The sequence below is a fragment of the Liolophura sinensis genome, chromosome 9, assembly GCF_032854445.1.
Source record: "Liolophura sinensis isolate JHLJ2023 chromosome 9, CUHK_Ljap_v2, whole genome shotgun sequence".
NCBI classification, from domain to species: domain Eukaryota; kingdom Metazoa; phylum Mollusca; class Polyplacophora; order Chitonida; family Chitonidae; genus Liolophura; species Liolophura sinensis.
The window spans coordinates 33,684,257-33,756,345 of record NC_088303.1 but is presented as its reverse complement, the minus strand read 5'-3'; the positions used below and the strand labels follow the sequence as shown (position 1 = coordinate 33,756,345).

The 72,089-nt window shown below is 39.7% G+C and overlaps 1 protein-coding gene across 2 annotated transcripts; it reads left to right on the top strand.

The window, feature by feature from the left end:
* The first annotated feature begins 32,212 nt into the window (after positions 1-32,212).
* On the top strand, positions 32,213-56,154 carry LOC135475334 (sodium- and chloride-dependent GABA transporter ine-like). 2 transcript variants are annotated; one of them, XM_064755189.1, is made up of 15 exons: positions 32,213-32,349; positions 38,424-38,671; positions 39,093-39,227; positions 39,747-39,939; positions 42,139-42,198; positions 42,818-42,968; positions 47,203-47,349; positions 47,650-47,762; positions 48,731-48,840; positions 50,539-50,660; positions 51,394-51,546; positions 51,879-51,975; positions 52,706-52,779; positions 53,251-53,415; positions 54,736-56,154. In XM_064755189.1, the coding sequence occupies exons 2-15, from the start codon at positions 38,569-38,571 to the stop codon at positions 54,859-54,861; spliced, it is 1,749 nt and encodes a 582-aa protein (XP_064611259.1). In that variant the 5' UTR covers positions 32,213-32,349; positions 38,424-38,568; the 3' UTR covers positions 54,862-56,154. The 2 variants fall into 2 exon arrangements, with proteins under 2 accessions (XP_064611259.1, XP_064611260.1); XM_064755190.1 differs by lacking the exon at positions 32,213-32,349 and adding an exon at positions 32,513-32,638.
* The last annotated feature ends 15,935 nt before the right edge of the window (positions 56,155-72,089 follow it).

Below are 72,089 nucleotides of genomic sequence, written 5' to 3'. Positions count from 1 at the left end.
AGAATATAGACACTGTGATAAGCAGCTTTCTTTCATAACAGATGGCAAGTGGTGCATCAGGCTAACAGCAATGCTCTCATATCTCAATATACTAACACGAGTTAGATCTATGGAAACTCAGTCCTGTTTATCTGTATCTATACAAGGCTAATCCATAGCCGCAGAAACCGATGCGAAATTCAATAGCAAGAGATCTATTTATGCTGCACCAGCCTTGGTATACAGATTATATAATGAAGGGATTGCGGTAGGGACAAGTCTAACAACAGGAAATTCTGTCTTATAGGCAAGTTAGAAGCGTTGAGTTAAATATCGCGCACACGCCTTAAACAATCGGTTTGAATGCTTCACTATATAAAAAATAATGTGTACCAAACCTTACGCTCTACCACCGAACACATGCAGATACACCTCTGCGGGCTAATATATTTCAGCCAGAACTGCACATAACGACTGAGAAACGAGGTTGGGAAATCAATTCTATCTGTCCATCAATCCACGCCAATTCACGAGGGATGCTGGGTTTCATGGGTAAACAACCTTATTTCTGTTATAAAACAGGATGTGAATGTTTGCCTACCGAGAAACCATGATGTCTATCGTAATCTATGATGTATACTCCCAGACAATTGTAAAACATTGTCGTCATTTTTAACAGATATGTAGTTTATTTTTAATATCATACATCAGAATTAGAGAATATTGATCATGTACGATAGAATTTCAAACCACAATTTGATGAAAAAATCGGTGGGTCCTTGCATTGGTATTTACTACCGTTATTTATTACTAGCCCTATGATCTGACATCCCTCTATTTATTTGTAAAATTGGCTGATTGGAATATGTGGACTGCAGATATCACAGTATTCAATTGACTGGTGTTTTCGGTTCAACCTGCTGCATACCAAAAAACCCTGTTTATTCCTGGTCAGGACATTCAGTATTTAATACTTAATGGAAATGGCCTAATTACTCTCGGGACGTGCAACTGTCAAGCAACTGAGACGATGAAAAACACGTAAAAGAAGCAAAGAATCGAAACCTGATCAACAGGCTAAATATATTCGGACAAACAATGTTTCATTTACTCTCTATGTGAACACGGTGCCGACTTCCATTAATAAACAAGTCGTGGACATGGTTATATTTGAACAGCAGCCAAAGTACACATGTAAATAAAATTTGATTGGTGATTTGCGCCGTACTCAAGAATATTCCACTTATACGACGACGGCCAGCATTATGGTGAGTGGAAACCCACGACCATCCGCAGGTTGCTGTACACCTGTAAATAAATTGGCTGCATTTAAATCCGCACATGAATAAATCTAGCTTTTCTTATTTTGATAAACGCCTATTGTACATTGTATCAGACTTAGCCCCAGACGAGGTTTAAATCCTCATTCTGTAGGTCAGTAGTGCCCAAGGTAGTTCTTAGTATTTGAGGTCAGGCTAATGTAGACTGTTAATTACTGTACACATTTGTGCTTGGGTCGAAAGTTTATCTGGATTTTTACTAGACATACAGAAAACTTTTGGGGAATGGATTGAAAATTTGTTAAAGAAGAAGGATTGGGAATAGATCTATGGTGGGGATGATATGTATACGGCCTACTAAAATCCTCAATAGAATCAATAAGCCTGTCGTGCGAGATCAAAGGTTATGTCAGTCACAAGCTAGTCGCGGTTAGTATGTGTAAATGTTAAACGAGACAGGCAAAATAATCCAAGGAATAATCGGACGGTTCAACAAGCAGGAAATTATCACTTTGATATGGGCAAATACTGGGTCTGCCTGTTGATCGCTATGCATTGAAAAGAGACCAATCTTATTGCAACCTTTGCAAGTAATCGAGCATTACACACCATCATAGTTTACTATTGGAAACATTTTATACCGGTACTCGTATTTTGATATACATGTAGGTGATTTGACGGGAGGCATTATTCAACGGCGTTTTGAATTCAGCATTATAAAAAGTTAAAACAATCTAATGGAAAATGATAAATTCATAACCTACAATGTTGTGCGGTTGATTTCTGATACTCTTTGCTTGCCATGGCTGGATAATATAAGCTGCCAACAATTTTGTTGCAACTTCAATTTTCGTGTATAGTGTTCTAGTGTCATTTTACAGCAGAAAGCAGAAAAAATAGCATGTGACCCATTTTAAGAATTAATAAGGAGCCCTAAAAGGAACATGCGAAAAATAAAATTTCGCGTTCCAAAAAAAGACAAACTTGGGATCAACCTCGCACGTATATGCAACAAAAAAAAAATTTTTTTTGCCTTCCAAAAAAATAAACTCGGGAGTTATGTCGCACTGTTAAAAAGTTCAAGTCCGGATTCACCAGAGAAAATTATGCCGGGGTCCGAGATAACTGACCAATGACAAGAATGCTTGCTTTGTGGTGGTGTTTTAAAACTGATGGATGGGCGACTGTGATTGGTCAATTAACTCGGACAGGGACTTACTATCTCGTGGTCCGACAAAATTGGCCAGATGATGCTACAATACGAAAGAATAACATCCATTGATTGGCTGATTATGTTGGAGTCAGTGATAATTATCTCGGGGTCTGAGATAGTTTCACCCACCACTGGAAAGCTTAGATGCATCTAATTGCGCCCCTTTGCAAGTAGCTTTTCCATTGGCTGACAGTAAGTCTGACCAAGTAAAAAAATTCTTTTTTGCATTTTCGTGCGAGATAATTACCACGTTTATTTTTCTTTGGAGGGTGAAAAACAAATTTTTTTTCGCAAGTCCCTTTTACGGCTCCGTAAAGAATTGCTCGCTGAATGACTAATTAACATTATTCTTAAGCCGGGCAAATTGTCACTGAGTTATAGTTATTGCTTGTGCCACACTTTTTCTTCAGTCAGACGATTTTACCCATTGTTTTACTCATACTCTCTGTTTACTCATGGGAATCACCCATTTCTTCACTTACACTTTTTCTTCAGTCAGACGATTTTACTCATTGTTTTACTCATACTTTCTGTTTACTCATGGGATTCACCCATTTCTTCACTTACACTTTTTCTTCAGTCAGACGATTTTACTCATTGTTTTACTCATACTTTCTGTTTACTCATTGGAATCACCCATTTCTTCACTTACACTTTTTCTTCAGTCAGACGATTTTACTCATTGTTTTACTCATACTTTCTGTTTACTCATGGGATTCACCCATTTCTTCACTTACACTTTTTCTTCAGTCAGACGATTTTACTCATTGTTTTACTCATAATCTCTGTTTACTCATGGGACTCACCCATTTCTTCACTTACACTTTTTCTTCAGTCAGACGATTTTACTCATTGTTTTACTCATAATTTGTGTTTACTCATGGGATTCACCCATTTCTTCACTTACACTTTTTCTTCAGTCAGACGATTTTACTCATTGTTTTACTCATACTTTCTGTTTACTCATTGGAATCACCCATTTCTTCACTTACACTTTTTCTTCAGTCAGACGATTTTACTCATTGTTTTACTCATACTCTCTGTTTACTCATTGGAATCACCCATTTCTTCACTTACACTTTTTCTTCAATCAGACGATTTTACTCATTGTTTTACTCATACTTTCTGTTTACTCATGGGATTCACCCATTTCTTCACTTACACTTTTTCTTCAGTCAGACGATTTTACTCATTGTTTTACTCATACTTTCTGTTTACTCATTGGAATCACCCATTTCTTCACTTACACTTTTTCTTCAGTCAGACGATTTTACTCATTGTTTTACTCATACTTTCTGTTTACTCATGGGATTCACCCATTTCTTCACTCACACTTTTTCTTCAGTCAGACAATTTTACTCATTGTTTTACTCATACTCTCTGTTTACTCATGGGAATCACCCATTTCTTCACTTACACTTTTTCTTCAGTCAGATGATTTTACTCATTGTTTTACTCATACTCTCTGTTTACTCATGGGACTCACCCATTTCTTCACTTACACTTTTTCTTCAATCAGATGATTTTACTCATTGTTTTACTCATACTTTCTGTTTACTCATGGTATTCACCCATTTCTTCACTTACACTTTTTCTTCAGTTATGAGTTTCACTCACAGCTTGTGTTTCGTTCAGTCATGACTTTCAGTCATTCATTCACTCGAACGTTTTCTTACGCCATGTGTTTCACTTACACCTTCGCTGGGGGCCTCCATATCCGAGGGGATTAGCACACCAGCGCGGCATCTATGTATGCTGCATCAGCCTTGGTATACAGATTATATAATGAAGGGTTTGCGGTAGGGACAAGCGCCTGTGAAATCTAACAACAGTAAATGCTGTCTTACAGGCACGTTATAAGTGCTGCGTTAATTAACGTGGGCGCGCCTTAAACAATCGGTATGAGTGCTTCGCTATAGACCAGTTACATCTTGTTTACAAGGACGTCCAAAAATGTGTACAAAACCTTGCGCCCTGCCACCGAAAGGCGGGCTAATAAATTACATCAAGAACTGCGTGATATACTATTGATAGACGAGGTGAGGACATCAATCCTGTCGATACATCAATTCATACTCTTTCCCCATGACGTTTAGTTAAGTTAATTAACGCAAACACGCCTTAAACAATCGGGGTGGTTAGCACGCCAGCGCGTCACAATGAAAACAGGAGCCTCACACCAATGCGGTCGCTGTGAGTTCAAGTCCAGCACATGCTGGCTTCCTCCCCGGCCGTACGCGGGAAGGTCCTGCAGCAACCTAAGGATAGTTGTGGGTTTCCCCTGGGCTCTGTCCAGTTTCCTCCAACCATAATGTTGGTTGCCGTCGGATAAGTGAAATATTCTTGACCACGGCGTAAAAAACAAATTAATTAAATAAATAAATGAATGAATAAATGCACCTTCGCTCACATATTTTCTTTAGTCATGAGTTACATTCACTGCTTGTATGACTTTTTTTCTTTAGCGTTCACTCATTTCTTCGTCACACTTCTCTTAAGTCATAGAGATGTTACTAATTCTTTAATCAAAACTTTCTTCAGTGAATCCAAACTACTATTATAAAGATAAAGCAGAATTTCAAAAAAGAATTTATTAGGTTGAATTGATCATTTATTTAGCCTGGCCAAACTTACGTGTGTATCGCCTAACTGAGATATGAGTTCCATTATGTAACAATCAGCGCAATGAATAAGGAAACCAGAAACGTCAAAGTGCAAAGTTCAGGAGTTGTACAGTAATGTTTAGAAAATGTGTGTGAGCTTGGTATGAAAGGTAGTGACTTATTCATGCAGCATGTATTCAGGCTCAACATCAAAAGATGGATGCCCGTCGGTTTGGTTTGAGATTGAACCTGTTGGCCTGTTCCAAAGCTCTCCAACCGTTTATTGTTGTTTGTGCCAGATTTCCTGCCCTTTCAGGCCTTTTGGACTTGACGTTGTGTACTTCACATGATCTGGATCTGGACAGTCTCTGGCTTAACTTAGTTATCTCCCTTTCAGATAATTTCTGATCACCAGAGAATCGTCGAGCCTCCATGCCAGTAAATGGGGCGCAGGCGTTTCTTTTTCCGCTTGACTTATCTCGCTTGCTTGTCTTAAGCCTTATGTCGTCCTGGCACCACACCTTTTTGGGTTTTGAGAGCTCGTCAAGTAAAGCTCCCATTTCAAAAGATGTCGGAATAGACGACCTCCTGGATGATTTCTCATTCCTGTCGCAACCCGATAACATGTCGTGCGACAAGCCGATATCAGAGCGCCTTCGTTGATACATACCACCATTCGGTCCTATATTTTGGTTTTCCATCCTAAATGTCAGTAGGTTGCCCTTTAAGTGTGCACTTTCACGTATTTTTACCTTAAATTGAGAAAATGGCCATATTACATATTAACCTGTGCACTCGCAGACACTAGTTAATTATACCTACTGTGCAATAAAGATGTACATTTATAACCACCGGTTCACATATTATACCATAAACCGATAAAGCTACAAACATGCACTTACACGGTCTATAATTTTTTAAACAATTCGTTAAATGTTTCACGACATACTCAAAATTTAAATTTCACTTATACACGATGGCGGTCAGTTTTATGGGTGGAGGAAATCGAATTGTCCGAGGTGAAAAAACCGATCTTTGGAAAGTTATAAAGGAAAATCATATCGCAACAAACAGCGAGATAGTTTAGCGAAATACGCATATTTGAATGATTACCTCGACTAGTTAATGGTTACTTTGATTGGCGCAAAAGTTCTGCTGCTGGCAGAGGATTTGATGACATCGCCTTGGTGTCTTTCTGGTTACCTTAACTGGTGAATAATGCACAAAAGTTCTGATACTGTCAGTAGATTTGGTGATGTCGCCTTGGTGTCCTTCTGGTTACCTTAACTGGTGAATAATGCACAAAAGTCCTGATACTGTCAGTAGATTTGGTGATATCGCCTTGGTGTCCTTCTGGTTACCTTAACTGGAGAATAATGCACAAAAGTTCTGATACTGTCAGTAGATTTGGTGATGTCGCCTTGGTATCCTTCTGGTTACCTTAACTGGTGAATAATGCACAAAAGTCCTGATACTGTCAGTAGATTTGGTGATGTCGCCTTGGTGTCCTTCTGGTTACCTTAACTGGTGAATAATGCGCAAAAGTCCTGATACTGTCAGCAGGTTTGGTGATATCGCCTTGGTGTCCTTCTGGTTACCTTAACTGGTGAATAATGCACAAAAGTCCCGATACTGTCTGTAGATTTGGCGATATCGCCTTGGTGTCCTTCTGGTTACCTTAACTGGAGAATAATGCATAAAAGTTCTGATACTGTCAGTAGACTTGGTGATGTCGCCTTGATGTCCTTCTGGTTACCTTAACTGGTGAATAATACACAAAAGTCCTGATACTGTCAGTAGACTTGGTGTTGTCGCCTTGATGTCCTTCTGGTTACCTTAACTGGAGAATAATGCACAAAAGTCCTGATACTGTCTGTAGATTTGGTGATGTCGCTTGATGTCCTTCTGGTTACCTTAACTGGTAACTCATGCACAAGTCCTGATATTGTCTGTAGATTTGGTGATATCGCCTTGGTGTCCTTCTGGTTACCTTAACTGGTGAATAATGCACAAAAGTCCTGATACTGTCAGTAGATTTGGTGATATCGCCTTGGTGTCCTTCTGGTTACCTTAACTGGTGAATAATGCACAAAAGTTCTGATACTGTCAGTAGATTTGGTGATGTCGCCTTGGTATCCTTCTGGTTACCTTAACTGGTGAATAATGCACAAAAGTCCTGATACTGTCAGTAGATTTGGTGATGTCGCCTTGGTGTCCTTCTGGTTACCTTAACTGGTGAATAATGCACAAAAGTTCTGATACTGTCAGTAGATTTGGTGATGTCGCCTTGGTGTCCTTCTGGTTACCTTAACTGGTGAATAATGCACAAAAGTCCTGATACTGTCAGTAGATTTGGTGATATCGCCTTGGTGTCCTTCTGGTTACCTTAACTGGAGAATAATGCACAAAAGTTCTGATACTGTCAGTAGATTTGGTGATGTCGCCTTGATGTCCTTCTGGTTACCTTAACTGGTGAATAATACACAAAAGTCCTGATACTGTCAGTAGATTTGGTGATGTCGCCTTGGTGTCCTTCTGGTTACCTTAACTGGTGAATAATGCGCAAAAGTCCTGATACTGTCAGCAGGTTTGGTGATATCGCCTTGGTGTCCTTCTGGTTACCTTAACTGGTGAATAATGCACAAAAGTCCCGATACTGTCTGTAGATTTGGCGATATCGCCTTGGTGTCCTTCTGGTTACCTTAACTGGAGAATAATGCATAAAAGTTCTGATACTGTCAGTAGACTTGGTGATGTCGCCTTGATGTCCTTCTGGTTACCTTAACTGGTGAATAATACACAAAAGTCCTGATACTGTCAGTAGACTTGGTGTTGTCGCCTTGATGTCCTTCTGGTTACCTTAACTGGAGAATAATGCACAAAAGTCCTGATACTGTCTGTAGATTTGGTGATGTCGCTTGATGTCCTTCTGGTTACCTTAACTGGTAACTCATGCACAAGTCCTGATATTGTCTGTAGATTTGGTGATATCGCCTTGGTGTCCTTCTGGTTACCTTAACTGGTGAATAATGCACAAAAGTCCTGATACTGTCAGTAGATTTGGTGATATCGCCTTGGTGTCCTTCTGGTTACCTTAACTGGTGAATAATGCACAAAAGTTCTGATACTGTCAGTAGATTTGGTGATGTCGCCTTGGTATCCTTCTGGTTACCTTAACTGGTGAATAATGCACAAAAGTCCTGATACTGTCAGTAGATTTGGTGATGTCGCCTTGGTGTCCTTCTGGTTACCTTAACTGGTGAATAATGCGCAAAAGTCCTGATACTGTCAGCAGGTTTGGTGATATCGCCTTGGTGTCCTTCTGGTTACCTTAACTGGTGAATAATGCACAAAAGTCCCGATACTGTCTGTAGATTTGGCGATATCGCCTTGGTGTCCTTCTGGTTACCTTAACTGGAGAATAATGCATAAAAGTTCTGATACTGTCAGTAGACTTGGTGATGTCGCCTTGATGTCCTTCTGGTTACCTTAACTGGTGAATAATACACAAAAGTCCTGATACTGTCAGTAGACTTGGTGTTGTCGCCTTGATGTCCTTCTGGTTACCTTAACTGGAGAATAATGCACAAAAGTCCTGATACTGTCTGTAGATTTGGTGATGTCGCTTGATGTCCTTCTGGTTACCTTAACTGGTAACTCATGCACAAGTCCTGATATTGTCTGTAGATTTGGTGATATCGCCTTGGTGTCCTTCCGGTTACCTTAACTAGAAAATAATGCACAAAAGTCCTGATACTATCTGTGGATTTGCTGAAAGTTGATAATAACGTTAGCCTGACTAACCGATTCTGTGCTGATAGATTCGTTATATCACATTGTAAAAACAGGCGTGACAGGTCGTACATTAAGTATTCAGAGAAGCATTTACGAGGCCATAACAGCTCACAAGTAGCCCACTTGTTTGGTCATAAATAACAAATGGGGTAACGTTTGAACTTCTGCACAGACCTGCCAATCCTTGAGTCAGGTGACAGATTCGGTACCCGGCCATTCCAGCTCGTGCGTGACTCGGGCGCATTGAAATTAAAGAGATACCCTGTAGAATTTAACTGAAAGATAGCCTATTCCACACGTCATTAGTTTCTCTCTTAAGTCAAAATCTTAAATTCCATTACAGTACCCAGTCTATGATTCCATGAGGTAAAACTGTGCTAGGTTTTTGCTCGAGGGTCCAAAGCAGCGTTTAACTCAAGTTTCAAATTCACACTTGGGTCGATCTCTGATGTTTGTCATCAACCTTTGGATCTATATTTTTATGGGGAAGGTGAGTCTTAAGAGAGAATATTAGAATAAAAAACCGAACGCAGAAAAAACAAACGCCGAAACGCTGTCCTGATAAATATTTGACAGTTCCTTCTTGTGAAGTGTTATTTTGTGTGCCGTGGGTCCGTGTGTTAGTTAAAATGGTGATGGAATTTCTGTTGACAAAACAGCACTTCACGTTGACTGTCCTGGTTTTATAAAGACCAGGTATAATTTACATACCGGGTATTGATTTATTTCTCCTTAGGTATGATCATGGTACTGTTGGCCTACTAAATGTGTGTTAAATCGACACTCGAGATAGTTATGAGTTGACCGAGTGGCAAATGCTGATCTTTTATACGTACATGACATAACCTAGTTTACTCAGCCTACGGCGCCCAATTTAACTGGGTTCCACATTTTAACTGTTACATGCACAGCGTAGGTGCCCAAATAGAGAATTATTCTAGCGTATACAAGCTGGACCATGGCAGACATGTAATTTTTTCTTACTGCTGATTACTTCATTTAGAGAAGGTGGGAGGTTGGGGGGGGGGGGGGGGGCAGGGGTTTACCGTGCCGGCTGAGCAAAATGACCCAGGAGCCTCTCAACAATGCCATCGCTATGAGTCTAAGTTCAGATCATGCTGGCTTTCTCTCCGTTTGAATGTCGGAAGGTCTGACAACAACCTGCCGATGGTCGTGGATTTCCCCCTGTCTACCGGAATTCGTCCCACCATGCATAATGCCGGTAGACGTCGTATAAATGAAATATATGTGAATAAGTGTATATTGAGGAAAACACCAATCAAATAAATATATAAAATAAAACTTCGTATGCTGATCGGTGTAGAATGAAGGCTTGTGGGTGGTGGTGATATGTTACCTTTAAATAATAATTACCGTTATAAACTTTCTCTCATTAACTTAAAACTATCATCTTGAGCTTAAAATGTTGTGTACACCATGTAGAAAACTAACCATCGTTTTAGGTATTCATTACCAATGCATATATAGTTCGAGCTTTCAGAAATGCTTTCACCTGCCATATCTCTTGGAAACCAACAATTATCAGATCAAGCTATATTTAGTACCCATATATTTGTACGCTATAATTGTTCCAAATCAGGTCACCCAAATCACGTCACTCTAACTTGGACCTCACGATCATGTGAAGACTGCCATAACCGTAAATACTCTACACCAGTATTCTTCTGTTGTTGAAGTTTTAATTGGCCATGATTCGTTCTTATCATGGTATTTACAGTCATTTCACACTGACACGGGTCCACATCAAGTGTGAGCCAGTCCGCCATCCCAACCTCTTGCTGGCTTATCTATAGATTACAGCAGGTGTATCGGTATGAAGTACTGGTGTACATCAATAGTTGACTGTAACTAATGAGAACAGAACAACGGGTAAATTGACAGTTATCAAAATTCGATTTAATAGAATACACTTTTTTATGTATGCATAATATTCTCCATATTTTTATATTGGATAGGCTCATTTTGTAGAGATTATTTGTGCTTTGGCGATCTCCTTTCTCTTGAAAACCCTGCCATTGTATATTTCACCACCACTCTCGTTTAGCAATCCTTCAGGGATTGGCTTCATTTCCAAAACAAATAGCGATGTCATATTTTAAAAAGAATTATTTAACGAACAAACGAAGTACTCCTGATTAACAACACGATCTCAGTTTATCGCAATCTCGAGGGGTCCAGCCATATTTATTTATTTTTTGGTTTGATTTGTATTTTACGCCGTACTCAAGAATATTTCACATATGGGGCGTGGGAGGTAACCGGACAAGTTCTGACCGTTGGCTGAGGGTTTTAAGTAATGTGGTTATAATTAAATCGTAAATTCCGATATAGGAAGATATAAATAGACTCGGTAGTTTCGCTAAAGGATATTTTATTGACTAATTAGTGTCTTCCGCCGTACTCAGAATATTTCACTTATGGGACGGCGAAACTTGTGGTGGGAAAAAACCCACGACCATCCGCAGATTGCAGGCAAACCTTCCCACGTAAGCCTAAGCCCGGAGAGGAAGTCAGCCCAAGCTGAACTGCATTGCTGAAAGGCTTATTGGGCCCGTTTCACAGAACTTCTGTAGCCGTCTAAGACCTGTTAGTCGGCTAAGTGTCATTCAGTCGACTACCGTAAGGAGGCTATAAAAACAATTGACCAGGCCGTTTCACAAAAGTAAAACTGTCTAAAGCTTAAAGCACTTACCGTGGCCGATCTGCATCAGTTTCACTGGTTTGGCCAATGCTGATAATTGTTAAATTGTATCAAATATATAACTATTTTAAATTACTATGTATAAATAACAGAAATAGGCGATAATGCCTCATTCAGTTTAGTTTTTGACACAGTTTGTTAACAAAGGGCAATAACTCTCACACCAGATGATCGAAGCGAACCAACAACAACTTATGCGTTTCGTTGGTTTCCGAGATTTAAAAACACTTTTGTGTGCTGTATGAAGGTGATCTATTCCTATGTTTCTTACAATGAATAAATAAACTTTAAAACTGGGGACTGCAACACTTTTCAAGTCAACTTAACTGTCGGTCTAGCCATCTCCGGAGCCGACTAGACATTTTGGGCTAACTTTAAAAATCTGAGACAAAAAACTCTAGCGGATAGCCAAATCTTTTCTTTGTGAAACGGGTTAGACAAAATTTTGTCCCAGCTTACCATTTAAACTTTTTGTGAAAAGGGCATCTGGGCTACTGACTGTTCCCATTTTCCCAAGTGCAAGCATGATTTATATACCCGGTATGGAGTCATTTTCCCGAAGATGTCATAGGACTGTTAGACAACTGAATGTGTGTTAAATCGTCACTGAAGCTGTTAAAAGACATAACGTAGTTTACCCAATCTGCAGGGCCCAGTATTGTGTACACCATGTAGAAAATTAACCATAGTTTTAGGTACTTATTAGGTATGCATATATAGTGTACATTTCATATGATACGTGTAACATATAAATGTTATTATTGGCCTGTGGTATCGCGAGTTCAAAACCATCCCTTACTTGCTAGACATAGAATGTTTTTCGAGTATCGGTGCCTAGGCAACCATTTTCTCTGCAGAGAAAACCGAAATGAAGGGTTGTGATTACCTTGTGTATAACAATTACTGTTTTGTGCTCTTTCTCATTAGCTACCTTGAGCTTGAATGTTGTGTTCCCCTTGTAGGAAACTAGCAAGCTTATAGTTGCAGCCTGAAACAGTAACAGGGCTAATCGCCATAGTTTTAGGTACTCATTAGGTATACATATATATCTAGAGCTTTGCGAAATGCTTTCACCTTGCTGTAGCTATTGGATACCGAGCGAAACATTATCAAATCAAACTATATCTAGTATATTTAGATTGGCCTCCCTGGTTTCTCTTTTCGGGCGTGAGCACATGCTGGCATAAAGAAAATTCTTCTCCATTACGGTGCATTCTGGGTAAAGCAGGAGTGACTGTGCATTCTCTGCTCTCTGTGATTATTGATATAATGGCATTTACAGTGAATGTATATAAAATACACCGGTCACAGTGGCGTAGGAAGTGGGAGGTGGTGGGGGGGGGGGGGGAGCTCACTTTCAAAAGTGGTAGGAGGAGGGGTCATATGTTGTCACCCCTACCCAAACATTTCCACCAAACCATATAAAAATATACCTTAGTCAATGTCCATAGCTTTCTTCACTGTTTTGCATCAGATGTTAAACTGTTTCTTTTAATTAGTTCAAACAGATTACCGCACTGTTATTTTATTGGTCAGATATTTTAACCCATATTTAACCTATATTTTAAAAGGATTCATGTCGTCATATTGTCAAGGTGTCTAAAATTTTTCTAATTTGAAAAAAGGGCAATGTAACTCAGCATTCAAACACAGTGAAAGTTCACGTCCATTGATTCCTTCGGAAGGCCTCTTATCCTCCAGCTCCCAGCAAAATCCAGTGCAGTATTTGTCCTTTTTCATAGCATATTTTCAGCAAGGTGATAAGACAAAACGATCCTAATGTTTTATGAAGCCATGCCGGCATGTTTTCTATCACAAAGAACGTAAGAATATAAATATACCTACCGAGTTTATCTAGTTTCTCATCACAATTCTGGATTGGAAGTCCCTTTTGCGATTTTGTGGATGCTTCCAGCTCCCTGTTTAGATGATCCCCATCTTTACACACAAATTTTCAATATTTTCAAGTTAAAGGCTCCGTACATCTGTTTGTATTTACTTAAATTGATGGAAAAAACATTTGGAACATGTCTCCAGACGTCTGGAATCTCGGAGCTTCCGAGGTCTGAGCGGCCCCTGAAGCCTTACCTATAATTGGCTAAGATAGTAGTTCAACCTATGTACGACCCCACCACCTCTCCACCTGGCTGCCTTTATGTAGGCCTCCACGTCTGATTGGTCAATATATAATAAACATTGTTCAGTTTATCTGCTTGCGCTACTGGAGTAAATGCTGCACAACTCACAAACAGCGCTTATCAGTATTGCAACGGAAAGTAAGTATATACATGTACAATCTAAAAACTAAATTTGTGCCCAAATGTCCAGTATAGGCCATTTTCATCACAACTTTGAGGATGGATATTTTTTCCCCCTTAAAACCCGTTTAAACGCGCGTATGGCTGTATTGGGTCCAAAAGATTCCACGTCTTTGGCCACCCGCAGACCCTCGTCTGGACCTTGCCCACCCTTCCCCCAACTTTTCATTTCCTTTCTACAGCCCTGAGTTATGAGCATTATTCCTGTAAACAGAGGTAGAATGTACTACCCCATTTGTGTATAAAACTATCCTTAATACACAATTCATACAAATTTATTTATTTGATTGATGTTTTACGCCGTACTCAGGAATATTTCACTTATTCGACGGCGGCCACCATTATGGTGGGAGGAAACCGGACACACCTCGGGGGAAACCCACGACCATCCGCGGTTGCTGCAAGACTAACGTCAAATTAGGTCACCCCTGTGATATTCGTTTAACTTCGCACTCACGTGCCAAGACAGTAAATGTTCTACACCAGTGACTTTCTTTCTTAATATAATTTTTGCCGTGATACATAATCATGGCGTCAAAAAGTATTTAAAGTCTTTTTATACTGATACGGGTCAACACCGAAGTGTAAGCCGCCGCCAGAAAACCATCCTTCTGGCTTATTTACACACCACGGTATGTGTTTCGGTACGGCGCATTATTGTCCATCAACAGTTGAGGTGACTAATAAAAACAAAACCAGGCCTTAATTCACAGTTATCAAAATTCGATTTAATAGAATATACTTTCTTCGTATTTACAACACTAATCTCCATCTTATTTATCCGCTTCGGGAGCGGTACATCCAGGATCAATCCTAGGTCGAGTCACACCAAGACTTTAAAAGAGGAAGTTCTAACTTCCTCGCTTGGCGTTTAGCATGAAGGAGATAGTGCAATGACTGCTTGACCTGTATCAGTATAATGGTATAAAGGCTTACTTGCCTTCGGTAAGGCGTCTCAGTAAAGCAGCACTAGACAAAGGAGAGGTGGAAATCCGTCCTGCAACAAGGTAGCACATTACATGCACTCTAAGGATTCCTTCGTCGTCATATGACTGAAAAATTGTTAAGTACGACGTTAAATCCCAAGCACTCACTCACTCCATTTTATTTATTGCAATCGCTCATTCTCTGGAGATTATTTGGCAATTTACGATCTCATCACTCTTGAAAAGCCCATCTTCCTGTCGACAAAGTTGACACCTGCTACAGACTTCGTAATCACCCATGCTTTACAGTACACATACTTTAAAAATCTTCAGAAGCCTAGTCGTTCGACAGCCAACAGCACTGTGACCCGTGTACTTCCGTCAAGGCTTTTTCATGCTGTCTTGCTCTCTGGTTGAACTTGGGCATGACAACAACCTGCTCATGGTCGTGGGTTTCTCTCGCCGTTGCATAAGTGAAATATTCTTGAATATGGCGTAAAACAACAATCAAATAAATAAATAAAATAATACTTCAAATACTGATCTGCGTCCAATGTTTTAGGTACTCATTACGTATGCATGTATAGTTCGAGTTTTCAGAAATGCTTTCACCATGCCATATCGCTTGGAAACCAACAATTATTAAATCAAGCTATATTTAGTACCCATATATACCCATCGATTTAATAGAATACACTTTTTTATGTATCAATAACATTAATCTCCATCTTTTTATATTGCATCGGCTCATTTTGTAGAGATTATTTGGGTTTGGGCGATCTTACCTCTCTTGAAAACCCTGCAATTGTATATTTTACCAGCACTATCGTTTAGCAATCCCCCAGGGACTCGATTGTTTTCCAAAAAAAATTGCGATGTCATATTTTAAAAAGAATTATTTAACGAACAAACGAAGTACTCATGATAAAGAACATGATGTCGTAAGAGGATCTCAGTTCATCGCAATCTCGAGGGGTCCAGCTATATTTATTTATTTTTTGTTTGATTTATTTTTTACACCGTACTAAAGAATATTTAACGTAAGGGACGGCGGCCAGCATTATGGTGGGAGGTAACCGGGCAGGTTCCAGTTGTAAGCTAAGGGATTTAAGTAATGTGGTTATAATTAAATCGTAAATTCCGATATAGGCAGATATAGGTCCGTTCGGTAGTTTCGGCTAAAGGAGATTTTATTGATCAATTGGTGGCTTTCGCCGTACTCAGAATATTTCACTTATGGGACGGCGGAACTTATGGTGGGAGGAAACCCATGACCATCCGCAGATTGCAGGCAAACCTTCCCACGTAAGCCTAAGCCCGGAGAGGAAGCCAGCCCAAGCTGAACTGCATTGCTGACAGGCTTACTGGGCCCGTTTCACACAACATCTGTAGCCGTCTAAGGCCTGTTAGTCGGCTAAGTGTCATTCAGTCGACTACCGTAAGTAGGCTATAAAAACAATTGACCAGGCCGTTTCACAAAAGTAAAACTGTCTAAAGCTTAAAGCACTTACCGTGGCCGATCTGCATCAGTTTCACTGGTTTGGCCAATGCTGATAATTGTTAAATTGTATCAAATATATAACTATTTTAAATTACTATGTATAAGTAACAGAAATAGGCGAAGATGTCATAGGACTGTTAGACAACTGAATGTGTGTTAAATCGTCAGTGGAGCTGTTACAAGACATAACGTAGTTTACCCAATCTGCAGGGCCCAGTGTTGTGTACACCATGTAGAAAATTAACCATAGTTTTAGGTACTTATTAAGTATGCATATATAGGTGTACATTTCATATGATACGTGTAACATATAAATGTTATTATTGGCCTGTGGTATCGCGAGTTCAAAACCAAACCTTACTTGCTAGACATAGAATGTTTTTCGAGTATCGGTGCCTAGGCAACTATTTTCTCTGCAGAGAAAACCGAAATGAAGGGTTGTGATTACCTTGTGTATAACAATTACTGTTTTGTGCTCTTTCTCATTAGCTACCTTGAGCTTGAATGCTGTGTTCCCCTTGTAGGAAACTAGCAAGCTTATAGTTGCAGCCTGAAACAGTAACAGGGCTAATCGCCATAGTTTTAGGTACTCATTAGGTATACATATATGACTAGAGCTTTGCGAAATGCTTTCACCTTGCTGTAGCTATTGGATACCGAGCGAACCATTATCAAATCAAACTATATCTAGTATATTTAGATTGGCCTTCCTTATTTCTCTTTTCCAGCGTGAGCACATACTGGCATAAAGAAAATTCTTCTCCATTACGGTGCATTCTGGGTAAAGCAGGAGTGACTGTGCATTCTCTGCTCTCTGTGATTATTGATATAATGGCATTTACAGTGAATGTATATAAAATACACCGGTCACAGTGGCGTAGGAAGTGGTGGGGGGGGGGGGGCTCACTTTCAAAAGTGGTAGGAGGAGGGGGTCATATGTTGTCACCCCTACCCAAACATTTCCACCAAACCATATAAAAATATACCTTAGTCAATGTCCATAGCTTTCTTCACTGTTTTGCATCAGATGTTAAACTGTTTCTTTTAATTAGTTCAAACAGATTACCGCACTGTTATTTTATTGGTCAGATATTTTAACCCATATTTCACCTTTATTTTAAAAGGATTCATGTCGTCATATTGTCAAGGTGTCTAAAATTTTTCTAATTTGAAAAAAGGGCAATATAACTCAGCATTCAAACACAGTGAAAGTTCACGTCCATTGATTCCTTCGGAAGGCCTCTTATCCTCCAGCTCCCAGCAAAATCCAGTGCAGTATTTGTCCTTTTTCATAGCATATTTTCAGCAAGGTGATAAGACAAAACGATCCTAATGTTTTATGAAGCCATGCCGGCATGTTTTCTATCACAAAGAACGTAAGAATATAAATATACCTACCGAGTTTATCTAGTTTTTCATCACAAGTCTGGATTGGAAGTCCCTTTTGCGATTTTGTGGGTGCTTCCAGCTCCCTGTTTAGATGATCCCCATCTTTACACACAAATTTTCAATATTTTCAAGTTAAAGGCTCCGTACATCTGTTTGTATTTACTTAAACTGATGGAAAAAACATTTGGAACATGTCTCCAGACGTCTGGAATCTCGGAGCTTCCGAGGTCTGAGCGGCCCCTGAAGCCTTACCTATAATTGGCTGAGATAGTAGTTCAACCTATGTACGACCCCACCATCTCTCCACCTGGCTGCCTTTATGTAGGCCTCCACGTCTGATTGGTCAATATATAATAAATATTGTTCAGTTTATCTGCTTGCGCTACTGGAGTAAATGCTGCACAACTCACAAACAGCGCTTATCAGTATTGCAACGGAAAGTAAGTATATACATGTAAAGTATGGCAGCGATCTAAAAACTAAATTTGTGCCCAAATGTCCAGTATAGGCCATTTTCATCACAACCTTGAGGATGGATATTTTTCCCCCTTAAAACCCGTTTAAACGCGCGTATGGCTGTACTGGGTCCAAAAGCTTCCACGTCTTTGGCCACCCGCAGACCCTCGCCTGGACCTAGCCCACCTTTCCCCCAACTTTTCATTTCCTTTCTCATGAGTTATGAGCATTATTCCTGTAAACAGAGGTAGAATGTACCACCCCATGTGTGTATAAAACTATCCTTAATACACAACTCATACAAATTTATTTATTTGATTGATGTTTTACGCCGTACTCAAGAATATTTCACTTATTCGACGGGAGGAAACCGGGCACACCTCGGGGGAAAACCCATGACCATCCGCGGTTGCAGCAAGACTAACGTCAAATTAGGTCACCTCTGTGATATTCGTTTAACTTCGCACTCACGTGCCAACACAGTAAATGTTCTACACCAGTGATTTTCTTTCTTAATGTAATTTTTGCCGTGATACATAATCATGGCGTCAAAAAGTATTTAAAGTCTTTTTATACTGATACGGGTCAACACCGAAGTGTAAGCCGCCGCCAGAAAACCATCCTTCTGGCTTATTTACACACCACGGTATGTGTTTCGGTACGGCGCATTATTGTCCATCAGCGGTTAAGGTGACTAATAAAAACAAAACCAGGCCTTAATTCACATTCATCAATATTCGATTTAATAGAATATACTTTCTTCGTATTTACAACACTAATCTCCATCTTATTTATCCGCTTCGGGAGCGGTACATCCAGGATCAATCCTAGGTCGAGTCACACCAAGACTTTAAAAGAGGAAGTTCTAACTTCCTCGCTTGGCGTTTAGCATGAAGGAGATAGTGCAATGACTGCTTGACCTGTATCAGTATAATGGTATAAAGGCTTACTTGCCTTCGGTAAGGCGTCTCAGTAAAGCAGCACTAGACAAAAGACAGGTGCAAATCCGTCCTGCAACAAGGTAGCACATTACATGCACTCTAAGGATTCCTTCGTCGTCATATGACTGAAAAATTGTTAAGTACGACGTTAAATCCCAAGCACTCAATCACTCCATTTTATTTATTGCAATCGCTCATTCTGTGGAGATTATTTGGCAATTTACGATCTTATCACTCTTGAAAAGCCCATCTTCCTGTCGACAAATTTGATACCTGCTACAGACTTCGTAATCACCCATACTTTACAGTACACATACTTTAAAAATCTTCAGAAGCCTAGTCGTTCGACAGCCAACAGCATTGTGACCCGCGTACTTCCGCCAGGGCTTGCTCTCTGGTTGAACGTGGGTCTGACAACAACCTGATCATGGTCGTGGGTTTCTCTCGCCGTTGCATAAGTTAAATATTCTTGAATATGGCGTAAAACAACAATCAAATAAATAAATAAAATAATACTTCCAATGCTGATCTGCGTCCAGTGTTTTAGGTACTCATTAGGGATGCAAAATAGCTCGAGCTTTCAGAAATGCTTTCACCATGCCATATCGCTTGGAAACCAACAATTATTAAATCAAGCTATATTTAGTACCCATATATACCCATCGATTTAATAGAATACACTTTTTTATGTATGCATAACATTAATCTCCATATTTTTATATTGGATCGGCTCATTTTGTAGAGATTATTTGTGCTTTGGCGATCTCCCCTCTCTTGAAGACCCTGCAATTGTATATTTCACCAGCACTATCGTTTAGCAATTCTCCAGGGGCTCGATTGGTTTCCAAAAAAAATTGCGATGTCATATTTTAAAAAGAATTATTTAACGAACAAACGAAGTACTCGTGATGTCGTAAGAGGATCTCAGTTCATCGCAATCTCGAGGGGTCCAGCTATATTTATTTATTTTTTATTTGAATTTTTTTTTACACCGTACTCAAGAATATTTAACGTAAGGGACGGCGGCCAGCATTATGGTGGGAGGAAACCGGGCAGGTTCCAGTTGTAAGCTAAGGGATTTAAGTAATGTGGTTATAATTAAATCGTAGGCAGATATAGGTCCGTTCGGTAGTTTCGGCTAAAGGAGATTTTATTGATCAATTGGTGGCTTTCGCCGCACTCAGAATATTTCACCTATGGGACGGCGGAACTTGTGGTGGGAGAAAACCCATGACCATCCGCAGATTGCAGGCAAACCTCCCCACGTAAGCCTAAGCCCGGAGAGGAAGCCAGCCCAAGCTGAAATGCATTGCTGAAAAGGCTTACTGGGCCCGTTTCACAAAACTTCTGTAGCCGTCTAAGGCCTGTTAGTCGGCGAAGTGTCATTCAGTCGACTACCGTAAGTAGGCTATAAAAACAATTGACCAGGCCGTTTTACAAAAGTAAAACTGTCTAAAGCTTAGAAGACTTACCGTATCCGATCTGCATCAGTGTGACTGGTTTGCCCAATCTTGATCATTGATAAATTGTATCAAATATATAACTATTTTAAATTACTATGTATAAATAACAGAAAAAGGTGATAATGCCTCATTCAGTTTAGTTTTTGACACAGTTTGTTAACAAAGGGCAATCTCTAACACCAGATGATCGAAGCGAACCAACAACAACTTATGCGTTTCGTTGGTTTCCGAGTTAAAAACACTTTTGTGTGCTGTATGAAGGTGATCTATTCATATGTTTCTTACAATGAATAAATAAACTTTAAAACTGGGGACTGCAACACTTTTCAAGTCAACTTAACTGTCGGTCTAGCCATCTCCGGAGCCGACTAGACATTTTGGGCTAACTTTAAAAATCTGAGACAAAAAACTCTAGCGGATAGCCAAATCTTTTCTTTGTGAAACGGGTTAGACAAAATTCTGTCCCAGCTTACCATTTAAACTTTTTGTGAAAAGGGCATCTGGGCTACTGACTGTCCCCACTTTCCCAAGTCCAGGTATGATTCATATACCCGGTATGGAGTTATTTTCCCGATGTAATAGGACTGTTAGACAACTGAATGTGTGTTAAATCGTCACTGAAGCTGTTAAAAGACATAACGTAGTTTACCCAATCTGCAGGGCCCAGTATTGTGTACACCATGTAGAAAATTAACCATAGTTTTAGGTACTTATTAGGTATGCATATATAGGTGTACATTTCATATGATACGTGTAACATATAAATGTTATTATTGGCCTGTGGTATCGCGAGTTCAAAACCAAACCTTACTTGCTAGACATAGAATGTTTTTCGAGTATCGGTGCCTAGGCAACCATTTTGTCTGCAGAGAAAACCGAAATGAAGGGTTGTGATTACCTTGTGTATAACAATTACTGTTTTGTGCTCTTTCTCATTAGCTACCTTGAGCTTGAGTGCTGTGTTTACCTTGTAGGAAATTAGCAAGCTTAAAGTTGCAGCCTGAAACAGTAACAGGGCTAATCGCCATTGATTTAGGTACTCATTAGGTATACATATATATATAGAGCTTTGCGAAATGCTTTCACCTTGCTGTAGCTATTGGATACCGAGCGAACCATTATCAAATCAAACTATATCTAGTATATTTAGATTGGCCTCCCTGGTTTCTCTTTTCGGGCGTGAGCACATGCTGCCATAAAGAAAATTCTTCTCCATTACGGTGCATTCTGGGTAAAGCAGGGGTGACTGTGCATTCTCTGCTCTCTGTGATTATTGATATAATGGCATTTACAGTGAATGTATATAAAATACACCGGTCACAGTGGCGTAGGAAGTGGGAGGGGGGGGGGGGGGGCTCACTTTCAAAAGTGGTAGGAGGAGGGGGTCATATGTTGTCACCCCTACCCAAACATTTCCACCAAACCATATAAAAATATACCTTAGTCAATGTCCATAGCTTTCTTCACTGTTTTGCATCAGATGTTAAACTGTTACTTTTAATTAGTTCAAACAGATTACCGCACTGTTATTTTATTGGTCAGATATTTTAACCCATATTTAACCTATATTTTAAAAGGATTCATGTCGTCATATTGTCAAGGTGTCTAAAATTTTTCTAATTTAAAAAAAGGGCAATGTAACTCAGCATTCAAACACAGTGAAATTTCACGTCCATTGATTCCTTCGGAAGGCCTCTTATCCTCCAGCTCCCAGCAAAATCCAGTGCAGTATTTGTCCTTTTTCATAGCATATTTTCAGCAAGGTGATAAGACAAAACGATCCTAATGTTTTATGAAGCCATGCCGGCATGTTTTCTATCACAAAGAACGTAAGAATATAAATATACCTACCGAGTTTATCTAGTTTTTCATCACAATTCTGGATTGGAAGTCCCTTTTGCAATTTTGTGGGTGCTTCCAGCTCCCTGTTTAGATGATCCCCATCTTTACACACAAATTTTCAATATTTTCAAGTTAAAGGCTCCGTACATCTGTTTGTATTTACTTAAACTGATGGAAAAAACATTTGGAACATGTCTCCAGACGTCTGGAATCTCGGAGCTTCCGAGGTCTGAGCGGCCCCTGAAGCCTTACCTATAATTGGCTGAGATAGTAGTTCAACCTATGTACGACCCCACCACCTCTCCACCTGGCTGCCTTTATGTAGGCCTCCACGTCTGATTGGTCAATATATAATAAACATTGTTCAGTTTATCTGCGTGCGCTACTGGAGTAAATGCTGCACAACTCACAAACAGCGCTTATCAGTATTGCAACGGAAAGTAAGTATATACATGTAAAGTATGGCAGCGATCTAAAAACTAAATTTGTGCCCAAATGTCCAGTATAGGCCATTTTCATCACAACCTTGAGGATGGATATTTTTTCCCCCTTAAAACCCGTTTAAACGCGCGTATGGCTGTATTGGGTCCAAAAGCTTCCACGTCTTTGGCCACCCGCAGACCCTCGCCTGGACCTTGCCCACCCTTCCCCCAACTTTTAATTTCCTTTCTACAGCCCTGAGTTATGAGCATTATTCCTGTAAACAGAGGTAGAATGTACTACCCCATTTGTGTATAAAACTATCCTTAATACACAACTCATACAAATTTATTTATTTGATTGATGTTTTACGCCGCACTCAAGAATATTTCACTTATTCGACGGCGGCCACCATTATGGTGGGAGGAAACCGGGCACACCTCGGGGGAAACCCACGACCATCCGCGGTTGCTGCAAGACTAACGTCAAATTAGGTCACCCCTGTGATATTCGTTTAACTTCGCACTCACGTGCCAACACAGTAAATGTTCTACACCAGTGATTTTCTTTCTTAATATAATTTTTGGCGTGATACATAATCATGGCGTCAAAAAGTATTTAAAGTCTTTTTATACTGATACGGGTCAACACCGAAGTGTAAGCCGCCGCCAGAAAACCATCCTTCTGGCTTATTTACACACCACGGTATGTGTTTCGGTACGGCGCATTATTGTCCATCAGCGGTTAAGGTGACTAATAAAAACAAAACCAGGCCTTAATTCACAGTTATCAATATTCGATTTAATAGAATATACTTTCTTTGTATTTACAACACTAATCTCCATCTTATTTATCCGCTTCGGGAGCGGTACATCCAGGATCAATCCTAGGTCGAGTCACACCAAGACTTTAAAAGAGGAAGTTCTAACTTCCTCGCTTGGCGTTTAGCATGAAGGAGATAGTGCAATGACTGCTTGACCTGTATCAGTATAATGGTATAAAGGCTTACTTGCCTTCGGTAAGGCGTCTCAGTCAAGCAGCACTAGACAAAACAGAGGTGGAAATCCGTCCTGCAACAAGGTAGCACATTACATGCACTCTAACGATTCCTTCGTCGTCATATGACTGAAAAATTGTTAAGTACGACGTTAAATCCCAAGCACTCAATCACTCCATTTTTTTTATTGCAATCGCTCATTCTGTGGAGATTATTTGGTAGTTTACGATCTTATCACTCTTGAAAAGCCCATCTTCCTGTCGACAAAGTTGATATCTGCTACAGACTTTGTAATCACCCATGCTTTACAGTACACATACTTTAAAAATCTTCAGAAGCCTAGTCGTTCGACAGCCAACAGCATTGTGACCCGCGTACTTCCGCCAGGGCTTGCTCTCTGGTTGAACGTGGGTCTGACAACAACCTGCTCATGGTCGTGGGTTTCTCTCGCCGTTGCATAAGTGAAATATTCTTGAATATGGCGTGAAACACCAATCAATTAAATAAATAAAATAATACTTCAAATACTGATCTGCGTCCAATGTTTTAGGTACTCATTAGGTATGCAAAATAGCTCGAGCTTTCAGAAATGCTTTCACCATGCCATATCTCTTGGAAACCAACAAGTATTAAATCAAGCTATATTTAGTACCCATATATACCCATCGATTTAATAGAATACACTTTTTTATGTATGCATAACATTAATCTCCATCTTTTTATATTGCATCGGCTCATTTTGTAGAGATTATTTGGGCTTGGGCGATCTCCCCTCTCTTGAAGACCCTGCAATTGTATATTTCACCAGCACTATCGTTTAGCAATCCTTCAGGGACTCGATTGTTTTCCAAAAAAAATTGCGATGTCATATTTTAAAAAGAATTATTTAACGAACAAACGAAGTACTCGTGATAAAGAACATGATGTCGTAAGAGGGGGGTTCATCGCAATCTCGAGGGGTCCAGCTATTTTTATTTATTTTTTATTTGATTTATTTTTTCCGCCGTACTCAAGAATATTTAATTTAAGGGACGGCGGCCAGCATTATGGTGGGAGGAAACCGGGCAGGTTCCAGCTGTAAGCTAAGGGATTTAAGTATTGTGGTTATAATTAAATCGTAAATTCCGATATAGGCAGATATAGGTCCGTTCGGTAGTTTCGGCTAAAGGAGATTTTATTGATCAATTGGTGTCTTTCGCCGTACTCAGAATATTTCACTTATGGGACGGCGGAACTTATGGTGGGAAAAAAACCATGACCATCCGCAGATTGCAGGCAAACCTCCCCACGTAAGCCTAAGCCCGGAGAGGAAGCCAACCCAAGCTGAACTGCATTGCTGAAAGGCTTATTGGGCCAGTTTCACAGAACTTCTGTAGCCGTCTAAGACCTGTTAGTCGGCGAAGTGTCATATAGTCGACTACCGTAAGTAGGCTATAAAAACAATTGACCAGGCCGTTTTACAAAAGTAAAACTGTCTAAATCTTAAAGCACTTACCGTGGCCGATCTGCATCAGTTTCACTGGTTTGGCCAATGCTGATAATTGTTAAATTGTATCAAATATATAACTATTTTAAATTACTATGTATAAGTAACAGAAATTAGCGATAATGCCTCATTCAGTTTAGTTTTTGACACAGTTTGTTAACAAAGGGCAATAACTCTCACACCAGATGATCGAAGCGAACCAACAACAACTTATGCGTTTCGTTGGTTTCCGAGATTTAAAAACACTTTTGTGTGCTGTATGAAGGTGATATATTCCTATGTTTCTTTCAAACAATAAATAAACTTTAAAACTGGGAACTGCAACACCTTTAAAGTCAACTTAGCTGTCGGTCTAGCCATCCCGGGAGCCGGCTAGGCATTTTCGGCTAACTTTAAAAATCTGAGACAAAAAACTATAACGGATAGCCAAATCTTTTCTTTGTGAAAGGGGTTAGACAAAATTCTGTCCCAGCTTACCATTTAAACATTTTGTGAAAAGGGCATCTGGATAACTGACTGTACCCATTTTCCCAAGTGCAAGTATGATTTATATACCCGGTATGGAGTCATTTTCCCGAAGATGTCATAGGACTGTTACACAACTGAATGTGTGTTAAATCGTCACTGGAGCTATTACAAGACATAACGTAGTTTACCCAATCTGCAGGGCCCAGTGTTGTGTACACCATGTAGAAAATTAACCATAGTTTTAGGTACTTATTAGGTATGCATATATAGTGTACATTTCATATGATACGTGTAACATATAAATGTTATTATTGGCCTGTGGTATCGCGAGTTCAAAACCAACCCTTACTTATGGGACGGCGGAACTTATGGTGGGAGAAAACCCACGACCATCCGCAGATTGCAGGCAAACCTCCCCACGTAAGCCTAAGCCCGGAAAGGAAGCCAGCCCAAGCTAAACTGCATTGCTGAAAGGCTTACTGGGCCCGTTTCACAAAACTTCTGTAGCCGTCTAAGGCCTGTTAGTCGGCTAAATGTCATATAGTCGACTACCGTAAGTAGGCTATAAAAACAATTGACCAGGCCGTTTCCCAAAAGTAAAACTATCTTAAGCTTAGAAGACTTACTGTATCCGATCTGCATCAGTCTGACTGGTTTGCCTAATCTTGATCATTGACAAATTGTATCAAATATATAACTATTTTAAATTACTATGTATAAATAACAGAAAAAGGTGATAATGCCTCATTCAGTTTAGTTTTTGACACAGTTTGTTAACAAAGGGCAATAACTCTCACACCAGATGATCGAAGCGAACCAACAACAACTTATGCGTTTCGTTGGTTTCCCAGCTTTAAAAACACTTTTGTGTGCTGTATGAAGGTGATACATTCCTATGTTTCTTACAATGAATAAATAAACTTTAAAAATGGGGACTGCAACACTTTTCAAGTCAACTTAACTGTCGGTCTAGCCATCTCCGGAGCCGGCTAGACATTTTGGGCTAACTTTAAAAATCTGAGACAAAAAACTATAGCGGATAGCCAAATCTTTTCTTTGTGAAAAGGGTTAGACAAAATTCTGTCCCAGTTTACCATTTAAACATTTTGTAAAAAGGGCATCTGGGCTACTGACTGTCCCCATTTCCCCCAAGTCCAGGTGTGATTTATATACTTGGTATGGAGTGATTTTCCCGAAGATGTCATAGGACTGTTAGACAACTAAATGTGTGTTAAATCGTCACTGGAGCTGTTACAAGGCATAACGTAGTTTACCCAATCTGCAGTGCCCAGTATTGTGTACACCATGTAGAAAATTAACCATAGTTTTAGATACTTATTAGGTATGCATATATAGTGTACATTTCATACATTAAGTGTAACATATAAATGTTATTAGGCCCTATTGGCCTGTGGTATCGCGAGTTCAAAACCAACCATTACTTGCTAGGCATACCGAGCGAACCATTATCAAATCAGACCATATCTAGTATATTTAGATTGGCCTTCCTTGTTTCTCTTTTTGGGCGTGAGCACATGCTGGCCTAAAGAAAATTCTTCTCCATTCATGTGCATTCTGGGTAAAGCAGGAGTGACTGCGCATTCTCTACTCTCTGTGATTATTGATATAATGGCATTTACAGCGAGTATATATAAAATACACCGGTCACCGAGGAGTTGGAAGTTGGGGCGAGGGATGGGGGTGCACTTTCAAAGGTGGGGGGTTAAAATTATACCGCAGTCAATGCCCATGGATTTCTTCTCTGTTTTGAATCAGATGTTAAAACATTTCTGTTAATTTGTTCAAACAGACTAACACACTGTAATTTTATGGGTCAGATATGTCGTCATGTCGTCATGGTATCTGAAATTTCCTAATTTGCAAAATTGGACAGTGTAACCCATTCAAACAGAGAGAAAATTTACGTCTATGAATTCCTTCGGAAGGCCTGTTATCCTCCAGCACCCAGTGTACTATTTGTCCTACTTTGTAGCATATTTTCAGCAAGACGATCATGCTTACAACTGATGCTAATGTTTTGTGAAGCCATGCCTGCATGTTTTCTATCACAAGGGACGTAAGAATATAAATATTAACATGGATTTTACCTTGCTTTTCATCACGACGCCGGATAGGAATCCCCCTTTGCAATTTTGTAGATGCTTCCAGCTCCCCGTTCAGGTGATCTCCATCTCTGCACACACATTTTCAAGTTAAAGCCTCCGTACATCTGTTTGTATTTATTTTAATTGCTCGAAAAGGCATTTGGAACATGTCTCCGGCCGTCTAGAGTCTTGGAGCTTCCGGAGCCTGGACGATCCCTTGACTCAGCTATAATTGGCTTGGATAGTCGTTTCGCTTGTCTATCTACGATCCCACCACCTCTCCACCTCGCTGCCTTTATGTAGACCTCCAGGCCAGATTACTCTGGTCATCATATATGTACGATCCCAGTACCTTTCCACCACACTACTTACAGGCCTGATAACTCTGGTCAGTATATAATAAACAGTGTTCAGTTTATACCCATGCGCTATAAGAGAAAGTATTTCACAACTCACAAACAGCACGTATCGGTATTTCAACAAAAAGAAAGTATATACATGTAAAGTATGGCAGCGATCTAAAAACTAAATTTGTGCCCAAATGTGCAGAACAGGCCCTTTTGAGGACGGATTTTTTTTTTCTCTCTCTTAAAATACGTTTAAACGCGCGTATGGCTACATGGGGTCTAACAGATTCGATGGCCTTGGTGGCCCGTAGACCCTCGATTAAACCTCGCCTCTGTAGAGCTTACATTATCTTGTTCACTTGAAAGTCTGCAATCTTTCCTTAAGTTTGTTGCATCTACTTCCAGCTCTATCCAAACACATATCCACTAAACTCTCCTTCACTGGCAATGTGTATAAATGCGCTATTTAGCCATTGTTATCTGTCATTGTTGCTATTACAGCAAGTGTTAAAAATAAAAGTGGCTACATGACGAGTTCTCTCAAGTGTATAATTTGCCCCTCTGCTAAATCCCTTCAATCCCTCTTGTGCATTTGAGAAAAAATTTTCTGTTTTACATCTTACGTTTAATACCCAAAACACCGTGTCAGAAGAGAAAAGGATGTATCTGAGGGAATGCTCGTCTTTGGAAATTCCATGCTTGTTTTGACCTAGTCAAGAAACGTCTCTTTCGATCTTATTGCTTGTAATTATTTGTGGAGCTCGTATAATAAAAAAACAATCAATGCGTGTGGCATACAACAATTTTCTACAATGACTACGTAATTACGGAAACGATTGTCGTCCTCGTTACATGTTGTGTATAAATAGGATTTCATCCTTCAGTGTTTATGCTTAACTCAACGCTAAAATTCGGACATAGCTTCCTTAATTCACAAAATGCGCTAATTCATGGAATAATGAATAGAGGTTAATGTGTTTACCCTTATTTTGAAGCCAAATGGTTTGACACGTTATATCTACACGTTCACATGTGTATATATATAGCTTTTTTTTCCGTTAGGCTGGAAAAGAGGTGATATTTCAACTGTAATATTAGTATTGTCACTGCTTTCTTACTCGTGTGACTTCGCACACACACACGAACCATCCATACACTGCCCAGTGAATAACCAATGCGCAACGAAGCTCTTCTTATTTTGCATTTTATATTAGCCATGATTCATCCCATGGCGTCAAAAAAGTATTTTAAAGTCTTTTTATACTGATACGGGTCTACACCGAAGTGTAAGCCGCCCACAGACAACTGCCTGCTTTGCGTATTTACACACTATAGTACGTGTTTCGGTACGGCGAAGCAGTGTAAAATCAACTGTTGAGATGGCTAATAAAACAAAACCACGCGTAAACTGACTGTTATTAAACTATGATTTAAAAGAATATATTTTGTTTGAATTTATAAGATTAACTTTAATCGTGTTTATTGCCATGGCTTATTCTGTGGCGATAATTTGGAAATTTACTATCTTTTCACTCCAGAAAACGCGATCTTCCTGTCAACAAAGTTGGCGCTGGCTGCAGGCTTCGTAATCACCCTTGCTTCACCTTTACAATAGCAATATGCAGTGGCATTGACGGTGATCGATGTGGTTTTAATCAAACGAACTGGTAGCGGATCGAAAGTTACTACGCTGCCAGGCAATACCGGTGAAAACGAAAGATACCGAACAGCCGACCGATGTCGCCTATGTTGTTGTTGTTTCACCCCTAATTTCCATCAAGCCTATATTGCCTCAAAATGACCGTACCCCGACAAGCGTTAACACGTCAATGTGCAGTGAAATATTTTTTGCGCTATTCTAGTGTGAAATAAATCTTACTTCTCACTACATCCACATCCCATGATTTTGAACTCAGTCAGTGACAATTGCCAAGGTGGATTCTGATTGGACTATGGACCATCACATGCTAGGGTTTAAGTAGATCGGCTATTCTTACAACGTAAATGTCGTGGGATTCCTGATGTATTAAGATAGAGGCCCAGATATAGGTAGTTTCTTCCTATGGAGAAGCGCGCCGCGTACTGTGTACATTTGCGTGTAAGCCTTTGTCCCAGACCGCTGTGGATCATCAAGAGCAGCGGCGTGCAACTGAGTAGCGGTGTTGGAAATCGCGTCATGCGCGGTGCAAATAAAGCAATGGGGAATCGGCCTTTTGATGTTAGTTTCTATGGGGTGTTTAATTTTGTACAGAGAATATTGGAAGAAAAATAAACTCCGAAAACAAGATAATCTAAATCGAGTGGCAAATGTTGATTCTTTACATGTACATGTTGTACCTTAGTTTACCCTTTCCCAACCGCCAGTTAATTTGAGCTCCACATTTTATCTGTTAGATGCACGGCTCTGTAGGTTACGTGTACTATCACAGCCCTGTCTTGTTCCATAAGCTCACCTTGAACACCTCTGTACAATCGTATGCACAACAATCAATTAACTAACTAAATAAATAAAAATGATAAATAGACAGTTGTGCAATAAAAGTTATTAAATTCGACACTGAAATAAATGAAGACGAGCAAATTTATATGTACCTCACTTTTATGGGATTTTGACACAGAGCCCAGTGTTCCCAAACACCTTTAACACTACATAAAAACAAAATGCCCCCCCCCACCCCCGGAAAAATGTTCACCATATACATTTGTTCTCCCACAACCTAGTTTCTGGGCTATTGTTGCATTTTTGAACGGTTAATCAAATGGGCAGTTTGGATCCATATGCGGCAGTTTCACCCGCTTTTCTCTCTCGTTTCAGTAAAAAAAATAAATGAATTAATTACATATTCAAAGCGCACTCCTAAATTATTGGGCTCGATAACAGGTGCCGATCCATCCATAGCTAAGTTTCTGTCTATGAAAGGGGACATAACTTTTGCTGTGTTTTTGCTTGACAATATTTTGGTAATCCAGCAAATTCTGATTTAACAACATAGCGCGTGAGAACGCTTGTGTAAGACATCTTAACCCCAGGTGTAACTAGCACAACCAACCCTTCCCGAAGTGGCAACACCAGCCCTATCTATGACATTTAAATGTAAAGAAGCTGTAAGCTCGCTGCCCCTTTAGCAATTTGTCAACAACAGCCAGGGGCAATTTGGGTCAAGGTGAGCGACGCCATAACCGGTGAGGTGCTTACACTATTATCTTGTTCAAATGTAATTATCCAATCGTTTCTGCATCTGTCTGTACTTAACCAGAAATCGTTTTAATCCACATTCTCGTTCAGACGCATCTCACCGTCAGAACAAATCTATTACTTTTAAAAACATATACATCATCACAGATCCACCCCCACTGTTCTACCATGTAGCCTACATTCACCATGAACCGTTCTCATGGTGCCAAAAAGTATTTAAAGTCTTTTTATACTGACACCGGTCCACACAAAGTGTGAGCCGTCCGTCTAATCTGTGTCTGCTGTGGTATCTATACACTACAATACGTGTTTCGGTACGGCGTATTGATGTACATGAATGGATGAGGTAGGTAATGAAAACAAACAAGGGATAAATTGACAGTTATCAAAATTCGTTTTTGTGGAATGCATTTTTCTTGTATTTATTACTATAATCTCCATCTTAATATATTGCATACATTTGTATATCTCATCAGCACTCTCGTTTAGCAGTCCGTCAGTGGTAAGTTTGATTTTTATTTAACGAAATACTCATGAAAATGAACACCATGTCATTGTAGGATCCTCAGTTCATTGCAACCGCAACAGGCCCAACTATAGGCTATATAGGGGATTTAGGTGGTGCGGCTATAATTAAAAGGCATATGTCACGGTTATCCGGATGTAGGAAGATCCAGGCCCGCTGGGAAATTTAGGCCAAAGGAGGAAACGCACCACGCTGGCCTAAACGTTAGCGTACAGCAAGGCCAATCGGCAGTGGTAGACTGCACTGACCTGGCCATCTTTTCTGGTGGTACAGGAAAGCCTAGCTGTAGTTTACTGTTAGAGGGATAGTGAAATCACTGAACTTAAGCGTAGCGGCCTCATAGGGCTCCATAGTCCCATACGCTCAAGTCGTGAAGGTAAGTGTTGGTTCTTAATAGTATTGACCCTTTATCCGTTCGTTTTCAACATACCACGCTCAGATGCGCCAAACTCACTTCAGGACAGTCTTTACAAACTACAAACTTCGTTTTCATTCCAAGTTCATGTTTTGACGATTTTTTGGTGTAACTGAAGTAGGAACAGATGTTTCTTTCCTTCGCTGGAAATATGTGTAACCCCAGTGTTTTAATGACTAAGCCAGGCGACATATCCTCGGGAAAGTTCTAAAACTGTGTTAACTTAAGGCGAGTTGAAGGACACATAAGGGTGTGTTTCTGTACGCATTTTATACTGGTATAACTGTAATCGCGCATCTAGTGAGCTTTTCACGCTTGACTGATCTCACAACACCCACTGGGGAATATATGCTACATGCAGCCGCTCGAATCCACCACTCCTAAATGTATACCCTATACCGTACATTGTATATAAAAGAATTCGCGCCAATCAGTATCGACTCAAAACTGATATACTGATATTTTCATGACACACATCGGAGATCTCCGCTGGATTGCCAGATTTCCATGATGGTGGACGACAGGTAATGTAAAACTTGAGTTAAAAAACTCCGAAAACGGACTATACCCTTTGTTTTATAGCATAGATATAAATCCACGTATTAACGTTCATGTTCATGTTAAACAATTTTAAACTTCTTGATATTTTTTCTTTTCAATGCGACAATGATTACATCCTTTCCAGCTTATGATTGCATATTGGCCTGGCAAACGAAACAGGCCTATTACAAACACAGAGGACGAAAAAGAAAAAAGAAATATTGACTTGAAATAGAATAATACAGTTAGATATATTTATGCGTATAAATATTTATATCATTGTTAAACTTAGTATTGTATAGTTTTTATTTATATAAAATTGTTACACTGATAATATAAATATTTTATATGTAATAAATATTTTATATTTTTATGTAATGGGGATAGGCCTATAATAATAATATTGCGACAAGTATTTTTTCAGATATGTGATATGTAATACATATTGCAATAACTAAACTAATGACGTTGGGATATTTGTATGTATATACAATGGTCCGATATTGACAAGTTACTTTATTAACCAAATTTATCTTGAAATTCCTATGCGTGAAAATAAATGTATTGTTGTAACCACATTACAGATAGATAATTTAGTAGTAGATGCATATAAAAACTATATATTCCTAAGTTTAAAAAACAAGATTAATATACACATAATATTACTATTTACTATATATATGTATTAATTGATAAACTTATAGATTGATAAATCTTCAGATGACCGTTTGTTGTTGCACATGGTCTTATTTATATAATTAATATAAATATGTACACATAAATATATTTAACTGTTATATTCCGTTTCCAGCTAATGTTTTTTCCTTCTTTTTCTTCCCCTGTCCGCTTCGGAAGCGGTAGATCCAGGGTCAATCCTGGGTCAATTCACACCTAAGACCTTACAAGAGCTGTAACTTCCTCGCTTGGCGTTTAGCCTGAAGAGATAGTGCCGCAAAGGAGGCACGTTACTCTGAGGATTCCTTTGTCGCCATATGACTGAAAAATTGTAAAGTCAGACGTTAAACCCCAAGCACTAATCATTGCAGCGATGAAAAGAGAAAATATGGAAAAGTTTCCAACTGTATATCATGAACATGAATGTTAATATGTTGCTTTATATGTATACCGTAAAACAACGGTATAGTCCGTGTTCGGTTTTTGTCTCAATTTTTTACATTACCCTTCGTCCGCCAGCATGAAAAAGCTGGCGATCGAGCGGAGATCTCCGATGTGTGTCATGAAAATACCATTACTCGATAAATACTGCATCAAATTTGACATATTATATACCACTGAGTACGATACCCATTGCCTTTTGGCCACAAACCGGCAGACCAGGGCTCAGACTGAGCCTATGTATATAACTTAAAGCAGTGATCTCAAAAATGAACATCTTTTTTTCTTGTATTTTGGCATAATTTCCGTTAAACCACACAATTTGCTTTGAAGTACCTTTTCTCGTATCCTTTAACTCGCTAGCCCTACTCCAAAAATTAATCCCTTGATTTCAACAGGACGTCTGTTTGAGTGATGCTGTAATGTATTCTGTATAGACAACAAACTTTTTGTTAAAGTTAACAGATTCATTTTTGTGTGCAGTATATAGAACCCTTAGAACAGTTATTTGGTCAACATTTCGCAATGCTTACAGGCCTACATCCGCAGCTGGAGGTCGTGCTGTAATTCACATAATGCCAGACATAACAGTCCAAGGCTGTAATGGCTGTCGGCCTATTATAGTACTTTGTCATATCAGGGTGTTTAGGGGTAGTAATTAACTTGTAAGAGACAAAATGAGTGATTGAATTAATCCTTAATCATTATTCCAGCCTTATCCTGGCGAGAACGTGTTAGAATGTAAGGAAACAGTTGTCTTTCGACGTGATGATGATAACATATGAAAACAGGAGAAACAGGAAAATTTTTATAATTTTTTTTTTCAACATTTTTAACCAGCTATAAAAAAAAGAGAAACATCCGGGCTTATAAATGAAAGCCCAAGTCAAACAATTCTAACCACAAACGCGGATGTTAATTTTCCCTGGTTAATACCGCCGGTATATTCTGCTGATTTAGTAAATTGGAATAGCCTATATTTGTGTATGGCATTAGACATATGTATTAACCAGCATATCTGAGTGTGACCCCATGGGTTGTAGGCAAGTGAGCACCGCTCTAGACGAGTGAAGTTGACACTTTACAAAGCTTAACAAGAAGGCCCACCTGTAACTGCCTGCACACGGAAAGAATTATTTCCACATGTCCACTGTAACCACACCGCCCACATGTTGTTAAGAATCTGAACCGAGTAGCATATGGGGCAAGTGTACGGTCTGCGTCAGCGCGTATTCATACGTATGCTTTACACACTGTGGGATACTGAAAACATTCGAATTTGCGTGACCTGAGAGAAGCTAAGTAAGAGGAGACCGTGGCGATGGGATACAAGTGATCAAGAGAGAGCTATTCATCTTCACCAGCAGAATTAACTATGATATGGGCATCATTTTACACAGGCTACTTTATTAACTGCAATAAGTTCATGATGTATGATGCCCCCCCACCCCACCCCCAGATGAACATCTGACGTAAACATGGCAATGGTTGGGGGACATAATATCTTTATTCTGTACAGTTATCGAAGACGTACAAAGGATTTACTGATCTAGCTTATGTTGAAACCTATCATTTAACATGAAAAAATAAAAAACCTGAAAGTTTAGCACAAGGCTATATCTAGACGTTTCTCTGAGCTTATATTTACCTGCTAATGTATGTCATACCTGCCATTACAAGAAACTATAAATTAAAGGTGTATTGCAGAATTTTTCTCCATATTGTTAGTGTTTAACAAGATTTACTTTATTTATCTCATTGTTTTACGCCGTATTCAAGAATATTTCTTGAAGGCAACCAGCATTATGGTGGAGCAAAACAGAACAAAGCCAGAGAGAAGCCCATGATCAGGTTTCTGACAGGCTTTCCCACGTTTACGACCAGAGAGGACGCCATGCGTCATGAGCTGGCCTTGAACTAATAGCGACCGGATTGGTTTGAGGCTCCTGAGTCAAGCTCGCTAATCATCCATCCACCACGATAGACGCATATACTAATTACATAGGGTTGATTAATGAAACTTGTAGGGAAAACGTTGTCGAAGTTCTGTAAATGAAAGACCACTTGCGCGAAGCCCTTGTCGAATTACGTTGACGTAACTACCATATCAACCAACACTAACTGTCCCCGATAGCTCAGTCGGTAGAGCTTCCTCTCTTGGCGTTCATAATTAAGGGGATAGTGTAACTGGTTTACCCGCTTCAGTACAATATCTCGGGCAGGGTGGCTTACTTGCCTTCGGTACGTCGTCTCAGTAAAGCAGCACAGGATAAAAAAAAAAGCGGTGGAAATCCGTCCTGCAACAAGGAGGCACATTAGCTGAACTCAAGGATTCCTTCGTCGTCACATGACTGAAAAATTGTTAAGTACGACGTTAAACCTGAAACACGCACTCACCCAACCAGCACTGTATAGGCATCAAGTGGCTATAACAGCTATCTGCTCATAATCTTAAGAAATCTTCCCGATTGTGGATCTTGGGTTCATGGGCTGTTCAGTTTGCCAATGTGAAGCTCCATGGCTTCACGAGATACCTTAGTTCACAAATCATGTAGATACGAGGCAACCAGCTGGATTCCCTGCCTGAGATCACTCTCCCGTTTTAAAGGTTGGCTAATGGCAAGTTTCGGAGTTAAAGCTGCATAAGCTAAACAGACCTAGCTTTTAAGACAGATTTTAATTTTGTAAACTTATTAGGAAAGTCCAGGATAAATGTTATTGGCTTTTATTAAGCTCAGTCGGAGGTTATTTAAAAAATCCTGACCCTCATTAAATACAATAGATTGTTTCGGCGAATTCTATCAAATATATATTTTTACGAGGAGTCATTAGGTGTGTGTACATATATGGTGTCTTCTTGTGGCAGAGCGAGTCTCTGTCGCCAAAGTGCTGCCACCACTGCAGTATCATGCCGAAGACACCCTACATGACACCCCACCCGGTCACATTATTCTGATTTCGTGCAACCAGACATGTTTCCTTGCTCTAACTTCTTAGTTCTGAACAGCAGCAAGTACCATTTTTGAAGTCTTTGGTATGACCCGACCCAGGTTTGATCCCGGGGTCTCCCGACTTCGAGGCCGAGGCGGTCTAATAGAGAGTGAGAATGTATAATGTGTACTTAAACATGTAGGCATTTTAATCAGCCATCGAGAGTTAGTTGCAAGTGATACAATACAGCTGTCTAAATAATATTTTGTCTCTGTATGTGATAATTCCAGCCATGTACATAAATGTTTAAAAATACAACATAATGCAATAATAACTCATGTAAAATTTCCTGCTTTTCTGCACTCCTGAGAATGTGTGCAATTAAGAGCGGCCATGAATTTACCAGACCTCGACACGCCGGTGTAGTAATTATGGTCTTTCGCTGTCGACATCAGATTAACGCAGTGCGTCGCCGTTATTTTCCAATTTGCTCTAGTTAACAGAAAAGTCTCAGCTAGTTATTGGACCGACCTGCATTAATTTTCGTACAGCTGAACTTTTTCCGCCAACAGAGCAAACTGTGGCGTATGAGAGAGTTTATAGCTTGTACCTGAACGCAATCTGCAGTGTATGTATGATCCCATTTAGAGACACAGTTAAACAGCATGGACATCGGTACATTTCCACGAGCAATCATTTATGTGTTTGAAAATATGAACATTTGCATGATTCGGTGATGACCTGGGCTCAGTTTGAGGTCATTATTTTTCTTATTTTGAGTTCTTAAAAATAATTGAATGTTCAGACATTCTGACCTCTTCAGTGCTTGTCGTGATTCTCATGTGTTTATTTTTTATTTATTTTTTTTTTCGATTCCAGTGGCACAGCCACGAGAGTTACATGCAATGTGAACCGCCTTCTAATATGTCGTGGTCGCCGAAGAAGCATAGTTTTTCAAACAAAAGCAGTCCCTGCGTCCACAACTGTCACTTACATCGCATTTAAACACCTGCTTCGAGGAGAAATCTCACCTATAAGTTCGTATTTTCGTGTTTGCCGTTTTTGTTTTTGAGGTGGGGGAGGGAGTTATTTCACTCTTTTTTTTCATCCCATACTGCACAAAACCACAAAGAGTTTAAAGTACCAAACTGAAATAAAAGAGATGGAGCAAAATATCCCACGACACATTCGATCATTCGCTTTGTAACTCTCGTGGCTGCATCACTCAAATATATAGCTTGTTACTGGGGGGGGGGATGGAAGGGACAGACACAGATTTTAGGCATTCTGCTGTTAAAAGATACACGACAAACAACCTCAACATCTGTTTGAAAATGCAAACGCAAATATCTGCTCACAACAAAAGGCAAAATGAACAAAAATTGTACATTTATTGCTACTTGGTGTAACTAACGATTTTACTTTAATATTTATGGATCTTTTCTCAGCTTCTGTGTTTATTCAACGAGACGTTCGTACGTCGAGTCTCCGAGGTGTGCGAAAAGACTCAGTAGCGTGTAGCAAGACCGGCTATTTACCAGTTGGTTCTCACACTTGCTTTAGTCTCAAGCCTTAGTCAGCAGCAACAACAACATGTGTGGAGCAGGCAACCCCGATTCTCCTCCCTGGCACATTGTGCACTTCATTTTAATTGGACTCATAGCCTTTAGCAGTCAGCAAGCAATGTTCATTGGCGGTAAGGACAACATCTTTCTGGAAATCCTTTCAAATGTATTATATTAGCTCACCTTTCATCTAATTTGTCTTCGCAAAATATTCCACCAAAAGATGGCAAAGGCTTCTAACCTCCATATCACCATGGTAACCCAGCATGAAATTGCTCAACAAAATTGAAGCCACATGGTTAATATATATAGACATATATTTCATGAAACTGCCACTAGAATCTTTGTTTTGTTATGTACAATGTTTACGATTAGTGTACAATGATTACGATTAGTTTACGTGCATTTGATTGATTAATTGATTTATTTATTTGATTGGTGTTTTACGCCATACTCAAGAATATTTCACTTATACGACGGCGGTTTGAACATTGCTCATATGATGCAATGAAACGGTATATATTTTATCACCATAAACTTCTTTTCCAACAGGTCAGGTCTTCATAATCGAAGCTGTAACCGCTATTTGGTTGATGATCCCTATCCTGTTCATTCAACTGAAGTTGGGTGGAATGGTTCAAAAGAGTGTGTATGGCCTTTTTCACAGTTACTTCCCTTTGTTACGTGGTGAGTGAAAAATAATTCGAGACGTTCTTTTTCCAGGAAATCACTTCAAAAAAAATTTTTTGGGTCGGGTCACAACACATAACAAGAATGCCCGCCTTACGTTTTGAAAGAAGGCCCTTCCTTGATCATCGGCTTGATATCTAGGGCAATTAATGAAATGGCCAGAAAAATGCTGACGTCATGCACTTGCCTCACTTACCACGTCGCCGTGCAACTCAAAATCTCAACATAGATAGCAGGAATCCATTTCTAGTATAGAACTGAAGCCCACGTGGCCGTTTGCAAGTCTAACGCTCGTTGAAGACGAATACTAATCCTCGATGAATATGGTGTGCATATATGTACGTCAAAGGTGGGGAGTTCGTCACTAACTTGCCAAAGGCCTTGTGTTCATGGTATAAGAGTACAGTTGTTGAGTAATCATATAACCTCTTACTTGTAAAACGTAACCCCTTTGTTCATATACAAAAACTACTCGCCTTGTATCAAAGTAAACAATGGATTCTTGTGCACCGCCAGGTGTCGCTGTTACTCTCCTTCTCCAGATGTTCATTACCGGGACATACTGGACAGCACTTCCGGTGTATTACATTTGCGCAGGCTTCGCTTCAGTAGGCAGCGAAAGAGAGGCTATTTTAAGCTGTGCCAATGCCTGGAACACCGACACTTGCCGAGATTCTTTCACGCAATATCCGGACTACGGCTATAACAAGTAAGTATGCTGATAAAATTAAGAAATGCTTCACTTGGCACGACATATTACACAAATACGCTTACACTTTCTGCATTTGAAGCTGTTTATATGGCCACAGTCCACAATTAGCTCTCGTCTTTACGTTTGTCCTCACAGCACTGTCCATAAATTTGCTCTAGTTGTAACCTGAGACTGTATACTTGCGATTGGCATTGGCAAATACTTCCATTGTGTGGATTAAAATGTTTGCGCTAAGGAATTGGAGTTAAGTGGACAGTGGCAAGTTGTTCAAAAGTGTATTAATTCCATGCAGTCTCATCCTATATGCCACTAAACTATATGACACTTTAGTTGAGACTAAGATTAATATCGGGCCTAACTGTTTACACACTCATGAACAACTGGGCCAAGACACCAGATGTTAATGTATGCAGTGCGGTGTACTACCCGGCATTCCACCCTCGTAATTTAACGAATGGACGTGATAGCCTGTTTGCTGTCGCCTGCCTTACGACAGCTTTTTCTTTTAATTCCACTGGTACACTCGAGTACCTAATATATTAAATTTAACAGAATATTACGTTTTCTGAGTGATGGTAGAATAAATTGTGTTACAGCAAACTATAATATTGTTTTATGGGCCACACAATTTCACATCACAATAATAGAAGTATTCAGAATATGACAGAACATGCGTTCCATATCTAACATAATATTATGCAGTAATAACAGTAATGCGTTGTGTCCATCATTCAGAAATTATAGTATTCTGTCAATTTAACAGATTAGTTTTTTGAGTGTACAGGCCTACTATACCGCAAATCCAACGAGGGCGATAATCCCCGTGATACAGGAATTGGCCAGGATAATTGTTAAGATACATTCTGTGAGATCGAACAACAGCTGCATGGCAATAAACTGTAGCTCTGATAATTTTCTTAATATTGGAGTCTAATTCTAGAGTTTGCATTCTTGTTCATCAGAGATGTTTTCAGGAATATAGGTTATGAATAATTTAGGTGTACTATAGGCTTGCATGGCGTTTATGTGCAATTCGTATACACTATACTGTGCCGGTGCCAGCTACATATACAAGTATTTCATTTATGATATTTACATGAACATTACATAGTTCACAGAATACCAACATTCCACGGTAATTACCTGTAGTTATCCTTGTGCACACATCAATTAGGCCTAACATTTACAATGAAGCGTATATCGGGGCTTCAGTCGTATGTCAGATGGAGAAATGACCAACATGGCCGTGGCTGCACAGAGACCTCGCTGACGTGAAATCAACCAGTCTGCTAGATTCACCCATATATTTTCAGATTTCATGCATATCGGTGTATGTAGTGCAAAAAGTACTGTATAAAATGTAAACCCCAACCTCTTCTATGCATAATCAACCAAAAGTGACCGATGTGCCGCCACAATCTGCGACGTTTGCGCATATATATTTAGAAATATACACCCGATCCAAAAGGAGAAGAATCTGAGAGTCTAAGTCTGACATTTGTATACTTACTCGTAGACCATGAAAGGACGTTCAAGCCGATAATCACAAGACACATTTCCAAAACAATCCAAAACGCCAGCCTAACAACCTATGAAATACAGCATGCTGCATTTGGATAATCACGGGATTTATCCACATAAAACTAGACCATGAATTATACTTCATATGCTAACGATATGACGCATATACTTTGAAATGTACTATGCGACTCTTTCTTATATATAACAATTGTAATAAAAGTTACATGGGTACAGGATATATGGTGTCAGTTACCCTGATTTGGGGCGAGGCGTAATATCAGGGTAACTGACGCCATATATTTCCGTATACTGCCACTGAGTAAACATGTCACGAATTTATCCTACAAATGATCCATCAGTTCAGCTCAAGATGTATAGGCGAATAGACCAGTGATGTGACCCTTGTTTTCACAAACAAAGGGAGATAACCTAGTCAGCAGATATGTGATCTCGGCTGCAGGATATAGGGAATATACACGTCCCCCACGTGACCGATGCTGTCCAATGAAGAGCGGGGTATTTTGTCTGGTGCGGGATGTTAATATATAACAATTGCAATTGTTCTGTGCAACACTTTGGAAGTGCGGTCACTCCTCGAACCCTGTAAGTGTTAAGTTTTTAGGAGTCTATACGTGACTTTAGTATACTTTAGTACTCTTAATTCTTTACTTTCAGCGTGACCTGGTATCCATATTATAATGAACGTGCATCTTCACCTATCGACGAATACCTTGCGTAAGTTCTGAAACTTTTCTATACATGTGCCTTGATCCGTTTCCATGTATGTTACATGTATTTATATGTGAAATTCCATACGGTCATCCATGTAGTATATTAGAAGGTCAGGACTATCTGTATTCTCCTCATATGAAGTTACACTGCCACTGTGTTGATTGCGTTTTGATGCAAACCGTTCTGTAAGACGACATAGCCTTTGGTGCATATTGTAAGGTGGTTTCGAGCATTCAGTTGCAATGAAGATTTTTCAGCCTTCAGATTAGAGATCTTTAGTGACAAGTTACAAGTTACAAGTTGTACCTTCTAACTTCAAATTAGAATAGGTAAACTAATTCTAGTTTGAAGTTGCAAAAAGGTTCCTATTGTATTCTTCATGTTATGTGTAATTTCATATTCAGCTGATCAAGAATTAACCATGTGTCTTACAAAGTATATACAGTTGTAATTGAAACTATCTGATGTTGTTCAAAACGTTTACTATATTGGCTGTATAAAATTTATAAAATCAAACAATTGTCCGTATGTTTGTTAAGTATTATTTCCCGCTATTTTGACCTTATTTTTTGGACGTAGACTCATAATGTAATTATGCTCTTTTATGTTTTTGGGTGTTCAGACACAAATTCTTTCAGTGGCCTGAGACAATACCTGACGACTTAGGGGGGTTCAGCTATGGTCTTGGATTTCCGGCGTTTCCCATCGCACTAGTAATTACATGGATCTTTATCTTCCTGATAGTCGCCTTCGGCCCCCGTGTTTTTGCTTGGGTAAGTCATGTTATTGTGCGGATCGGGTGAGTTAATGCATGTTACTGACAAGCACAGGTATAAAACCCTGGCTCTCATAAATCCAGTAGATGACCGCCGGGGACAGGCGGTTGAGTCTGGTTCTCATGGAACCGGCGATGATTTACAGAACTTCGGAACTTCGGTTGGAACCTTTGAAGTTGAAACATGTTCATCTATCACGGTCAACGCTGGTATACAACGTCATGAGAACACTGGAGTTGCCAGCTACCTGCGTTCATCCGCTGGGTGTATGAGAGCCAGGCTTTAGGCAGCAGTGGCCTTCGGACCCCGCGGTTTGCCCGGGTGAGTCGTTTGTGTGTTACTATTGGTAACATGCACAGGTATAAGGCAGCAGTGTCTTTCGGATATCGCGTTTTGCGTGCGTGGGTCGTTTGTATGCCACTATACCTTTGACATGCACCGGTATAAGGCAGCAGTGACTTTCGGACCGCGCAGTTTGCCCGAGTTTTGGTAGATAGACTTTCTCGTAACCATTGGATCAAGGATTTGATAATTTTTGTGAACAGAAAATATTAAGCTAACTTCACGTGTTTTAGGCAATCTAGAATTTTCGAGCGGCAAAATAACGCGTCATTTTAATGGGGAATGTTTATATATGTTTATATCCTCAATATGCAGTTTATAGTTTTTAAAGTACAAAGAAACATCTCAGCATTCTTCTTTGTGCGTAAACCTTAGTTTAAACTCCGGCTTTCAGCGGTCAGTCTTGAAATTAAGTAGCATCTGTAGGGGCATAAATTGGATTGCAGGCTCTAAGCTGTTCCCGCGATCCCAGTAAATGTACTGATGTTTCTGATGTATCACTAAATAGACCACTTAAAACTATGCATAAATATACTTTCATTTATTTTTGTAGATTTTTTGTGAGAAGAGTTAAAGGCGTTCAAACATTTGAATTCTATGGTGGGCTTTATGGACCATGCTATCAGAGTTTAGGAACTCTAAGGTCACAGGAAGTTTTTTTTTTCAACTGTAATCACGACACTGAATGTTGGAATATCTCTTTTTACCTATTAGAAAAGGATTACTGATAAAGGATTCCCCAAATTCCTTCCTCCTGGTGAACAGGAAAAAAAGGTGATGTCAGGTCAGAGTTCCTTGATACCATCAGTATGGCTCCTAAAACCACCATAGTATTCAAATATTTGAATGCCTTTTAACACTCTTCAAAAAATCTGAAAAAATAAATGAAAGTATTTTAAGCGTAGTGTTCAGTTGTCTGTACGATGAGCCTTACTTCATATTTTAGCTTTCTTATACTTTGAAGCCAGTGTCTTCGATTTAGAGTGCCTTTCCATGTATCACTTAAATGATTAGTTTTCAGATTTTGCTATTGTCATAATTAAAAAGATTATAACCTGTTTAAACAGGATATGACCGAAAAGACTTCTGAAAAACGTAATAACGACTTTAAATCCACCAAAAACAATAGATCAACTGCCCTAGCCGACCTCCAGTCAGCCAACGTGGTGCAGCTTAGCGGGTGACGTTGTTGCTGGCCAACCCAAGTCTAGCTGGCAGGGCTATGCAACCTGAGAATTTTTATAAAATCCACGTCATTTTTTAGACGGATTCTAGCTACACAGAGCAAAATACTGCCATATAAACATAGCGAATGGCGTTGAAGTTTCCGTTTATGACATCTCTGGACAGACTTCCATTCCGAGTTTTCAGACGTTGAATTTGATCTCTGTCCAGGCGTTTCCAACCGTATTAGCAATACAGCCAGTTAATTAAACTATGCCTTTACTCTGTGTTACACTGTTCAGTGTGTGTGTTTATCTTAAAATTTAATATTTAATGACAGTTATTTTCTGCCTGATATCTGTATCACTGTATATTCCCCGAGTTAATCCTAAATTCATACCTATATATGCCATGACAGCAGTATGTCATTGTGGGAATTCCGAACATGCCTATATAGTCGTGTACAATATAAATACATGTGCGGAAGACCACGTTGGCGTTGGTGTACAGAGACTTGCTGTCTACCATTTATCACTTGAGTTCAGATTCAGGTTTTTTTACCCGACTGTGACCCCCCATAGTAGCCATATCTTTCGAGTTCAGCTGTCGTTGCTTCCAGCCGTAAAATGGCCAGACGCGTACGACTGTTTTTGTTGGGCCCAAAATCGTTCCGTCTTGTACTGTAAACCCACGTCTTATTGAGGATCAAATCGTCTGATTAACTCCACAACTAACTCCAGGACTCTTCGACGACCTTGTTTTCACAAACGTATGTAGAATAGCAAACAATTTCGTAGAGAAAATTGGATATGCTTTTTGTCACTCCTGTAGCTCTTTTAACACTAAAGTACATGACAAAGCTCTTTCAGCTGGTAAAGGTTGGACTTGTATGACGTCATTCAGCGGAGACTACCCTGTGTTGGTGGGAAAAAAATGCATGCAACCAGCCTTATTCTCTGGTGCTTTCAAGTGCCAGACTACTCAGATTAATGTACATTTTTGAATATTTGTTCAAACTCAGTTTAACAATATGTTCACGGGGATCTCCTTCGTCCTATCTTAAACCTGAGCGCCATCTTACAAGTGGAAAATTAAACACCAAGCATTATCTCGAGTCTTCCGTTCACCGATGTAAAACTTTAATTTTAATCGATCTATTATAAACTACTGGGCAAAAGAAACGTATAACCTTGTTCAGCACCACAAGAAAGAGAAAGAAAGACAGACAGTATCAACATGATAAGCATTATATTGCAATAAACCATTTTCCAAGTTCTGTTCAAAAATTCAAAGCCATATGGATATTACACTTACTGTCAGGCCGAGTAAAGAAGGCATGGGGTAAATCTGAAAAATTACACAAATGCAAGTAAAGGGACTCCCTTAAAAAGGTGTACCTAATGTCCTATCATGTCATAAGACAGATCGTTAGTAGCGTGTGTGTGCACCCATTGCATCAATTAAAGCCAAAATACGTCTCCTCATTGAAGTCGTCAGCCGCCGGATGACGTCATCAGGAATTCTGTCCCACTCCTCAAATAAATCCTATTCGAGCTGTTGCCTGTCTTGTGGGGGAGGGACGCGTTGTCTCAGACGTCGATCAAGATGATCCCACAGATGCTCTAAGGGATTCATGTCTGTCGATCGTGCTGGCCAAGGCAGTACGTTGACATCAACCGTGTCCAGATAATTTAGTACAACTCTGGCGGTATGAGGTCGTGCATTGTCCTGCTGCAAAAGGATACCCCTTTGCTGTTGATGCACGAATGGCACCACAACAGGTTCCAATATTTCATCTTGGTATCTTTGGCCAGTCAGATTTCCCTGGATGATGACCAATCTCGTTCTCACCTGTCCACAAATTCCGCCCCATACAAGCACCCCACCAGCACCAAAAGGGTGGACATTCTGAATGCAGTTTTGTGCCAATCGCTCTCCCCTGCGTCGATACACACGAATTCGACCATCATTTCTGAAGAGGTTATATCGGCTTTCATCAGTGAACAGCACCCTTTCCCAGTCTCGTCGCTGCCATCGACGTACAACTCTTGCCCAACGCAGCCTGTTTTGACGATGTAGAGGAGTCAATGCCATTCCACGGAAGGGGCGATAGTCTCTGATACCACTCACGCGGAGTCGTCGTAAGACTGTGCGTCTGCTGATGGGGTGTCCCAGTGCCGTTTCCGTCGTTGACGTCGCCGTCACAAACCGGTTACGCAGGTGGATTGTGCGGATGTACAGGCGTTGTAACACTTGGCCTGCCCGATCTGGGACGATCTTGTGTCCTGCCTGTTAGGTGGTAACGACCCAACAGTCTGCTGATGGTGGCTTGACTGCAATTGAATGTTCTGGCAATGTGGTGTTGGCTGGCCCCCATGTCGGCCATGCCAGTGGCTCTATCACGTTCTGCTTGTGTGAGTCTCGGCATCTCTTAGATGTTTTTTATGGTATTGCACCCTTACCATGTGCTACATCGGTATTTATACGGCGGTCATTATCGAGAATTTTCAACAGGGCCCGAAACTCTGTTTTTCCGATTTTTCATGGTGTCTTACACCAATTTCAATGAATCTCGTTAAAAAGTGACGTGTACACAGGGTGCTTATGTGCAAACGTATTCGCACAACGTTCAAACTTATTCAACTTATTTTTCAATAGAAAAAGCTGCATTTAAAAGTTATACGTTTCTTTTGCCCGGTAGTATAGATTCGTGTTATTTTCTTAGGTAATCTCCATATTAGCTGTCACCACCACCATTATTCTCATCGGTGTCCTGGGTTATGGGTGGAATGTTGTTGCCAAGTCGGGCGGGGGACACGCCGTAACAGCTCTGCTTTACTACTATTTGCCAGATTTCTCCAGACTTGGACAGGTGAGTATGACACAGTGTCGTCGCCGATGAAATCTTGTTACGGAAAGTTGTTAGGCCTACACTACAGAGCCAGCGTACCTGGCGCAGGTACTGTCTTGGTTTCCTAAGAATCGATGGGATGTTAGTGGATGTTACGTCGTTAAGTTCGATTGCTTATTCAACAACTTTTAATGACTAGTACATTTACAAAACTCCACATTTGTACGTTGCATATATTACATAACATCCTAAACCTGACCGAAATGTTTTTGAATACGACGTTACGCACAAATTTAATATTTTGGTGTATTTTTTTTGCAGGCAAATACGTGGATGCTTACTATAGGACGTTTAGGTTTTATCATCCCTTTGTGGTTTGGCTCCTTACCAACGTTTGGTAAACTTATCGGAAATGGAAAAATATTGCGCAACATGTGAGAAAATACTGTTATATTCTGTAAGGATTTTGATCAGCGTACATGGTACACGATTTTAAGTTACTTTATATCACATTGTTACATTTATAACATGGCCATATGGCCAATTGTCTCTTGCACTTTGAATTTAGTTCCACTATGTTGCATCTTTGTGGGTGAAGGCCTGGTCAAAACGAGGGACTTCTAATATCAGGACGAGTACATCCAAATCGCCTAAACCAAGATATTTTAAACTTTTATGATAATTTTATGTCGTTGTTTTTTTCATCCCCTTCGTTAATAATGGGTGGAATTATGGTATGACATTGTTACAGATGTCCATCCGCTTGTAAACTTTAGGTCAGCTCATGCTGGCTTCCTCTCTGGCCGTAAGTTGAAAGGTCTGCCAGCAACCTACGAATGGTCGTGAGTTTCCGCCGGGCTCTGCCCGATTTCCTCTCAACATAATACTGGTCGACGTCGTATAAATGAAATATTCTTGAGTACGGCGTAAAACACCAATCAAAAAAATAAATAAATAAATTTCAGTCAATGTTTTCACTGTATCTCCAGAACCAATTCACTTAGAGGTTGCAAACTGGAATTCTTATGTCTCTACTACTAGCCGAGCAGCCTCTTGAAACATGGGCCTTGATAACAAGTGTTATGATATTTGGTCTTCGTGTTGTTAACACTATATAAACAGAACCGATCAATTTATAGCTTTGAAACTTGAATGCTTATGTTTTCTACCACTAACCCAGAAGCATATTGAGTAATGGACGTCGATAGCAAATATTTTACAGAGTTAAGCCCCTTCTTATGATACGTTTATACAGTATATCAGTACAGAAAGGATTCACTTAGATCTTTCAAACTTGAGGTGTTTACGTACCGCCAACTTGAAAATGGATCCAGACGGGTGTATCTTGAGTTCCCGAAATCTTGTTACTTTATAATATAATATTTACTCTCTACTGTTTCAGCACATGGCTTTTTGTACCTCTCATCGCTGCGACTCTTCGTCACCTCCCCGCTTTAACCATTGCGCCATATCAGTATGCAGCTTCCGTCGCGACTCAACGTGGCATGAATGGTGAGTTTTATGGAGAGGTTGGGCGTTTTAAACGAGTTTTCACTGTATAGAGAGGTTACAAGTAGGTAATAAAATAGGTATCACTGCCTAACGAGGTTAAGATATGGTGATAAACGAGACATCAGTGTATAGAGAAGTTAAAAGAAGGTATTAAAGGAGCTACTACTGTATAGAGAAGTTAAAAGAAGGTAATGAACGAGCTTTCGCCGTATAGAGAAGTTAAAAGAAGGTAATCAACGAGCTGTCGCTGTATAGAGAGGTTAAATGAGGTAATAAACGAGCTATCAGTGTAAAGAGAAGTTAAAAGGAAGTTAATAAACTACATGTATCTATCACTTTATTGAGAGGTTAAAAAGAAATAATAAACGAGATATCATGGTAAAGAGAGGTTAACTACGGAATATAAGGAACTACGTATCACTTTCAATAAATCTCTCCACTCGTATCATCAGCTTCATGATCAAAATGATCTTGTTCCTAAATCGGTGTCACGTGATGATCTGACCCCAAAGCTGCCTTGTAAGACGGACACTGCGGTTTGTCACAACTGCTCCTTCGCTCTGGCCCTTCATTGGTAGAAACGTATGTTATGTATTTTAGCTGAACTCGAAAATTACTCCAAATCCAATGATGCCAAAGGCATCTCAGAATTGATGAAGCGGTGTGATCTTTGGTATGGCGAGAATGGATGTAAGTAGAAGTAGTGGCGAGTGTTTAGGCCTCTTACCTCATGTAAGCTCACTCGATGGCAATTCCGGAATACTGAATTAAACTGAATTTTCGATAGCCATTACATTTGTATAGTTGTATTTGGATCAAATTCGAAGTAAATTTTAGATATCCTGCGTATTCGCCATTTTGTTTCCAACTGATCACATAACTGGGTGCTAACATCTTAATGAATTTGTGCACAGGCACAGATTTTGATCCCGCTGTCACTTTTCTTAGGTGTCTATTTATAACATAGTATATATAGGAGACTACAGCATAGAAAGTCAAACCAAAGCAGTGCCAACAGCGTGATTGTCACACCTATAACAGGTGAAATGGGCCTCTTCTCCATTTTCCCTATCTAGGGTCTCATTCTAACTATTCATTTTAAATACTTAAATACTAGCAACGTAAACTAGCACTGGAAAAATCCAGTGGTCTTATGTACAGTTTATTCCATGTTAAATGGTTTGCATTATGAAAAATACAGAGTTGTCATCATATTTGATATAGAATCACAATAAAAAAAACTAAAGACTATAGTTATAGGGTAAAACCAGAGTAAAACCATTGTGATATTTGGCAAATTGTCACATATATTATGTAGTGAAATACGTCCTCTTGTTAATTTGCTTCAGTTGATGTTTTATTCTAACTATATGTACTTAACTAGTGCTAATTAAGGTACAGGTCGTTTCCATTTACATTTGCCTGTAAGTTAGAAGTAAACTCCGACAAATATTACATGTACAGTTACCGCATTGGATCTCACCACCCTAGTTGAAATGTTTGGCGGGCAACCAGATCCAGCCATGCTTATACAGTCAGTATACACTTTTATGGTGTCCAGAGTTCTTTTGTGATATACAACATTCGACTAAGCAAAGAGCCCATTTCCAAAACTGCTTCAGTTAGGTTTTGATTGCAAAATGTACGCATTTATAGGCCTGTCTGTTTTTGTGACATGAGTGTATTTCGATTTGACAGAGTATTTGTCGATACACATCAACTTACAGTCGGCTTTTCACGCATTTGTCAGCAGCCCTGCACATGCTAGTGCAACATTTTTCTTCTTCTTCGCCGGTTACATCCATTACATCTGTAATATCGTAAGTACTGATTCAGAATTCTGTCTGTCTCTTCTGTAGAACTGTATAACTGGCGTTAGCCCGATGGTTTATTTATTTAGTTTGTGTGTATTGTCTTTCACCAATTTCATTGTGCAAATATAATCAGGAGCTCACGATATCCTAGCGGGACATTTTAAAAATCGTTCGTTTTATTCTTATTCTTAGTCAGCTCGTAAAATTGCAATATCTCGAAAACTACTAAAGCCAAACTTTGTAGTTTGAATAACGAACATATGAAGCAACTTTTGACGTTTGTGCTGCTTAGCCATTCACTTGATTTAGCAGCCATTTTGAATTTTAATGATAAGCTTAAAACTCTTCTCCAGAACGGCTGAAGCTGTCGGGATGAAATTTTGATTAGCAGTTTCTAAATTGTGGAATCTGATACTGCTGATTTGGGGTATACGAATCATTTTTTCCCAGCCTTTTCTAGAGAAAGAATATAATTTTAATTAGGCGAATTCTATTGATTGCTGTGTTCGTTGGGCCGCCTTTGTGCCAATAAGCAGCCGACGAAGGTCGAGTGGACGTTTGCACAGTCTATAAGGCGAGTTAGACCGCCTGTCTTCCAACAGTGTTTAGTGTGAATATCCGCACGTGACACCAGCACCTTTCCAAAGGTCTATGTCTATGTCTAAACAAGAATGAAATAAATCAATGAATAATTAAATAAATTATTGGACATTGTTTGCAAGTGCTGTTTCATCTGTAGGCCTTGATGGTATTGATATTGGTTGACAATATTCTGGAAGCGTTTGATTGGCTGCTCAAGAAATGTGCCTATAACAGGAGAATTGTATGGTTTGTCACAACGGCCATCATGTCACTGGTTTTGATGCTACTCGGATTGCCATTCACTACCCGGGTATGTACAGTAATTTATATACGTGTAATATATAAATAGTATATAATAATAGTAAAAACTGCATTTGGTTTTAACACTTACAATCAGTAATGATAAATAACCATTCAGCCTGCTTCTTTTTGTATACTTCTTGCATTTTTCATGATGCGTGATGCCCTTATGCGGCGGAGATTATTTTATTTATTTATTTATTATTTATTTATTTAATTCCCCTGTCTCTGTGTGGGACAAACTGTAAGAATGCAACATATACAATTTTGTTGTTGACCAGTTTTATTACCGATTGATATCAAATGACTGATAAAAGTTATCATGCGTGTATGATTTTTCAGGCTGGATACGATATCTTGGGGATTGTTGACTTAGCTGTGTATAGGCTATCATTTGTGCCGCGCTATTTCTTGGGATTAGGGCTCCTTGTGATCTACAGTAAGTTTCATTTATTTTTAAAAGTAGGATTCCTCTTTCCCAGCTGTTGCGTACATCTCAAAGATGTCGTATCGTTAAATAAGTGATTTGCTGGTCAGATAAAGACAGGGATTTCCTTATAAAATCTAAAATTATTGAGTTGTTTTCCTCGTTTTTGTCAAAATTTGATTTATTTTTTTGATTGGTGTTTTACGCCGCACTCAAGAATATTTCATACGACGGCTGCCAGCATTATGTTGGGAGGAAACCGGACAAAGCTTGGGGGAAATCCACGACTATCCACAGGTTGATGGCAGACTTTCTAACGTACGACCGGAGAGGTAGCCACCATGGGCTGGACTTGAACTCACCGCATTGGTGAGAGGCTGCTAGGTCATTACCCTGCGCTAGCGCGCTAACCAACTGAGCCACGGAGGCCCTCTTTGCCAAAATTGCTAAAGGAATAAATTGAGTTAGCATCTATGATATTTAGAAAGTTTAAGTGTTCAGGAAGTGATTCTCTGTCAAATGGTATGTCTGTTTCATTCCGCCGTCCTGTTGATTACCCTTTGCATCTGTGTGTGAAGGAGAGAAAGCAGCCCGACTCTGACTTAACATGCCCTATCCAGAACCCCGTTCTCCCGCTTAATATATGTGGATGTGGTTCCGGTGTACAACCGAAGCTAGTTCCAGTCATTACACTGTCTGTAATAACAATGTTTAACTACCTTTTTCTACTTGTTTGTTGCAGTTTGGCAAAAGGTTGCCGTTGCAGAACGCTTAGTGATCGGGATATGGGCCTTCCTGGCTTGGGCGGCATGGGTGGTAAGCCTATGTTATGTTCTTGAGTAATTCTAGACCAGAGAAGTGTAATAAATTGCAATTAACATCACTGCATTTTTTCAAATTAATTCTGCTTAAGCCATGGTATGAGGGGGCGTGTAATTTGCTATTATTTATGCATTTACCTTAACAGTTACAATAAAATCTTAACTGAGGTAAATTGACAAGAGGCCATATTTCATCAGTTACGTGTGACCATTTGCCAACTATCACACTGTCGCCGCTGCTCTGGATTTACTCTCTGTGATGTACGTCTTTTATAGCATGTAGATAATACCGTAATACGTTTTTCATTACTGGTGCGTATGTCCTTCAGTTTTTTAGCTGTATACAGCTTGTTCACACGCGTGGTTTAGAAATTTGAAGTTGGGCATTGATGTTAAAAATGTTTGATTGTAACTCCTCTTATCTTATTTTTTGTAGCTTTTTATGTCTTATTTTCGTTAATTTTAGGTTTTGGGTATGGTACAGAGTGCTCAAAGCAGCGATGTAATACACCTTTTCAGCGGGAATGTGATTTCAAAAAAGTGGTTGATCATCAGTTGGTTGATTGCTGCTGGACCCTACATCTTTATTGTACTGGGAGTTCTGGTATACGTCATACAGCTCGTCAATAGGGTGAGAATTAACTGTTGGAGGACCATGTTTTCTTATTTTAATAATAGGGCGACCAATATGTTAATAATATACTTGTGTTCAATTCGTCCCACCGACCCTGATAGCACAGTTGGTAGAGCGTCCGCTTCGGGAGCAGTAGATCCAGGGTCAATCCTGGGTCGAGTAACTCCTAAGACCTTAAAAGAGGCCCAAAAAAGAGGGATAGTGGGTGACTCGTATCACTATAATGGCTTACTTGCCTTCTAGTGAAGCAGCACTAGATAAAAGAGCGGTGAAAATCCGTCCTGCAATAAGGAGGCACATTACATGCACTCCAAGGATTCCTTCGTCGTCATGTGACTAAAAATTTGTTAAGTTCGACGTTAAACCCCAAGCACTCGCTCAATTCATCGTAAAATCCCCAAAACAATATGTGACACTGTATGTCACATTCAATCTATTCCATTCATTTACTAAAAGACAATACGGTAATTTCATCAGATATTCAATCCATTTATGTATTGATTGATTGATTGATTTATTTGATTGGTGTTTTACGCCGTACTCAAGAATATTTCACTTATACGTTAGGGACGAGCATTACAGTAGGAAGAAACTGGGCAGAGCCCGGGGGAAACCCACGACCATCCGGAAATTGCTGGAAAAACTTACGGCCGGAGAGGAAGCCAGCATGAGCTGGACGGACTCATAGCAACCGCATTGGTGAGAGGCTCCTGGGTCATTACGCTTCGCCAGCGCGCTAACCAACTGATCCACGGAGGCTTCACATGCCATTCAGTTACCAAATCGCTATCTGGTCAGGTATTCAATCCATCTCATTCAGTTACCAAAAAGCGATTCAAGCAGGTATTCAGTCCATCCCGTTCACTTACCCAATCGCAATCGGGCAAGTTATTCAGTCCATCCCGTCAGTTACCAAAAAGCAATCCTGTCATTTTATCACATCATATATTCAGTCCACCCCATTCTGTTACCAAATCGCAATCCGTCCGGCGAGTTATTCAACCCATTTCATTCATTTACCAAAAAGTAATCCGGCCAGTTATTCAATCCATCCCACAGTTACCAAATCGCAATCCGGTCATTCCATCCCATCAGATATTCAAACCATCCCTTTCAGTTGCCAAAAAGCAACCCCGTCTTTCCATCCAATTAGACATCCAATCCATCCCATTCAGTTACCAAAAGCAATATAACTAGGCCAGACAGGTCATTTAAGTGTAGAGGTGAGAATTTTTTTATACCCGTTTCGCCATTAGCCCACTGTTATCTCATCTTTGCTGTTCTTTAAATGATCAGTTTTCCTTTCTGTTCATATAGAAGCATCGATCTGGCGGTCTTCTTGTGAACAGAGATTCCTCTGGGGAAGAGTCTGCGACTTTAACGAAGAGGGGCCCAGATGGCACCACCAATGTGGAAGATGTTCAGCTGGTTTCTAGTTTTTAGCTCGCGTGTAAGGCGAGGTAGTGTGAGATGGGGGTAGGCTGACGAGATTCAGCATGATATTAGATGTTAAGCATGTTTTTCTTTTTACTTTCCGTTATGCATTGCGTAGTATTTGATAAAAGTCAAGAGAACAACCTGTTGTTTTCATATACGGCGCTGTTCTGTGTAGTAGCATAACGCATAACTTTGGGAAGGCAGATATTTAAGTATTCTTTACGTATCTTTATTGGCTGTAGGCTCCAGTCTGACTGGTTGAAGTGAATAGTCTGGTTCAAGCATTCGTCAGTCAAAACTTGACGTCCGGACTACGTGAAAACATCTGGAAGGTATCTGGAAAGCTTATGGTTGTCTCCAAATTTCCATGGCTGGCTTCGCGATTTTTTCAAACCATGTTTCTTGCTAAAAGTTCAGGAATGTTGATACTAATAAGCAAAATACAATTTCCAGTTATTTGTAATGGTCTGATATAACTTGACTGTTTTTTATATATATATATATATATATATTTTCTCCCTTTTTTAGCCATGTCTGTTAATTGCCTGATTGAGGACTTTTTATCTAACTTTTATGTTTTTTTCAACTGGGTTTTAAACATTTATCGTATATAAGCCATTTTGTGTATGAATGTCGTGGAAATCTAATGGCCCAAATCAGATCCATGGTATCTTTTTACCTATTTTGACTACGTCCGTGACAATAAGGATTCGTTGTAATGTTCTTTATTTACAGAGTCAGATTCGGCGAAGCATTAAATTCAGTGTTTTTAATACTTTGACCTTGGATGATTTTAATCTTTCTGTATATAGGACCAAGCGCTAACTAATCCATATAACTGTGTTTTAGCTTGATCTACTTTACCTGCTGGTGGGCATATGTATAGCGGTTTCGAAACCATGGTAATGGTAAGCTCAGATTTCACAAACTAATATACCACTGAACAAATGACACTACCATATGTCTGTTCATATTATGGCATATGCAAACTAATCAAGGAACGATAACGTAATGTTACTGTACATATTTACTGAAAATGTGTATGTGAAATTTTAACATCATTTTGTTCGGTTTTCAAATGGCATGCTTATATCTTACTGTGAATTGACTGTTGTGGATAGATTTTCATTTTTCATTTTCATTGAAATTAGAAAGGTATCATCTAAGCTATCTTACATTTTGTATATATTTTAGCAAATTTATTTTGTAGTTTTTAGCATTATTATCTTCTTTTTATTATTATTGTCTTTTACCCAAATGTTTATTTTGTCATAGGTACTTGAATGTCTCCCTTTTTTATCGATGATCAAATAAAACTTTTCTTGTGTAGAAACAATTATGCTGTTCATTGTTCCATACCAGTGTCCACCAAGCGATATACCTCTCCTCTTTAAGCCCTTTAGTCCGCCAGTCAAACAAAAACAAGTTTTCCGGACAGATATGTACATCGTATTGAATTTGTTAAACATTAAGCATTTAATTTCCAATGTCGATCCAGTGTCGAACAGGAATATATTTCTAATTTCCAAGTGACGTCCCAACCTGTGTAGTTTAATTTTAGTTTCACCATGGTTTTAATGTTCTAAATTCAAAACTTGTCTACATGGTGTTACGGTATTGAAAACGGCAACAGAAAACAGACTCAGTGACTCAATATTACAATGTAAACAATGCTTTATATATAAAATGAGACGTACAGTTTTACAGACAGTTCAACAACAACAACATAAAAAACATACACATCAGTATTACCGGTCTTTAAAAATTTCCAGTTCACCTTTGCATCCCAAGGAACGTGTTCCAGGAGATCCAACGTAAAGACCATGGGATAAACACACAATTCACACAAGTCACAAATTGTCCCAGACAGGTACTTCGCCAGGTTAGCAAACGCGAACACAGTACACAGGTTACACAGAACTGGGACAGTCAAGCCTTTGAATGACGTCACACCCGCAGAGCACAACACAGGGTAAATACAGGCATGGAGGTATAATCCACTTTAGAACAGTCACAGCTCCCGCAGAAGCTCACAAACGAGCCGTTCAGAGACGTAGAGTAATGTCACCTTGTGGCAGAACGAACGTCCTTTGCAAAACTGAAAACTTCAGTTTAGAGTCCTTGACGACCTTGTCGGTCAGGTGAGGTCAGCGTGTTAAACAAATTACACAGTCAACACTGTATAATCATAATAAAGATCCGAACACCAATAAACGTGACTTCCGCAGAAATTCACATAAACCAGACATCAGTACAACTGTGGTACACAAACGGTGCCGGCGTAAAAATCTGTCCTCCCAAACGAAACTGGCATCACCAGCTCATATAAATAAAATGGACTCGATACGAGAGCGTCGCACACTCTCCTGGCTCCCAGTGGATGCAGCAAAAATACCTCCTCTCTGCACAGAAAACACGGCTTATATACGTGCCAGGTGGATTCAACTATTTTTAAACACAGAATTAACAGCCAGTTAAATAAACAGAGCATTGAACAAGGTGCTTTCAACCATGTCCGCGCTGTACATATATAACAGGGCCTGTTATGCTTTCACAAAGGTCCGCAGACTAACAGTACATGAAGACGTTAAATAGTCATACATAACACCCCCACCCTTCAGGGAAAGAAAGTTTTGCATAAAAGTTTCTTTAACATATTCATAATTATGAATAATAATAATAACGTTTACCACAGTCTTTAAAAACAAAGCTGCAGAAAACCAACTAGACACGTGACAAACAATCAGCAATCACATTATCTTTCCCTTTTATGTGTCTAATCTCTAGATTAAATTCTTGCAAAAGCAAACTCCACCGTAACAATCTTCGGTTTTTACCTTTTAGTTTGTGCAAGAAGGTCAAGGGATTGTGATCTGTATACACAACAATGGGGTAACTTGACGAAGTCACATATACTTCAAAATGCTGTAATGCTAGAATCAAGGACAGACACTCCTTTTCTATTGTCGAATAATTTCTCTGGCACTTGTCAAATTTTCGAGAGAAAAAACATACAGGGTGATCAACGTGATCTGTTTCATTTTCTTGTAACAAAACTGCCCCAGCAGATATATCACTAGCATCAACAGCTAGCTTAAATGGTAAATTAAAATCAGGTGCTACAAGTATGGGGCCGCTGCTTAGCATGGCCTTTAATCTATCAAAAGATCTCTGACACTCAATGGACCACAAGAATTTAGCACCTTTCTTTAACAGCCGAGTTAGTGGCTCACTAACAAATGAAAAGTTCCTACAGAACTTACGATAATAACCTGCCATGCCCAAAAAACGCTTTAATTCTCTCTTACAACTTGGCACTGGAAAACAAGAGATAGCAACTCCACTAGGATGTACAACATTGAGATCAGTGCTATCTCTGTCTACATATGGCTTTAACATGTTAATGTGACAAAGTTGTCTAGATTTGCGCCGATCAGGAGTGAAAATAATACAATTAAGATCACTTAGCCTCTTGTCTACTACATAAGGTCCAAAATAACGAGCTTCAAGTGGCTTACCACTAACTGGAAGTAAGGCCAATACCTTCTGACCAACTTCAAATCTGCGTCTTACTGTCTCTTTGTCATACTTAGTTTTCATACTCTTCTGAGAAGCTGTAAGATTCTCTCTGGCTAACTCACATACTCTGTTGAGCTTAGTACGAAAACTTGACACATACTGTAATAGGTTAACATTGTCACTATCACCAGACACAAACTTTTCCTTGAACAACTGTAGTGGGCCACGCACAGTATGGCCAAACACAAGCTCAAATGGACTAAATCTAAGTGACTCTTGTACAGACTCTCTTACAGCAAACATTAACAAAGGTACACCCTCTTCCCAATCTTTCCCTGTCTCAAAGCAGTAAGTTCTTATCATACTTTTCAGTGTCTGATGGAATCTCTCTAGTGCTCCTTGACTTTGTGGGTGATAAGCTGAGGATTTATACTGGCTAAAACCTATCTCATGCATAACTTGTTGGAACACACCAGACATGAAATTTGAACCCTGGCCTGACTGTACTGACTTAGGCAGACCAAACATGGTGAAGAACTTAACTAAAGCCTTAATTACAGTCGTGGCAGTAATATTCCTTAATGGAATTGCCTCAGGGAAACGAGTTGAAGTACACATTATAGTTAACATATACTGATTTCCAGACTTTGTCTTAGGTAGGGGACCAACACAATCTATTAAGATTCTACTGAATGGCTCACCAATTGCAGGAATAGGCCTCAAGGCTGCCTTGGGGTTTGTCTGGTTAGGTTTCCCCACTAACTGACATGCATGACAAGACCTGCAAAATTCAGTAACATCTTTCCTTATTCCTGGCCAATAAAAATGACTGAGAATCTTATGATAGGTCTTATTAACACCTAAATGACCTGCTAACGGCGTTTCATGCGCTATAGTCAGTATGTCTTTACGATAAGACTTGGGCACAACTACCTGATGCTGAACTGCCCATTCATCCTCCAACGAAACATCGGGAGGCCTCCACTGCCGCATCAATATGCCAGACTTGACATAGTAGTAGCATGGGTCAGGTAAAGATTCACCATCTTTAGCTGCATCATTAAACAAGCAACAAATACTTGGATCATTGTGTTGTTCAGCAATCAACTCAGTCCTACAAAATGGCTGATCACCACTAACAAAATTAGTATCTACTTCCTGCTGGCTGTCTAATTTGGAAGAATCTCCATCCAACATGTTGTTGAGAAAAGTCTCGCTCAAATCAACAGTACTACCCTGGTCTGTACTGACTTTTCTAGACATAGCTCTTGTAACAACACAGGACGGATATAAACCCGCTATCTCGCTTTCAACTGGCTCTGTGACTGAATTCAGAGAAGGCTTATCAACCATTAAGGGATCAACAGTAACCTTATCATGTGCTAAGTCATTTCCCAACAACAAATGGGGGGCCTCCGTGGCTTAGTCGGTTAGCGCGCTAGCGCAGCGTAGTGACCCAGAAGCCTCTCACCAATGCGGTCGCTGTGAGTTCAAGACCAGCCTATACTGGCTTCCTCTCCGGCCGTACGTGGGAAGGTCTGCCAGCAACCTGCGGATGGTCGTGGGTTTCCCCCGGGTTCTACAAATGAATACCCTCAAAAGGTAATGAAGGCTTAATGCCTACCCTGACAGGTCCAGATATCAAATCTGATGACAAATAAATATCATGAAGGGGAACACTGACAAAGTCACTAGACTCTACACCTCTAATAAGGGCACGAACCCCAGAGTATGACTCTTCAGAAAAGGGCAGAGTATTCATCAACAACAGAGACTGAGATGCCCCAGTATCTCTTAATATCTTTATAGGGGTAGCACAAGACATGTCGCTTCTAAGCGACACTGAACCAGAATTGATAAACGGAGCGAAGCTATCCATAGAGCATTTGGGAATCTTATCCAATCCCGTATCAGCTAACTCAGATCTGCTTTTAACTGCTGATGTAACTTCCGGCAATGTTTTGTGCATTGCAACACAAAGACCTGTGGGCTTAGACTCATTCTGAGCTTCCCGTATCCTTTTCAACTTGTAACATTCACTCATCACGTGACCTATCCGCTTGCAAAAATTACAAGTGACCCTATTTCGAGGACTACCATTCCAATCTGAACTACGTGAACCATGAGCTGTAGAACCATTGGAGCCTGGTGTAGAACTCTTCTGTGTAGAGCTACCTCTACCTGTTGCATGTGACTGGGTATTTCTACGTGTAAATGAACTAAATGGCTTACCCGTGTATGTAACCTTATGTGTCAAGGAATAATTATCAGCTAAACTGGCTGCCTCTTCAAGTGTACTCGCCTTCTGCTCATCAACGAACACCTTTACATCATTATGAATACAACGCTTGAACTCTTCTACCAGCACAAGCTGACGCAAACTTTCAAAATCCCTGCCTATTTTCTTGGCTGTACACCAGCGATCAAACAACTGCTCCTTAGCTCGACCAAACTCAACGTATGTCTGATCTCTACCTTTTTCATAGTTACGAAATTTCTGGCGGTAAGCTTCAGGCACCAATTCATAACCCTTCAAAATTACCTCTTTCACATAGTCATAATTGGAAGCATTCTCTACACTTAACTGAGTGTAAATTTCCCTGGCCTTTCCAATTAGCACACTCTGTAATAACATAGTCCAGAACTCTTTAGGCCACTTCAAACTATTTGCAATTTTCTCAAATGCAGAAAATACTTATCCACCTCTTTTTCCTGAAAGGATGGAACTAACCAAATGTATTTGGTCACATCAAATCCTGAATCCTGTCTACCGGAAGGACCCGGTTTCTCATCTCTCTCTACCTCTAACTTTTTCATTTTGAACTCCAATTCTCTTTCCCTCTCTCTTTCCTCTCTCTGCATTTTCAAATTTTCTAACTGTATCTCATGTTCCCTCTCTTTCTCTCTTTCCTCTCTCTGCATTTTCAAATTTTTTAACTGTATCTCATGTTCCCTCTCTTTCTCTTTCTCTCTTTCCTCTTTCTCCAATCTCAACTTTAACTCAAACTGCTTAAACTTAAGCTCGGCATCAGACTGACCCTCGAACTCCTAATCAGATAATGCAGAACTATCAAACTTACCAATCTCCACTAAATGTTTCAACAAAGTATACTGCATATCTCTTTTCCTCCATGAAGACTTTACGGACAAACCTAAAAATGTCCCTAACTTAACCAAGTCTTCCTTCTTTAAACTCTCAAAAACATCCTGATCGGGCGCATTAACAAACTGTTTAGGATCAAAATCTCCCATTGTAAATATTTAGCCACTGAATCATTCACTGTTAAAATTAAGCAATCGCTTCTCACATATGTTTAACTTCAAATATCCGGTGCAAAACAAAAGGGAAACAATCAGTTCCCGGACAAGCCCCCAGTTTCTGTTACGGTATTGAAAACGGCAACAGAAAACAGACTTAGTGACTCAATATTACAATGTAAACAATGCTTTATATATAAAATGAGACTAAAATAATTGGAATAATCCAATTCGCACGGACGACACTGATACAGGGATTTTTTTTGATGAATCTGGGTTTTGGTCGCATTATACACAAACACAAGGCACTCGTGAACAGACGGGTACATTATTGGCATGACTGTTCCATACCTTCCAGGCGGCAAAAAAAACCAACAATGCCTCATTAGTCAAGCACATCGCGAAGAGGCTTTCGTTATATCATGGGCTTTTTACATGACCTTGAGTTAAGAACTGAGTCTCACATTTTTCGTGGATAGAATTGTAATAGGATGAGAAGCCAACTCACCCAGGTAGTCACAAAAATGGGGTGTCAAGAGCGCCAATGGTCGGGTTAAAACGTGGAAATACTTTAATCCTGTTGTACCCAGTCCATGAAGACATACCAAATCTAAAGGATTCCATCACAAATTGTGATTCAAAAGTAACGGGCGATTACGTCTTTCCCGTTAATATGTAAAGATCTCATACTACAAGAGGCGTGATCTATGATGTTACACATGACATGCTGGCCTGTATAAAAGCTATCTACAGATAGACGGTTATACTTGGCAACCAGCGCCATCTATGTTGTTAAATACCATGTACGTGATAGATATGTACATAGGGATAACAGCGCCGTCTATGTCGTTGATCACAATGCAGATCCCCAGAGATTCTGAACGCTCTGTCCATACCTGCCAACGAGAGTGTTATACTCATTGTAAAATTTGAGAAACTTAGAGTGAAGGCGTTTGATGGAGTATCCTTGACAAACTAGTTTTTGAACTAGCAACTTGTGACGCAGATTAAAGTCATCACAATTAATGCAAGATCTGGCAAATACTACAAGGCGAGATATATATACTCCATATGCAGGACCCTTTGGTATATTGCTGTCCACATAAGGGTAATTTACAATAACAAAATTGAAATTATCCCTTTTGTCGCAAAGGCGGCGTGAAAGGAGACCTTGTTCGTCTTTGTAGAGATATAGATCCAAATAAGATGTACCATCAGGACTATCCTTTGTTGTCTCCTTTAAATCCAATGAAGGCGGATAGATTTCCTTCACCGCTTCAGCAATATGGGGGTTATTTAACGCCAGTAGATCATCAATATACCGCTTGGTAAATGAAAAGGATCGAGCTTTAAAGATATTACTTTTAAGTAATTTCTGCATATAGTCGTATTCATATGCAGTTGACACCTGAATTTTTTGTTATGGCTCAACAATACTTATTCCAAATTGACTTTACTTCTTGTAACGCTCTCGTAAGTAGGGTAGACAAGAGTTTGGTGGTACAGCTTCTTGAACCCGCAATAAATTGAGCCTTGTATGGGGATTTATGCATTTTAGGAATCCAGACGTCAGAACTTAATCGGCCACCTTCCTTGGTGAAACCATTGCTATGTATGACTATTTAACGTCTTCATGTACTGTTAGTCTGCGGACCTTTGTGAAAGCATAACAGGCCCTGTTATATATGTACAGCGCGGACCTGATGGAAAGCACCTTGTTCAATGCTCTGTTTATTTAACTGGCTGTTCATTGGCTGTTAATTCTAAAAATAGTTGAATCCACCTGGCACGTATATAAGCCGTGTTTTCTGTGCAGAGAGGAGGTATTTTTGCTGCATCCACTGGGAGCCAGGAGAGTGTGCGACGCTCTCGTATCGAGTCCATTTGAATTTGAATTGTATGTATGTATGCTTGGGGTTTATGGTCGAACTTAACAATTTTCCACTGATATGACGACGAGAAGTCATTAGGTGTGTGTATACATATATAGTATCTTCTTGTGGCAGGAAAAGTCCATGCCGCCAAAGTGCTGCAGCTACTGAGAAGCACCATGCCCAAGACACAAAACATGACACCCCACCTAGTCACATTATACTGACAGCATGCTAACCAGTCTGTTTCCTTTTTTCCTTGCAAGCACCATTTTTTAAGTCTTTAGTATGACCCGAACGGGGTTTGATCTCGGGGTCTCCCAACTTCGAGGGTATTGAATTACTCTTTGGTCAATCCGGTGACAATGAACATGTCGTTGCCACTCATCAGAATAAATTCCCATTCAATGATAGAATCGAGCTCGTGATCCTATTCGAAACCACGGTTTTAAAGCATGCATGATAACATTGGACCAACACGGACATTACGTAAGAAGCCTTGAAAGATTATGGTGAAGGTTCCACCGATAAACCAAATTGTTTCATTTTTTTCCGATTTATAAAAATATGATTGCTTGAAAAAGCACCATACTTCTACGCCTAACTAAACATAAAATATGTGGAAACTAAATTTATTTTGGTTCACGTGGTCATATATATTGAAGGGAATTTCCTCAGGAATATGCCATGAAATAGCAAAATCTGCTTTTGACGCTACCTTTGTGTTCTCATTAAACAAAAAGTATAAATAACATCACTTCAATTTTTCACACACACCCATATTCTTTAGTAATTATATTTCGTATTCAAGTCATTTTTCCTTGTTTTTCTGCTTGAAAAAAGGTGGTACGTTTCCGATCTATTTACAAGGGATGCTTTATAATTTTATTCATATCTGTTTTCCCTTTTCCTCATCGATACGATAGATGTATCAGATACCGGTTTATAAACTAATGACAACATCACAAATAGTGCAAAAGACTGCATCAAAGAGAGTAAGACCCAGAACAGCAATGACGGTGATAATTGACAAATGCTCACACGTATCAGCTGAAATACGGCCTCTTTATCCGTTATCACTTCAAGTTATGGTTTTATTCTAAGTGTCCGTGTAAATGCTTAAAATGTAGCAACGTTAAAACCTCCTGTACCCATGGCTTGAGCAGAAGTAGATAAAGCAAAAGTTCAGCGATGTTAATTGCAATTCATTACACGTCACTGATCTAGAAATACTCAAAATGCTGTGTCGGCTGAAAACAATGCAAAGAGACAATCTAGTAGGCTACATGTTCTGATTTCATCTGTATATATATATATATATATATATATATATATATATATATATATATATATATATATATATATATATATACATCATTTGTATTCCTGCACATTTCTTGCCTCTGGCATTGTTTTCTTTTTATTTGTATAACAGTACCCCGATACAAATCCATTCAGATCTGCCCAGCATGCTGCCGACCAGCTGTGACTGTTTTCATTTCCTCTAGATGCAACCTACCGATCCCCGGAGTGTGGGTACGTTGTCAGTGCTACTTAGAGTTGTGCGCATTGAATTGTGACGTCTCTGCGATGCGGGGCGTTTCGTTCTGCTGCCGCAAAAGGCTAACGTCCTGCTCTCTGTCTACATTGCATTTAATGCAGTATCTTACGGAGGTAGGACACTGTGTCCATATATTCTGACAAACCCAGACCCAGTCTACCAGTATATTGACAAGGTAAGTGTTTTCTTAGTTATCTGTATTATGCTGGGAAGATCAAAGCTAATATTTACGTGTTATATACAGTTATATACTGTAGTTGCGCCATTTCTGTTTCGGTTGATACCTCTGACACTGTGTGTTGAATCCTTGAGAAGTATATAAAACGAGCATGTTTTTGCGCACATCTGGTATCTTCGTCTTACTTTATCATTTTATCGTGAGAATACTGTCGTGATCAAGTTTTCATACATAATCATTCATTTGTTTAATTTTATTGTAAAGCTAAGTTTAAACATTTGATAGTAGCCAATGTGAAGTAAAACGAAGCCTTGTTGACACTGCCAATGTTTAGCTTACTGTTGTATGAAGGTTTTGCCACATTATTGATTGCTTATATTCTGACTAATAATGAACCAGTAAAGACATTTCTAGGTAAATTTTCACTGTTTACACCAGCTTTCGACACTCAAGTCGGCAAAAATTACGTTCTAGAGGTATCAACTGAGAGCAAAATGACGGCCCTAAAGTACATCCGACTGTATATGATATGTGGACTTAAGCTTTGCCCAACAAGAAGAGTGTGTCGGCTTTACCGATTTGAGGGTCGAAAGCTCGTAAGCAGTCCGATGCCTTTCCTGCTTCACTCCTATCATTGAACTCAAATGTGAGTCTAAAAAAGTATATGTTATATTTTGATTGTTGTGTATTCATAGAGATTACAGTTGTGGGTTTAATCGTCTGTCGGTGTTGCTTTGATACATAGGACAGGCATCTGTGCATAATCTTCTCATTACATTTCAAGTTTCCAAACGGTACTTATGCCGTTGAGCTAATTCAAGTGAGAAACTGAGTCATATGACAAGATCAGCTGAGTCATGAAACATCTGGTTATATTGTTGATTCACTTGCTTAGTTGTGTAACTCACAGAAGACTTTGATGACTCGGCTGATCTGGTCATGTTTCTCAGTTCAATTAGATAAACCGTGTACTCAGATTTTTTAGTCATTTAACCCAAGCACTTCTCTCAATTTATTTATTTATTTGATTGGTGTTTAACGCCATACTCAAGAATATTTCACTTGTACGACGGCGGCCAGTATTATGGTGGGTGGAAACCGGGAAGAGTCCGGGGAAAACGCATGACCATCCACAGGTTGATGGCAGACCTTCCCACGTACGGCCGGAGAGGAAGCCAACACGAGCTGGACTTGAACTCCTGAGTACGGCGTAAAACGCCAATCAAACAAATAAATAAATTCAAAGTTGAATAACCTAAAAATTGCTTAGTATAGGAACACATCAAAACAAGGCAAAGGGGCCAGGCTTTGTGAATGTGAAGTCCACATGGATATGTAACAGTGAATCAAAGCCCAGGTAGCGCTGAACCTGACGAATAGGATATACTGATAACAAATGTCCCACAAGCCTTCCTTTCACATGCGAGAAGTAAGGAATTCTATACACAGCTGTGGTAACAGTGTCAATCGGCATTGCTTGTATAAAGTGCACAGCTATGACAAGAGAACAATAGCAGGTCTAGCTAGCGTATACAACGATGTACATATATAGACACATGGTTTATGCAAACATTAATAAACGATAATGTTTGTTTGGGTCTTGATCAAAATTATGGGCCTCTCCTCATTTCCTTGCTCGTTTACGCATTTATATTTATTTATCTATTTGATTGGTGTTTTACGCCGTACTCAAGAATATTTGACTTATACGACGGCGGCCAGCATTATGGTGGGAGGAAATCGGGCAGAGCCCGGGGGAAACCCACGACCATCCGCAGGTTGCTGATACTCATCTTATACAACTCATTAGCTGTTATACCGTGAGTAATTTCAAGGATGTAACAACAGTGTGTGGACAACATACATTTGTCTGTTAAGATTCATGTTTTGAAGTTTGTTTGTTTTTTTGTTGTTTTTTTTTAACCCAATATAGATCACGATATGCATGTATTAATACCTTGCACAAAAGTAACTGATGCGCCAAGCACAGATGAAAAGGTTGTATGTTTAGGTGAAAACCAGCTTAAGCCGGATTTCAACAGAGCTGTGTGTTTCAACATGAGTAGCATAGAGAATAGGGAAAACTAATTAAACGTTATTGTATTGATCTTCCGAGTTATGCTTTTTGTGTGGGTTTGGGATTTCAGTATTATATAAAAAAAATAACATTCGGTCGTACCATGATTGAAAAGAGGCCCTACCATGTTGTAAAGCAGCGACATCATTTTGCATTGAGACTTCATTCTGTTGTTGTTATGACACAACTTCCAAAACTGCGTATTGCCGATGCTGGCTACACCATACCGCATGTTCCCCACGGTTTACAGTAACTGTAAGGCGCACACATACAGCAGATGTTGCCAACATGGCGACAATAGAGTTGGTTATTGTGCTGTGTACTGTTTGGATAGGCTTGTGATAATATTGCTGTTCTAACGAGACCATTTGGTGTCTATATTGTGATGATGACATGTGAATCCTTCTGCTATCCAATAAGTGTATAAATATAAACTCCAAAATGTATGGAGTTCATGCGGCAAAGTTTTTATGACATATGTCATGTATATAAATTTATCTGGTAAGGTCAATGACATGCGCTGAAACATAATACGTTAAAATGATATTCACACAAATAGACCTATAAACCCTGATGCACGGTAAAAGGAACAGCATAGGAATTTATAGCAGGAAACACAAGACTGTTCGTAATTAAAGCTCGTAATGAAAAGTTTACATGTGGCTTTTTTACTATTTAGCCCACTGTCGTCGTGGAAGCTGAATTCGAAACGGTACCTCATTGATTAGTAGAGTGGAATGTTATTCTTCCTTGGCTGTTAGTTCTTTTTTGCCATCTACTGTTATCTTTTTACGGTTTGAAACACTCACTGTCCCTATTTGATTATGACACCAAGTAACTCCGACCGTCTAGTTTTTAATGGCAATAAAGAAAAATTCATTTACATATAATACACCGTATAGGTTAATATGATGATCACGTCTTTACCAAATTTTATTTCTGAATTTCAGATACCACGCACATTTGACTTTGAGCTGAAATCTTTGTCGTGTCTCACCAGATTTACAACAACCTGCCTGTGCCTGGCTTCTTGACGACAACACCAGATGCATGGCATGGCGGTGCTAACAGAAGGCCACAATAACCGACAATGAGACTTTATCCCCTCTGATGCACTTTTCTCCGTCAGCATGAACTCATTTCCGGCAACAGATATGCAGCTGGTGACAAACAGCACTGAGGGCATGGCTTCTGATTTACGGCATCGATCTGAGATTGACAGTCATACCAGGATAACCGAAAACGCCGAAGATGGGAATAAAGTTGTGCCGAGCTACGAGTCTGCAACGAGCAATATTTTGGACATTTTTTCCACAGGCGAGGTGACCAAAGCTCAGAATGGTGATTTCCAGATGTCAGATAGCCAGTTGTTAATGCTCCTTGATCTCCCAACCCAAAAGAGGCTTTCAGACAACTGGAGAAGTAAACAACCAAAGCAAGCCTACTCACCTCAACCATCTGATCCTAATGACGATTTCTGGTCCGTGATAGATCCGTCTAGTGTGGATGACAAAACTGAAAATCAGCGAGAGAATAGAAAGACTAGCACTAATAATCCAAATGCTGATCCACTGCCTAGAGTTACCAATTTGGAAAGTGATCTACCAGAACAAAGTGTGAATCAAAATGCAGGAATTGGCGGTGACTTTCTTGTTTCGGGACGTTTTTATTCAGAAGAAGGAAATATACATCTCCAGAAAGATGCTGTTGGAAACGAAGATTTTGAAGCGCAAACATTTGACTTACGTCACACTCCTCCAATGGTACACAACAATATACCACATTTCAAGCAGGCGTCTCTAAGAAACAAAAATTTGTGTGATTCCAATAACTGTCCCGGCCAAGAGTTACTGATTTCCCAGCCCGTGTTTGGGTCGATATCCTCAGCCGAGGTATCTGACCTTATTTCCGTGCTGAGTGAAAAAAAGACACATAATGTCGATAAAATATCACCTATAAATCAAGATACCTTGGATTCAAGACTGGTTTCACCGGAAACTGTGTTCAGTTCTGAAGAAAACTCTCTTGATGGCCTAACGAATCAAATGAAAACTTCGCCAGTTGCATCGGTGGATGACAGCGATCAAGCTGTAGCGAACAATTCCGCGGTATCCGAAATTTGCCGGCTTATTCCCGATCTTTCTCTTGTGAATGAAACTACAGATGAACTCCTCGCTAGCAAAAATGAATTGACATGTGAAGCAAAGGAACGTCAATTGGTGTGTACCGAGAATTTGGACACACTGATCGGACCAGAAAAAAATGGATACTATTGGATGGGTGCTGCTGTCAATTGGCAAGACGATGACCGAGCGGGAACCGATGAAGAGTCTTTGCCGGAAGCTGTGCAAAACATGGCATCGTCTCCTAGTGACGATCTTTGTAAGCTGTTTGGTGGAACCAGGGCAGTTGACCCTCTGTGTTCCAAAAACATTGAAGGTATTGACACTGTTCATTTGGATGAGCCTTCCACACTTTCTGTTACTGATGGTGATGTTCACAGTGCTCAGAGTGTTAATGAAAATAATATTTTTGCATCGGCAGACTGCATGATGCTCTCATCTCCCCAGGGCATTGATCAACCGGGAGACTCGGATTCAAGTGACATGGCTGACTCTATCTGTACCATACAGGATATATATGACGAGTACAGCATCTATGACCTGTACAAGTCCCACAGTGAAGAGGACACACCGGAATCTCACAGATTTTCTTCAAGCCCCTTAACGATAACCCGTATAGACGATGATAGGTCTCAAAACTGTACAGCGTCAATAAGGGAGATAAATCGGTGTCAGCCAGATAACTCAGAGGAACCATGTGTTTGGGGCCTTAGTGACATAGAATATTTGTTTTCAGAGGAAGGTAGTAGAGAAAATGGGTGTGACACGACTGAGTTGGCAGGCCAATGTGGAGATCTAAAAGGAATACAAGAAGTATTTTTCACTACGATAAAGACAGATTTAACAATAACCGATCAATCTACTGATGATCTTCAAACTAAGAGTTATGAAAAGGTTGTGCCTTTAGGTGACACGAACCAGTCGCCTTCAAATGACGATGACCAGAGTTGCGAAACAATCGACGAGGCCCAAAGTAAACCGAATGACTCCATTGTACACAATCCATCCTCCAGAAAACTGCGACGAAATTCGAGTAAAGCTGATATATTAATTAGGTCAAAGTCCTCAGAAACAATGGAAACACCTTCTCCTCTTGTGTTCTCAGAACGATTCTCGAAGAGAATCCAAGAAAAGTTAACACGTGAGGGACTGTACGATATAAGTAAACCTGTTTCAGTTGATGAAGCTGCAAAAGGAAACAATGGGGCAGAGATTTCACCGGACAGTGAGAGCGATATGAACGACTATACAACTAACATCGCGACTGAAGACGAAAAACTGGACAATAATATCGAACTGTCCTCCATCACGATACCAATCAGAGACTCACAGGATGATCAGACTCAACCGACAGATAAAACAGATATTCTATTTCCAAGTGCCAGACAAAAAGACAACAGTGGTGATGAACAATGCCTTTATGACAGCACCATGCTCAGCGTAGAACGAAAGGAAGACCGCGCTCACGGGGTTTACTTGGCTAAAACATGCTACACGAAGAGGATGGTGTACGGTGGCCCAGATAGATCAGACCCCAGTGCCGAGTGCCCTCGTCAGGGGGAAAGGAGTATTTACGATTCTTACCCTGCCTACGACACCGATGACGACTCCCACGAAAAACGCCTGTCTTTGACTTATATGGAGAGGAAATTAAAGACCAAAAATAGACTGCGCATCATTAATAAAATCTGTAAAATAAGCTCTGGTAAAGCGCAAAAACCCCCAAACCGAACACCCATTAAGATATTTCGGGGCAATCCTATTTGCTGACGTCAGAGGTGCTTAGAGTTATTTGATTAATTACACTATATTATTTAAATAATGGTTGAGTTTCTCAGTTATTCTTGAGATTAGTTTTGCGGCACCATATCTTCCGCCATAGCTTTTTCAGCGGCTGATGTAGAATAATGCTTTTGTGTATATTTATTTTTATCAGATTGGTGTTTTATGCCGTTCTCAAGAATATTCCACTTACACTGCGGCGGCCAGCAATTATGGTGTGAGGAAACCGGGCAGAACACGGGGAAAAACCTAGATCATCCCCAGGTTAGTGCCAGGCCTTCCCACGTACGGTCGGAGACAATGCTATTGTTGTCTTAGAGGGCGTCGTAAAAACCTATTTATTTAACTGGTGTCAGCTGTGTCGATTCATGTAACCATCCCAGAATTCCTCTCTTCTGATTACACGTAACTGCATCAAGCGTAATCTGATATACAAAGCTAGACCATTCAAAATAGAAACGAGGATATCCTCCAATAAGCCGAAGATTATGTCAAAACTGTTCCCAAGCCACAGACTAGTATTCAGTATATATTTGAGTGAATAAAAAGGTTCGTCTGCTTTTTATTCATGACCATGTCCATTTCATCTATTAATTCTGTCAAAACGTTCTTTAAGTTTCTGTTATTATCTTTTCAGATTGGGTTTTGGAGAAGAAAAAGTTTTTAGAACTTTGATCACTGGTATGATATCAACCCTAACCGAATACAAGAAATATTAATAATTAGGAAAATATGGGTGTCACAATCATTATTGTGATTATCAATTATAGAGACTAAGATCTGAATAATTTTTGGATTTTTTAATACCCTTCTGAAATATTTCGGAAGATAGGACCAAATGAATTCCTAACTGTGTTCTCTTCGT

Coding starts and splice junctions, on each gene's coding strand:
- LOC135475334 (XM_064755189.1), top strand. CDS start 38,569: ATGTGTGGAGCAGGCAACCCCGATTCTCCTCCCTGGCACATTGTGCAC. Junction 39,940..42,138: donor CCGGACTACGGCTATAACAA/GTAAGTATGCTG, acceptor CTTTACTTTCAG/CGTGACCTGGTATCCATATT. Junction 47,763..48,730: donor GGAAAAATATTGCGCAACAT/GTGAGAAAATAC, acceptor CTACTGTTTCAG/CACATGGCTTTTTGTACCTC.